Here is a 72,089-nt window from a genome sequence, read left to right as displayed (position 1 = left end):
CCCTCTAAGCTGGTTCATACAGAAATGTAGAGATCCAGGCTCAGAACACACAGCTTCATTAGCGAATACATATCCAGGACAACTAGAGAAGACGTTTTACAGAGGATGGATTTTTAGAAACATCGCATCAGTGACATCACTGAAGTCAACTCCTAGGTACTGTAACTGTCGTGTGGATAGTTTCACAAGAATCAGACAAAGGTTTAAGCATCGCTTGTTCTAGATAAAACTGCAAAAAAAAACAACGACCCATAATGTACTTCTTTGCGGCTCTGTTTGCCCAAATCATATATTCACAACGTGAAATTAGAAAATAATATTACGTAACCAAAACGCGCAATATGGAAACAGAACCTGTGTAATTGTTGACAGATGATGTACTCGTAACATTTTTACAAGACGAACTACAACATTTAAAAAATGACTTGTATGTACTTGATATCTCTAATCAATCCACGGCGATATAGTTAAAGCAGAGTCCCCGCACTGCATTAAAACAAAACGAAAACTAAAACGCCCTGGGCATACCGATTCGTGCTTCTTATCAGTTGCTCAAAAGTAATTTGACCGTATGAAATGCATAATATAAACCTAGAAACATATACGTGAGCAGTATTTAAGTAGTATCGGTGTCAAGACATACCTCTCAAATACTGTAAATCAAGTTAAAAATATCTCAAGACCGATTCTGGTCATAATGAAACCATGTTCCGTGTATGTTTTCTTTAAAGTACCGAGACCAGCCATATACTGTATGTTTATGTTCCAAAATTAATATCGTTTATGGCCTTCACACGCGTTATAGTATGCTCCTATTCTTTTTATGCTCAGCTACTAAGATTTCCCTTCAGTGGTAAAATTCCATATGAATATTCCATACTACAACGGGCAAAGTAAAGACGTTTACTGTAAATCTTTCTACGACAGACCTACAGACCACGAGTGCCCCTGTCGGTCAACCAATCACGTACCGTGGTGCCGTGCGTCATCTTGCGTCAAAATGCGTGACGCCGTAGCCAATTACCTCCGGTACGTGTCTGTACCGCGCACTTTGAATGGCTGCATCTGTATGTACATTGGTAATTACAACACTTCACTGTTGCATTTCTGAGTTGTGACATTGTGAACATGGCATGTTAAAGTATATAGAAAATCTAGATCAGAACAGGCTAAATGCAATTCATAGTGATTTATCATTTTCTTACTTTCTAAATGAAAAAAAATATTTTTTCAGTGATTATGACACTTCGGTATGACATAAAATATGCTTCAATGACAGAATAAATAATCATGGAAAAAATACCCACAGTGGACATTCATATTTGTGATTATAGGAATGTTAAATATCAGGTGAGTAGCTGCGTCAGCATGCGTAGGCTGCAAAGGAACAAGTAAAGGACTATTCCATGCTGAAAAGAGAAGAAAGGAAACACAACGTGTTGGCCGTGGAGCCTTCTTCAGGTGTTAGAAAGACAGGGCAGTAAGCAAAGATAATTCTCTTTTTATCTTTGCTTACTGCAGTTTATCTTTGATGACAACATCAAAGACATTAAGGAATTCTTACGGCTAACAGCTCCACATCAACTTCCTTTTATAACTAACCTCATCAGATCTCTCAACTCCCAACTCTTCCAGTTTCTCACTTCAGAGAAGGATAAAAAACTCAATCATCCTCTACAGAGAAAAACCATCAACACCCCTACCACCTCCACCAATCCTAACCTTGTTGTTACTGTACCCTCTGACCTTTCCCTTTCACCCCTTTGCATCCTCAGCTAACATATTTTAATATTACAACACAATTACAATAGATTGTACAGTATTTACAGTTTAAAATTAAGGTAAATATGTCAAAATATCAAAATCCAACTGCACAGTGGTAACAAAACAATGCTTGTCAAGTTCTCAAACAAATCTGCATTGTATTTTTAAAATATTTCAGCAGAGGATGTGACGGGAGTATAAATGACGATTCGACGATCATTTTTCTTGGGTGAACATGGTTTTCTGGGGAGTTGCGATGTTGGGCATTATTGGACATTTTTGACACGTGTTCTTCTTCTTATTCTTCTTTTTCACAGCCTTAGTCCCAGACTGTCCTGGGGTCAGCTGCTTTGGTTGCTCTTCTCCATTTGTCTCTGTCGAGCACATCTTCCTCACTCACTTCACATACCTCCATATCTTTTCTCACACAATCTATCCATCTCTTTCTAGGCCTGCCTCTTCCTCTGTTACCTTCCACCTCAAATTCCATTACCCTCTTTGTTACTTCCTCAACGTCCCTCCTCATGATATGTCCATACCACCGTAACCTCGCCTCTCGCATCTTCTCAACCACATCCACCACCCTACATCGTCTACGGATTTCTTCATTTCTGATCTTATCCGTCATTGAAATCAACAGAATCCATCTCAACATCCTCATTTCAGTTCTTCTCATCAAGTTCTCTTCCCTCTTTCCAACTGCCAAGCATTCAGCTCCATATAGTAGTACAGGTCTAATCACAGTCTTGTACATTTTGCACTTTAATTTTCTGGGAATTTTCCTGTCACAGATTATTCCAGTTATTTCTCTCCACTTGTTCCATCCAGCTTTCACTCTTTGTTTTACTGCCTCCAGTGTTTCTCCTCCCTTTACCAGTTTTAATCCAAGGTATTTAAAGTCATCAACTTGTTTCAGTTTTCCTCCATGTGTCTCCTCAACATTGGTCATAGTATCTCCTCTTCTCTCCATTACCATTATTTCAGATTTTTCTGCATTCATTTTCAGTCCACCCTTTTCCAGACTCCTCTGCCATTTGAACACTTTCTCCTGTAGTTCTACTTCTGAGTCTGCCATCAGTGCCACATCATCAGCAAAGATGAGTTCCCAAGGCACTTCTGTTCTTACCTCCTCTGTCAGTGTGTCAATAATGTTTATGAAAAAGAAAGGACTTAGTGCTGATCCTTGGTGTACTCCAACTGTGATTTCAAACTCTTTTGTCTCTCCCTGTTGTGTTATCATCTTCGTAGTTGCATCTCTATAGGTTGCTTGAACTAACTTCACCATGCTTTCTGGTGCTCCTTTCTTCCTCAAGCACCAATACACCACCTCTCTGGGCACACGGTCATATGCCTTCTCCAAGTCCAGAAAGGCCACATACAGCTTTTTCCCTTTCTCTAGTGTCTTCTCCTGTAACTGTCTCATCACAAAAATGGCATCTGTTGTGCTTTTCCCCGCTGAGAATCCAAATTGTGAGTTGTGGATCCTGATTATCTTCCTGAGTCTCTTGTCCAGAAATTTTTCCAGGATTTTCAATCCATGTTCCAGAAGTTTTATTCCTCTATAGTTTTTACACTCCACTGGGTCTCCTTTCTCCTTGTAGATGGTAACCATACTGCTTTTTGTCCATTCTTCTGGAATTCTCTCTTCCTTTGCTTAGTATTGTTTAGCAATCTCGTCAGCCACTGAATCCCCTCTTCATCGAGGTTCTTAAAGTGTTCTGCTGCTATTCCTGATGGTCCAGTTGCTTTGCCCACTTTCATCTCTTTGATAGCTTCTGTCACTTCCTTTACTGAAATTTCTTGGATTGGTCCACACACTACGTCTGCCTCCACTAGGTTCTCCCTCTCATTTTCTACATTTAACAGATTTTTGAAGTACTCCAGCCATCTTTGCTTGATCTGTTCTTCTTTAATCAAGACTCTGCCTTCTCCATCCTTGAGTACCGACACCCGGATAATATATTTTTTCTGTCTCGCTCTATGTTTAGCAATCTTGTAGATTTGGTCCTCTCCTTCCTTTGTTTCAAGTTTCTCATACCATTCTTTCCAGGCTCTTTCCTTTGCTCTTGCTACACTTCTTTTTGCTACCTTCATTAGTCTTTTATATTCTTGTAATTCTCCAGTGCCATCTTTCAGTGCCTTGTATGCTTTTTTCTTTTCCTTCAGTGTTTCCTGAACTTCCATATCCCACCACCACTCTTCATTTTCCCTCGGTCTGCCTCCTCTTGTCTTTCCACAAACCCTGGTAGCAGCCTCTTCTAGGATGTGGCTCATCTCAGTCCACTCTTCTTCAACTGAAGGCTCCTCTGTTTCCTCTGTGTTGTTTTTCATTTCTTTCACCAGTCTGTTGAAATCTACTTTGTTTTCTCTCAGTTTCCACACTTTTGTTCGTGCTGGGTGTTTCCTCTGCCTTATTCTTCGCTCCTTCAATATTGTGATGTCCATCACCAGTAGCCTGTGTTGTCTGGTAACAGCCTCATAGGGCAGGACTTTAGCATCTTGGACTTTCGCTCTATCAATTCTTCTCACTAATATGTAATCTATTTGGGTATCATGGCCTCCACTCCTGTATGTCACCTTTTGCTCATAATTCTTCGTGAACCCTGTGTTCACTGCAAACAATTCAAGAGCTTGGAGTGTTTCTAGTAGCCTTCCTCCTTCTTCATTTCTCTCTCCTAGCCCTCTCTGACCATGTTCATCTGGATAATCTGGGCATTTCTCTCCTAAATGTGCATTGAAGTCTCCTCCAATTACCACCATTTCATTTCCTGGGATTCTGCTAACCACTTCTTTGAGATCTTCCAAAAAGCTATCCTTTTCCTCCTGTGGTCTTCCTACCTGTGGTGCATATACAGAGATGATATTCCATAACCCACTCTCAAAAGCCACCTGTACATTGATAATCCTGTCTGAGTGTCTAACCACCCTCACTATCTTGTCTGCTAGGTCTTTGCACACTATCACACCCACTCCATTCATTTTGGTACTCTTTCCAGCATATAGAATCTTGTATCCCTCTCCTAGGTGTCTTGAGCTGTTTCCTTTCCACTTGGTTTCTTGCACACACAAGATCTCCACTTTTCTCCTTGCCATGGTTTCAACCAATTCTCTCCCTCTCCCTGTCATGGTGCCAACATTCCAACTCCCCACTCTCATTGACTTAACATTCCTTCCAGGCCCCTTCACCTTGTTTCTTTTCTGTAGCCCCCACTCTACAGTTTTCTCCACAGTAGCATAATTTCCATTAGTACCCTGTTGGGACACAGCACTAATGGCGGACGTTGTTAACCCGGGCCCCGGCCGATCCGGTATGTGGTTTGTGTTCTTTGCAACCATGGTTTTGGCAAGATGGTTTTACGTCGGATGCCCTTCCTGACACAACCCTTTTAGTCGCCTCTTACGACAGGCAGGGATACCCAGGAGGTATTCTGATCCCCCTCCCCAGGGATAATTTTTGACACGTGTTGAACAGTTGCATTTCCTACAAATATTAAAATAGCTATGGTTTAGCTGAGAAATCCAATCGACCTATGCGAAAACAATGTTTACATCGCAGAAGAAACCCTTCCCTGGGTGGACTTGAACCACCAACCTTTCAGTTAACAGCCGAACGCGCTGTTGCAGGCTCTCTCTGGCTGCTCTCGGACGGTGCTGGTTGTGGCTCAGTGTCAGTGCAGTGATACTGTGTGTGTGTGTGTGTGTGTGTGTGTGTGTGTGTGTGTGTGTGTGTGTGTGTGTGTGTGTGTGTGTGTGTGTGTGTGTGTGTGTGTGTGTGTGTGTGTGTGTGTGTGTGTGTGTGTGTAGTAATATTTCTGCACCACAGAAACTTGCGGGTGGAGTCTTTCCTCGAATAAAAAAAAATATATATCTTACCGTTTATTTTGCCAGCTGGTAATATTTCTTTTGCACTGATAAACAAGAACTGAATTTCATGTTTCGCAAGCTGTGTGAATTTCATCAAAAACAAGTTTTCCAAAAAGGAAATGAACACATGCATTTAACGAAATCAAGCCCTTTGTGAGTGCCCAAAATGGTACGTTCTGTACTACAAGAGAGGAAGAAAGACACGGCTGGGATTTGAACCACAGTTCTTTTGTTTAATGAAGAGGCACTTTAACCAACTAAGCTACGGTGACAGGGTTTCCACCACCTTTTACAGCCACTTGGACACACCACTCTAAGACATCTGCGTTCAGAAAGCGCTGAACCTGCTCTCAGAGCAATTTGCCTCTTTTACATACAGTAGCAGCCCCGACACTAAGAAACGAAGAGAACTGGCTTTTATCTGGCATTTTTCATGTCCAATGCGTTTGACATCTCCCAAGGGCGACAGAGTTCTTTTGCAACACTATTTCTTTTTCTTTTTTATTTCTGTATAAAAAAACGAGAAATCGTGCAAGGGAAAAATGTCTTTTTTTCATAAAGAAAACGTGCACCAGGAAATGTTGTGTTGAGAAGAGGTGATTTAACATGATACGTGACCTAATTTATCAGAGTAAATGCTCAGCCAGCAAGGTCTGGAGAAGTTGGAGAGTCTGGTGGATGTGATAATTATACGGTGTTGTGGAAAAAAACAGTCTTTCTTTGAATTCTCAATCAATCGGAATTTTAGTGCGAAACATAAACCTTTGTCAACTCATAAAAAATCAGAAGACATGTTTCTCAGTTTTAAATTTTAGACGGGGCGGTATATTACTAGTAGCGACGCTGAGCACACTATGGGGGATTTCCGGTTATGTGAAATAACAGCAGTTTAATAAATAACGCATCTGATTTTGGATCATAAGATTGTAGGTTCGACTTCTACCTGGCTCGTGTAAATTTTATTCAAGCTCCTCAGTAATAGATGTCTATTATGTAATGAACCGCACCTGAAAGCAAACATTGGGTCTGTTTCCTTTGTTTTTCAGCATGAAATAGCAAATCGTTACAAAAAGTACCTGCTAATGTCCAATAGCGTTTTTTTTTTTCAAATTACATTTTCAGGCTTCAGACACTTTTTAATAAAACAAAAGTGTCCGGAAACTCCTAACTTTCAGGTTTGCTTGAACCTGTATTAAAATAAGTTATTTGAAACTTCCGGGATTCCATTCTCTGATGTAGCTGTCTCTAAAGACGGATGTGATGTTTCGCAGATGTGAACTGTGCCTTCTCTCTTGTGTTTAAGGGTATTCGCTGTGTGAGATCCTAACTGTATGTCCAGTAGGGCTCTATTTTGTTTAGATTATCTATGTGGTGTACAGATAGAACTCAACTACATGGTGTGAATTCCGTGTTTAGAACGAGCAGAACCTGAAAAATGAAAAGCAGACCTCAATGTAATTTGAACATGCAGCCTTCTGATCTGGAGTCAGATATGCTACCTTTGCGCCACGGCTATCAGCACCTTTGAATTTCCCAAAGGAGACAAATCAACTTCACAAAAAAAAATCTCCTGTGAAGAGCGCCGCTCTTCCGAAGAGAGTCTCTTCATCCCAGACCACATTTTATTCTTCCTGCACAGTTCTTGTGCAGGTGTTGTTCTCAATTACAGATCCAGGAACACTGATTTTTTTTCCCTATTTTTTTAACTTAAGTACCCCATGGTGCAACGGTAGCACGTCTGACTCTAAATCCCCAAGTTCATTTTCAAAGTATATCGGAGTCAACTGATACTGATCAGGTTCTGCTGCTACTGAACCCACAGTCTTCACCTTAAAGTTCAATTCCCCAAGCCTTTTGACCTTATATGTCCATCCCTTCTCGTCAAAACTCGTATTTTCACAGAGTACCCTTCAGAAATCGCAGTATAGAATGAAAAAACTCCAGTAGATCTCGGCCGCTGTTGGTGATTTTCCTTTAAAAATAAATGAATCTCTGGAAATTTTACGGAGTATCACTTTCACTGAGACCGAGAAGTGTTAAGCTGTACATGAGTCTTTATGGTTCGGTTGTTAACCAAAAGGAAGGTGGTTTGAGCCCTCCCAGGGACACTATGAGCCTTTTAATGTACACACCTGTCTCACTTTATCTCCACGGCCGGTCTTGTACCGCAATCAAATACAGAGCCCGCAGGGGGCAGTAAGCTCGCATATATAGCTCACTGTGTATATAATGAAGAAGTAGAGGTTAGTTTCTCATCTGCGCATTACAGAGCCTTACGGAACTCGTACTGTACCAACAGCTAGGGTTTGATCCCTGCACGGGCTATTAGTTGAAAAGCCATTGTAAATGACGTGTAAGAGATTTATAGATACTGTAGATCAGTGGTTCTCAAACTGTGGTACGCGTACCGGCAGTGGTACGTGGAGTGCCACCAGGTGGTACGCCAAATGACCCTGGAACTGTGTAGTGTGCACTGAAAAATCGGGACGGGTTTTCATATTTTGTATTTTAATACGTGTCAAATACGCAGCCTACGTACTACGATACAGTACGCGCTAATACTTCAGTGGACACAAGAGATACTCTGTAATTCTATACCACTCTATAGGAATGCGTGCTATGGATGCAAGTGACCAATTGTATTTAAAAAAAGCTACTGCATCTCCAGCAAATAGGGAGAACGAAGAATGTGCGTGATTTTGGAACTATGCCAACGTTCTAAACACAGCAATGCATAGAAATACGTGCTACGAACACCGGTAATCTTGTGAGCACACGAAAGCGTGATAACAGAAAAATAGAACTGTTCGAATTTGAGAAAAATACACCGAGCGTCTCTGTGTTTCGCTCCCATGCGCATGAAATAAAAACTTTAAATAAATACAGAAATAAAAACAGAAACGCGGAAAAATGCAAGCTTGCGGATTGCTAAAGCAGGTAAGCTACACTATTTTTGAAGAACCTTATTTACTGTTGGCAAAAGAGCTGACACGTATTATGTGTGGAGAAAAAGCTGCTAAACAGCTCGACCTGCTGCCCCCCTCCCCCTGAAAGACACAGTCATTCATAGAATTATTGAAATGAAGGATTATATCAAAAGTACACTGATAGAGCGCGTTAAGATGAGCAGATGTTTTTCACTGCAATTAGATGAGTCTGTAGTCGATTTGGCCAATTTGCTCGTTTACGTTAGATACGAGTTTGAGGGTATGTCCCATGAAGACTTTCTGTTCTGTAAACCGCTACCAACAGGAACTAAAGGAGAGCACATATTTCACCTTCTGAATGAATTTATCGAAGAGAATGGCCTCGACTTGATAAAATGCGTCTGAGTTTGTACAGACAGTGCTAGAGCAATGACAAGCCGACATAACGGTGCAGTTGCACGAATTAGAGAGGTTGCTCCAGAAATGTACGCATTACAACATCCACCGCGAGACCTTTGCCGTCAAGAAAATGCCTGACGATTTAATATCTGTTAGACTCTGTTGTGAATTGTATCAAGGCTCGAAAAATTAATTCACATCTCCTTTGCTCAACTAAATAGGCTCACCCCTCTCACTGAAATGGTGCTTTTTTATTAGTTGTTGTTAATGTTTTTTTTCTGTAAAATACTTTGAGAAGCCACCTTTAAAGGCGCTATATCAAATAAAGTTCATTATTATAATATTTATTATATGTATGTGTGAGTATGTGCACGTACACTCATGTTGGTCATTGAGAATTTCTGGGGTTCCTATGAGATGATGACTTGTAGGTGGTACTTGGATGCTTTGGTTGGATTAGGGGTGGTACTTGGTCCAAAAAGTTTGAGAACCACTGCTGTAGATACTTTATTGATCCCATGAGGGAAATTAATAAAGCTTATCCAGCTGGCTTTTATGTTTCACACTAAATTGCGATCTTGAAACCAAAATAATTAGAAATATGGAACACAACCGTTGTTCTCCAAGAAGGAAAGCTGTTTAACGCTGACGTCACTCCTTTTTATTTAACCCAGATTGTGAAGACAACTCCACCCTATCAAAGGTAAATGTTGCACAAAAGTTGGAAAGCACACTCTGAATCCATCTGTACTGTATATTTGATTTCCGCGATCCGTTCAAGGCTGCTTGGTGCTTTCGCAAGCAAGTCATTTCAGGAAAGAAACTCAGTTTAGAGAACTACTGGTGCATTTTCACTCATTGAATTTGATCTTTGTACTCTCTTTTCATTCTCAGCTATAATATTTCAAAATTACAGTTCGGATTTGTTGGAAAACTTAACAGGCATTATTAAGTTAGGACTGTACAATTGTATTTTAATATCTTGGTATATTAACCTTCATTTTAATATGGATTTAACCATAAATGTTGTACTTTTGTTGTACATTTTAACTGAGGACGCACAACGACTATTATATCTTGTGATACAGATGCAGCCATTCAAAATGAGCGGTAAAAACTCGCGGTACAGTAACCAACCCGCAGGGCACCGTAGGGCACCGCAGGGCAAGTGATTGGCTGGCAAAAATGACCGACAGGGGCACTCGTGGTGCATTGGTTGGTAGTGAAAAGATTTAATCATTTAATGTCTTTACTGTGCACATTTCAATCTGCTTAGTTTTGAATATTTATATGGAATTTAACCACTAAAGGGAAATTTTAGTAGCTGAGCATAAAAAGAAGAGGAGCATAACGCATCTGAAGGTCATAAACAATATTAATTTAGGAACATAAACATTACTGTATGTACATAAACTGTACTGTGTATGGCTGCTCTTGATAGTTTAAAGAAAAAATACACACCAGTCTTCCATTTCTCCCTAAACATCTTAAGCATGAAAGTTTTATGAAACGGTACCCAAATATGTGATTGCTATATAGAATGAATTTTAATTTTTAAAAATTATTTAACACGAAAATTAAGCTGTTTACATCTTCCGCCTGAGAACAGTCACCCGTTGCTACCCAACGCAGAAACACAGCCACTAACTAGCAAAGAGAGGACATTAGCTAGCCAATATGACAAAGAAATAAATGATTATTTTGTTTATTTCTTTTGCACATTTATTTGAACATTTCCATCGATTGTACAAGCACTTGGAAACTGTCCAATCCCTAGTTCATCAAGCATTTACCGGTCTGGCGCCGGTCTGTGTCTTCTAGGATATAATGCCAGCGAACTCTTGTTTTTATGTCCACTATAACTACGCTGGGCAAATGTTCTGAGGTCAAATTCTTCCAGCACGGGGGTACCTTTAAAGCGGAGACGACGGCACGGACATTTTTTGGCGCGCCTTCTCTTTAAAGCCCTGGCCAAATATGAAGACAGTACGTACAGTTATAATTCAAATGGAATTAAAAACTACACATCCCAGTTACCATGGTGGTGCTTGTGATCATTGCGTTTAACCAACGAAACAGGGCGAAAAATCAGTCACATGACTTTGGGCCAGAGTTTCGAAAGCTTAACCTATCAGCAACAAAGCGAAATTTACATGATAGGCTACCTCAAACTGTCAGTTACATGACTGTGTATGTCGCTTAAGCCACTCCTATTTGGCATTTTAGTTATGGAGGCGAGAAGACGCCCCCCTCTGGGTGTCTGATTTGCCGCCATCTTTAACTGTTCGGTGTCCAAATCGGAGTAGCTACGCGTACGAAATAAAGTTAATCCCAACTACAAAACATATATTTTTGTGGTAAGAGGGTGCAAAACATCAGTATTTACTGCTATTTATTACTGTACGATTTATAGTTGAAATCTGAGCCTAGATATAAAGTTAGATATAAAGTTAAAATCTCGACAAAGCAATGTAGGAAATACAGAGAAAATAAATCCTTTCTGACATCTAAAATCAGTTTGAATCAAGTTCTCTAAAACGAACAAGAAAAAGAGGATTTTCGGAGGACAATTACACTGTGTTTATATAGAATAAGTGATTTATGAGCAATCTAATTTCTTGTTCGTTTAAAACAGTGAAATGTCAGCTGCAAAAGATCGCACCAGAAACAGCACTCTCTCTGCCTGTCATAGACGTTCAGGAAAGGCTGAATGAAGTCATGTAAAGTACAATAATTCGGTGATCAATAATAACAGTTGTAGAACAGTATATAAGGAGGATAAGGATTTTGAAGTTGACTCGAAATCTGATAGGTAACCAGTGCAAGGACTTGAAAACAGGTGTAATGCATCCCTGATAGGATTCTTGCTGTCATATTCTGAACATATTGAAGATTGCTCAGTGTGGATTTAATTTCCCCAGTGAACAGGATGTGCATTTATTAATTCTAGAAAAAAAGCCTTTCTTGATTTCTCTAGTTCCCTTTAAAATAAACTATTATTCCACAATGCAGAGTATTACATGGCCAGTATTTACACATGATATTTGTGATTTAAAGAAATTAACACAAGCAGCTTTTGGAGATTTAAGTGTTGGCTGAGTTATTGCAGGATAAAAGACTAGAGATGTTGGTAAGAAGAAGATAATTTGGGGAAAGCTGAGGAATACACTTATAACAAGAACACTTCCTAATGGGGTTAGGCATACTTTTAATGAAGATGATGAAGTTAACAGACTATATGTTTACATAGATACTGAAATAAGGATTGTATTTTAGATAATGTGTAGTTGCTGGCATTGAACTGTGTGTTGGATGTACATGAATTGAAGGAATGGGCAAACATAGCTGATGCGGATCCACAGAGCCAGCATTTTAAGATGTTTATAATTAGAGGCAATTTGTTTAAATAACTAGGTATGGATACTGATGTGCAAGAGAGGTGGAAAGGCTGTTTCCTTAAACCAGCACTATAAAATATTTTATTCTCAGTGAGATGCTGCCATTTCATAGTGGGTTTCTAACACTGTGTATAGTTCCATCCACACAGTGCCTTTACTTCCATTTCTAATCTCTTTATCCAGTACAGAGGATTTGGAGCCTATCCCAGTAAGCAACGGACACAAGGCAGAATACACCCTGGACATAGCGCCAGTCCATCACAGGACAGACAGACACAAACACACACACTCCAGGGCCAGTTTTCCCATAAACCAATTAACTTACCAGTATTTTTTGGAGTGCGAGAGGGAGTCATATCACACATATGGAGAAAAACCATGTAACCCAGAGAGAACATGTAAACCCCACACACACAGGATGGCAGGAATTGAACCTAGGACCCCAGTGCTGCATGAAAGCAATGCTAACCACTTCGCCACCATTATAAATGGATGGATATCTTAGTTATCTTTCTAGTTCACAGGTTTGCATGCATAATTTAATTTTGAAAGCCACTGAGACATCAGGTACTACTGTTGTATTTATGAAAAAGAAACAAAACAAAAAACATACTAACAACTGTGCCATCCTACTCCTTAGTTAATACATTTTATTATTCATAAACAGTTAACATTGTTAGCAAAATATTTTGAATTATATTTAACCCTATTTTTTCTTTAGTTTTGTATTTAACTTATTATATGATAGTCAGACTTAATGTATATTTGAACAATGAAAATATATTTTTACAAGATTTTACATTAAGCACTTAAAATTAATATGGTTAACAATAGTAAACTGTAACATGCTGTAACAAGATCGGTTAAACTGTGAAGAAAGTGTTTTCAGAGAAAATGTTTCAGGTGTGAAGAACATAGATCTCCAATGCAATTTCAACCAAACCTGTTCCCACACACCCTGCCCCCACTAACTTGAACTTGAACTTGAACTTTATTGCCATATGTAACCGGTACTGGTACAATGGAATTCTTACTTACAGAAAGTCTCTCGATTATAAAACAAGTGTAAAAACAAAACAAAGTGCAAACAGTGCATCAAGACAATGTACAAACAAACAATAGACAATGTGCAAGTAAACATGCAGACAGTTTGAATGTAAACAATACAGACGTGTAAACAATGACTGGAGACGTACAATTAATAAATTACAATGAGGTAGATGGTGATGGTGTAGGTGTGGTCCGAGGGGGATGGCTAAATGTGTTCGCCAGTCTCACTGCTTGTGGATAGAAGCTATTGAAGAATCTAGTGGTAAGTGTCCGTATGCTCTTATATCTCTTGCCTGAGGGCAGTGGGGTGAAGAGCTCATGCCCTGGGTGGTGACTGTCCTCTGTGATGGCCAGAATTCTACCACGGCAGCGGTCCTCATAGAGCTGTTTAATCTCGGTGAGACCGCAGCCGATGATCTTCTGGGCCATATTGACCATTCTCTACAGTGCCTTTCTTTCTCGCGAAGAGGTGTTGCCATACCACACGGTGATCCCGTTGGTGAGGACGCTCTCGATAGTGCAGCGGTAGAAGTTCACCAACACATGTGTTGGCATCCCCCATCGCTTGAGGCACCTCAAGAAATAAAGGCGCTGCTGAGCCTTCTTCATGATAGAGTCAGTGTTCACAGTCCAGGTTAGATCTTTAGAGATGTGAATTCCCAAAAACCTAAAGCTGGTGACTGTTTCCACTTCCGTTCCATCAATACTGAGTGGGCTGTTTGTGTGTGGCCTGTGTCTCCGAAAGTCCACTATTAGCTCTTTTGTTTTCTTTATGTTCAAGTCCAGGTTATTGCTATGACACCACCTAAGCAGCTGTACAACTTCATCCCTGTAAGTGGACTCGTCATCATCACTGATCAGTCCTATTATAGTGGTGTCATCGGCAAACTTGATGATGCGGTTATTGCTGTGTCTTGCTGTGCAGTCGAGAGTAAATAGGGAGTACAACCTTGGACTCAGACAGCAGCCTTGTGCGTAATATTATTTTCTAGATTTCACATTGTGAATATATGATTTGGGCAAACAGACCCGCAAGAAGTACATTATGGGTTGTTGTTTTTTTTTTTGCAGTTTTCTCTAGAACAAGCGATGCTTAAACCTTTGTCTGATTCTTGTGAAACTATCCACACGACAGTTACAGAACCTAGGAGTTGACCAGTGCTCAGGGTGAGTGGTGTTGATGTTTTATTGCCTATCCGCACCACCTGTGGTCTCTCGATAAGAAAGTCCAGCAGCCAGTTGCAGACACTACCATTAGAATATACACAAGGCACTGAAATCTTTCGAGCTAATGATCAGGTGACCCAAGAGAGAGCGAGAGAAACACCAAGGGGTGCGGAACCAGGGAACTATTTACATGGAAAACGGGCGATCTCCCCAGACTGTCCGCCCGTTTCACTGTTACCTGGATACCTCTTTATTTAGAACTCACTAACACTGATTTTTAGTTTAGAAGGATTCAAGTAGGGTTTTAGATGAAAGGCAGCGACCTTAATCAAGCCCAAATCATAATTGAACCCATTCAGAGCCTACATTACATTTTAGCGTTTCATTCTGAGCAGAAGACCCTCACACCTGAAGAAGGGGGAGGTGTCTTTCGCTGGAAATCTCGCCTGCTTCTACTTTACGAGTACAACTCCCTCTCTGCCGGAGTGCTGGCTGTGACGAATTAAACCGGTTTCACAGGTTTCAATCACAGACCATGTGACATGGGAGTCAGGAAACTAACACACAGCGCCACCGGATTTGATAATGCTATAAAAACGCTATAAAATAATGCGACTAGGCACAGAACAAGTTTACAGCACAGTACAATAATAAATGCTGACCATTACTTTAGAAGCATAAATTGCCTTACACTCAATTTAAACACAAGCTGTCTTTAGCCCTCTAAGCTGGTTCATACAGAAATGTAGAGATCCAGGCTCAGAACACACAGCTTCATTAGCGAATACATATGCAGGACAACTAGAGAAGACGTTTTACAGAGGATGGATTTGTAGAAACATCCCATCAGTGGCATCACTGAAGTCAACTCCTAGGTTCTGTAACTGTCGTGTGGATAGTTTCACAAGAATCAGACAAAGGTTTAAGCATCGCTTGTTCTAGAGAAAACTGCAAAAAAAAAAACAACAACCCATAATGTACTTCTTTGCGGGTCTGTTTGCCCAAATCATATATTCACAATGTGAAATCTAGAAAATAATATTACGTAACCAAAATCCGCAATATGGAAACAGAACCTGTGTAATTGTTGATAGATGATGTACTCGTAACATTTTTTCAAGACGAACTACAACATTTAAAAAATGACTTGTATGTACTTGATATCTCTAATCAATCCACGGGTCCCAGCACAAAACGAAACTAAAACGCATACCGTTTCGCGCTTCTTATTAGTTGCTCAAAAGTAATTTGACCGTATGAAATACATAATATAAACCTAGAAACATATACGTGAGCAGTACTTAAGCACTGTAGTATCGGTGTTAAGACATACCTCTCAAATACTGTAAATCAAGTTAAAAATATCTCAAGACCGATTCTGGTCATAATGAAACCATGTTTCGTGTATGTTTTCTTTAAAGTACTGAGACCAACCATATACTGTATGTTTATGTTCCAAAATTAATATCGTTTATGGCCTTCACACGCGTTGCAGTATGCTCCTATTCTTTTTATGCTCAGCTACTAAGATTTCCCTTCAGTGGTAAAATTAGATATGAATATTCAATACTTAAACGGGCACAGTTAAGACATTAAATATACATATACATACTGTATACAGTACAGTTTGCATACGGTAATATGTTTATGTTCCTAAATCAATCTCTTTTATGAGCATGTGAAAGGCATGGTGAATCACTGTACTTTGCATGATTGGAAACAAATGCGTGATTGCGAAATGCTGTGGTGTTACTTTTACAAAGACGGTCAATGAAAAAAAGAATGTTGACCAGGGCAATACTTTGAGTTTACACTTACAGCTTGTCCAAGGTCATTCATTATTAGTACTATTAGTAATATCTTCGTTAAAGACTTTGATGGCCACAGCTCAAACATGAGAGGTTGAGCTTTATTAGCTCCACCTTGCGGAAATTCCGGATACTATTATTTTGCTTGTCGTATTATAGGAGAATTTACGGTAACTCGCGGTATTTACCAGTAGCTTGTGGTAGACTGCGTACAGCGTACCGCAAAATAATGCGGTATCGCCCACGCATTTTGAATGGCTGCATCTGTACATGCAAGACATCTGTAAACGAAGATGTAATTACAGTCAAATTGGCAATTAACAGAAAACCACAATTGTATAATATTATTTCTCTATGTAGATGACCAGTTGAAGGATTTGAAGAAACAGCAGCGATAGCAGGTGATTTTGGTTTTGAACCCATCTTTACACCTCAATAATCCATTTGTCCTCGAAAAAAGAAAAGACAGGCATGTTTTGAGTCTCATAATGATCATCTTCTCGATCCAAAGAAACGTATAAATTTGATTCCTTCCGTAGTATTTTGGATTTTCTTACGAAGAGCTCACGAAGTATTGCCAGGATCTATATTTAGCGTTCGGTAGCGATAACACAGCTGATATTGATTGAGTAGAAATCTATGATGTATTGACAACTTTATCTGAAGCGAGAAGTCCTAGAACGCTGCCTATGAAGTGTTAGGATTCATACCAAGATATACTTTTTGTTTTCAACCCAAAATGCTGCTATTGCATTACACATTATATGAACATTACCAGTTTTGGTAGCTTCTCTGCATGATTTTTCAAAACTGAAACTAATTACAAAATTATTTAAGATCAACCATGACAAAAAATTATAAATCAGGACTAATATTAATATCAACTGATGTTACTACAGAAAAAAAGATTTAACTGAAATATTAATAAGACTATGCAAGCCTAAAAAGTAGAACAATTCAATTTATATAACTTTTTTTTTTTTGAGAAATGGGCTCACACACCAGAAGACACTAACGTTTCTCTTCGTTAGAGTATGTGAATAACAGTTTAACCCAAAATGTTTGGAGTCCAGAGGGAGGACTTGCTCGCTGAATGATCTCTCAAGAAATCCCTGGTGAGATTCAACAGGTGTTTTCTTCAACAGCCACTAAAAGTCTGATGACCTTCTCTGGATTTCCTGAATATGACGTTCAATTAGTTCAAATCATTTGGTAGTTAACAGAACGAAATGCTTTGGAGGTACATTTAAAACACCAGAGCAAGACTGTAGCACTTCGTGTGTGGCTGAATTTAATTGTGTAAACCTGGCTCTCTATGAACAGGAGCAAAGAGTTTTCACTCAACAGAAGATTGCGATGAGAGCACAATAACACAAGACATCTGGAGATGCCAGGGAGTGAACTCAGGACTTCATACATGAAACGCATGCACTTTACCACTAAGCTACATCCCCTACGGCACAGATGTGTGATCAGGTAACACATCTCCTGAAACTTTCATTCGAGGTAGGAAGCGTGCTCTTAAACACCAAAACACTCAAAAAGGAAGAACCAGATCTCTGTACACAAGACGGTAGTGCGATATTAGAATTTCTGAGTTCTTGACGGATTCAAGCTCCTTCTCAGAGGTCTTTGCTCCCCAAATAACTTTGCATCTGAGGAAGAGCACCACGGAAAAAACCCAACTCAACAAGAGAGCGCGTTGGTTGCTCTTGCTCTTAATGCAAGGAGCTGTTTTTTTTTTCCTCGCAATAAGCATTATTAACCAGAAACAGCAGCACAGGTAGGTCGCATTTGTGATTATGTCACTTCTCTGCTTCAGCAAGGTCAATAAAAGACTCTGAAAGTAGTAAAGCAAAACTGAACTCAAAATCATATTAGGAATTCTGAGTGATATCTCCATACAGGTAATCCAATAAGAACGTTGAAATATTTGAATATGATCTCTCTGTCTATTGCGCTGCTTTTTACCCAGAGTAAAACTATTGGATTGAAAGAATGCTAACCGCTGGGTTAAAATGTATAGTTGTTATTTGGAGAAATCTGTAAACTCGTGATCTTATATGTTTTAAAAGACAGCACAGGAAAAAACACACACACACAGGTACTAATACACGAGGATACATTTATTAATACATAGAATATGCATATAAACCTAACAGATCTTATCGAGAGGGTTATCAGAATACAAAAGGTATATATTCAGTCAGTTACAAAGAGTTACATATATCAAGAGGACATACGTTCAGTATATCATTAATTTAGACTGTTTCGTAAATGCACTTGGTTATAACTTCTACATTGGATACTCAAAACAAGTACATAACTCTTAGGAATTAAATTGATATTAACTGGTTGGAATAACAATTGAATTCTCAAGTTGTAATGCATTGAAGTTGAATACTCATCCAATCTCTGGGGATTCAGATCTCCTGCGGGCACAAAGAAAATGTTGCAGGCTGTTGCTGTCCAATCCGCGCTCTCTGGCTAGGTGCCAGACTGTGCTGTGCAGCTTGCGACGGTGCACTGCTGATGCTCACTGACCGGCTAGTTAGTGTTGGCTTTAACTAGCAAAGTTTGTGCACAGGAGAAAAGATGACTGTGGATCCCAGCAAGTCAGGAAAAGGACCGGTTTGTTCCTGATGAAGAGCTAGTTCTGAATAGTGATTCAGCTGTCCACAGTTCTGACCTGTTCACGAGGCCTGCTGCTGGTGCTAACCTCGGGTGGATCCTCTGGTTACTCTCTGCCAACCTCCGCTCTAGACTCTTAGAACAAAGGAAAGTTCTGGCACTCGGACACACTAGCCGTTCGGTTGGTGTCCAGGCTAAGTCTCAGGATGGTCAGGAGGCGCGCTGCGAGAATGTCCTGCCCTTGGGAGCCTTCTGCTCCTGGGCCGTCCTGCCCTGGAATTCTCCTTTGAATTCCCTTTAGAAAAGTCCACAGAACCCTCTCCAGAATCTTCCTGAATCTCTCAGGCTCTCTGTGTTGCCTGTTTTTACCTGGAGGAACTTCAGCTCATTGATTGGCTGAAAGTTCCATGGGCATCAGAGTCCCACGTGGGTTACTCGGCCCTACCAGTCCCTGATTGGTTGATCAAGGTGAGATATGAGTCACATACTCCTGACACTTAGGAATGCAGTCCAGATGTCCATCTGGCACTCCCTAGACAGATAGGCGCCAATGGATGACCATTGATCATGATAGCCAGGCTTAGCTAAGTGTATCCCCATTTGGGAGCTGTCCTAGGAAACCTTATCAAAGGAAACCTTAAATCAGCCTGCATGAATAGTTTCTCTGTGGCTGCACCACAGAGATGAACAGAGCGATGAGGCCTAATTTGGGAAAGCTCAGAAACACTTAATTCTGCCTTATTAATAAGCCTCGCCGCTACACCGAGCTGATTGATAAAGCCCACCCAGTGGATACTCTAGCAGAGCGTCAAAGAACATTCACCTCTGTATCCAAAGAAACCACAGGAACAACATCAGGAAGCACAATCAATTCCCCTTTTAAATCTTTCCTGTAAGGTATGCTATGTGAATTCATGAAGTTAATCCTCTGATCTCTTTTGAGCACAAAGTATTTCTGAAGGAGCGCTATGTTCAAAGATTTAATAAGCTTTACCCCTGTCAACGATTCGGCGTGAAGAATTAAAAGTTTCACAGACAAAAGCAGCTCAACACCACAGCCAATATTACAGTAAATGTACTTGCCGGTATACTATCATGTGCACTGCCGGAAAAGTGATCTCGGCGTTGTTCCCTACATAAAGCTGAACGTGCCAAAGAGAATTTCTGTAGAGAAAACAAAATATTTTTTCTGCCTTGATGTTAAGCTGACAGCCTGTCTTTTAGAAAGTCTATCTCTAAACACCTACGCAGCCTAACAAAAAGCACTTTTACTGATCGTATTGCAGGTCTTAAAACACTAACATTTGGCAGCGGTGGGATTCAAACCCACACCCCCAGAGAGACTGGAGCCTAAATCCAGCGCCTTAGACCGCTCGGCCACGCTACCTTCCCATGCTTAGCTTCCTCACATTGCTGGCTTGGGAAATGCCGGGGGCTTCAGCTCTTGTCGTCGGATCTAATGATATCATGTGGAAGTGACTGCACCTTTATCTTCCGAGATGCTTTCAATAGCACAAACGCTACTTTCACCTGCACAACCAGCAATAACGAAGGAGGTGGGTTTCAGCCTTTGTGCTGTTTATAGGGGTGCAACTCTACAGTGATCTACTGACTTGAAGAGCAAAAATCAAAATCCTCTGCTACTACAGTTGCTTTTTTCATAGTTTCTTCAAATCCTTCATTTGAACGTAGATTTTGAAGGATATTGATGATAATACCACATAAATTGTGGTTTTCTTATGATCGCCAATTTTTTTTCAAATACCAGCCTTTTTTACAGTTCCTTGCGTGTTTCACAAGGTATAATAGCCCTCCTCGCATCCTCAGCTAACATATTTTAAAATTACAATAGATTATACAGCATGCATGTTTACATTTATATTAAAATTAAAGTAAATATACAAGAATACATACAGTGCTAACCCAATAATTCTTGTCAGGTTCTCCAACAAATCTGCGTTGTTATTTTAACATGTTTCAGCTGAGGGTGCAACAGGAGTATAAATTAATTTTCCCGCCAGCCATTCAAAGACCAAATTCCATGAGTGAACATTATTTTCTCAGAAGTTGCCGGCATTGGACTTTGCCGGTGGTGTTGAATTATGTCCACAACTGTTGTAGTAGTTCCTTCTTGAAGTTCGACACGTGCAAAGCACTCGTAATATCATAGGTGTTAAAGTTCGCTGAGTCTATTCGAGTCATGGTGTGTATCCCTGCCTATCACTGGGAGACGGGTAGCTTTTTTACACTCAGATTCCAATCTTCAATGCTTTGTGTGAGAGCTTACATAACTTTCAGTTTCTCACATTTTCTGACGACTGTTCCAAAGGGGCACCCTGTCAATTCCGAATACTTTTCAAAAATCTGCCTACATGTTTGATTATTGTCATTTCATTTCGAAAAAGTTCAATATTGATCATAATTAAAGAAAATAATTATCACGAACAAAAAAGGGATAAAGATGCGAGTCAATCTTGAATCACAGCTGGGTGACAAGGGCTTCTGTTCTGATATGGTTGTACGAGAAACAGGAGGAATCGCTAATCTCCTATAGAACATGAGTTGAATCAGGAGTGAGACATTTCGTATACTCGTGCATATGTCAACGCCTGACCTACATCGTAAAACTAACATTAAGTTGTCAGAGATGTTCATTTATATACAAACAAGAGACCAAGTAATAATTCTACATTAGTTCAGGTGGGTAAACCTGAACTAACTAATAAACCTATTAATAATTCTACATTAACGTGTCCTACACTGATCAGACTAATTGACATGGTCTAATTCTGAGCCTGTGCAGTTCATGCTAATTACAACAACGACAGTTCTGAACCCTCATCACCGAACTGAGCACAAGTTCAGCTGTTCTCCAGTTTTGTTACGCATGGTTTTTCATTGCAATTGAGTTCAGAGCTGGAGCTGATCTCCAGACAGTACAGTGTTTTGGGTAAGTTGTCGAAATTCGCATGCAGACAACTTACCCAAAGTGTTTTCTATAGCTTTCAGGTGGAGTTCATTTATATAAAAGAATGTAAGTGGTATAAACGCAACAAGCCAGACGGCAGGCCAACCTATAATCTTCTGACGCGAGGCCCGACGCGTTATTCATTACGCCACTGACCCTGCTATTGAAGTGCTAAAAAAAACACGTTTTCTAAATTTTTGTCTGTTTAAAAATCACTCTCTAAAAAAGACAAAGGGTTTGTGTGTCGTGCTAAAATTCCGCTTCATTTCGAATGCAAATAAAAACCGTTTTGTTCCAAGAAATCACAAATTTGTCACATCCTTCATACTTTACTTCTCTCTTGTATTAGTAAAGCATTTTGATTAAAACTGAATAATATATGAAAGGTTTCATCTATACACTTACACATAATAAGTATACGAATAAATTCTCAGAAGAAGCCGCATCTCAGGTATTAGATTTAAAATCGGATCGGAGGATTTAGAGCCCAGACTGCAAACCAACAGCTGACACAGGTCTTTTATAGAACCGTTTTGATTTCCTCTACTTTGTCCCCGTGACGTCTTTGTCCTGATGCAGCCGAGCCCGACACACGTCTAGTTTCTGTCGCTGGGCGCACACCCTGCGGTCCATGCAGATTCTGATACCGCAGTACAATGACGGGGACACTACACTGTAAATAGGTGCCGTCCTTCGGCTGAGACGTAAAACCGAGGTCCTGACTCTCTGTGATCATTCAGGAGAATGGTGGTGGTGGAGGGGAGTCCCCGTTACCTGTGAAGCGCATTGAGTGGAGTATCCAGAACAGTGCTATATAAGTGTATGCAATAATCATGATGATGATGATGATTATTATTATAATGTAAAATGCAATAAAAAAATCAAACTTTGATTCAAAATAGATTAATGTAAAAACTGATAAAGCTAATGCTTTTTTCAGGGCTATATCTACTTTTTTTAAAAAAAGCGAAGTCTGTCACGATTGTGAGAGTTAGAGAAGGTGTACCACCGGGTGCCTTCATATCGTGAGCGTCAGTCTCGCCCGTAGCTGCGAGAAGGTTAAAAGCGCCCAAGTGATCTGTAGACGATGTTCGGGGAAGAAATAATTCTGTTTTCAGCACAGGGAGTGAGAATGAGCTCAGCCCGGCTCCCAGCAGAATCCATTCTGGTTTGGTTACTGTTAGACTGTGCGTCTGAGCCTCTTTGGATCGCAACGTAAAAAAAAACAATTGCTCACATCGTGTGACTTCCACGACAGGAAGGAAAGATATCACTTTAAAAAATCAGAACTGAAGATTTGGATCCTTGGCCTCAATTTGATCAAATTATTAAAATAATAATTATCAAAATATCAGATTGTGTTTCTGCAACATTTCGTGCATAGTACGCCATTTTAATCTAAAACAGTCACAACGAGGGCTTTACATGCAGTCTGGGGTATTTTCCCCTTTTAGATTTTTGCCACTTTATATCAAACCTGTTATACTCCCAGAAGTGCACAGTAGCTTGTACTTAATAAAAATGTACAATTCACCGCTGGTATGAACAGATGTGTGCCGTTTTTGCCTTTGTAAGCATTTGTTTAAAAAATAAGTTCACAATACAATAAAAACACAGAAAGCACAAACTTTATAATACAACGATACCAAATCAATACCAAATCATTATACCAATTAAGTAACTATCCTTTGAAAACAGAGAACACCTTTATATCTACAAAAAACTTGACATTTGTATGTATTTTTGAATTACAAAGCAGACAGTGTAGTCCCTTAATTCAAAGATCAGATCTTGGCCAAAACAAGACAATCAGACGTGGGCTGCATTCGGAACAGGAACCTTTGCTTCGTCGTTTATTGAGCTTTTGATCAATGTCTGAATAAAACAGATTAGCTTTTTTTAACTCTTTGATTAAAGTACACAAAAAGCACCTTCCTTCGAGCCAGAATCGAACCAGCGACCTAAGGATTCACTGCTGATTCCACTACAGTCCTCCACTCTACCAACTGAGCTATCGAAGAGATGCTGCAGTATTGCTCTCTGGCACATACTGCCCAATGAAGTAAAATGTGAAATGGGTGATTTAAATCCCACTTCGACATCAAGTTTCCAACTCGTTTCCTTAGTCTTGTTAACCTTGAATTTAAGCCACGAACCAGGATTCTACTGTATAAACTTCCATGGATATTACAAAATGTTTGATGGGGCATCAATCATTCCAGGCAGAAATTGACTCCTTTTATTTCTCGAGGGATCATAAACATTTCATTAGTATCGAGAGGAGGATCACCATGAGACACAAAACAAACAGTTTCTTTCGGTCTTTATTAGAAAGTAGCGTTTGTGCTACATTAATAATATTTTCGTGGAAATAAAGAAGTTGTAAATTTTAAAAATTTATATTTGAATCGAAATGTGGTTTTGAGTTAAATATTAGTGTGTTCATGTAATTAGTTTGTGTTTGTCATTACTATATATATTGCCATGTTACTAGAATTTGTAACTGGAGTTTACTAGTTGTGTTTTTTATGATGATTAGATATTTGAATACAATATTGTATATAATGTATAATTTGAACTACATATTGTTCAGGTGTGAATAATTGTATATTTTAAGAATACATTTCTAAAACAAATCATTGGCTTTATTTACTAGTTTCTACACCTATAAAAATCTTTCTTTGATGTATAATAGACATCAAAGAAAGATGTCTATCATACATCAAAGATGAGCAGTGTGTGTCGTGTTCACAGCTGATAACTAGAAGATGTCTGGAAGAGGCAAAGGCAGAAAGGGACTCGGGAAAGGAGGCGCTAAGCGTCACCTAAAGGTTCTCCGTGACAACATCCAGGGAATCACCAAGCCCGCCATCCGCCACCTGGCTCGCCGTGGGGGAGTGAAGCGTATCTCTGGGCTGATCTACGAGGAGACCCGCGGGGTGCTGAAGGTGTTCCTGGAGAACGTCATCACCTACACCGAGCATGCCAAGAGGAAGACCGTCACCGCCATGGACGTGGTGTACGCGCTGAAGCGCCAGGGCCGCACCCTGTACGGCTTCGGAGGCTAAACAGGAGCGGAGCTTCACTACCGGACCCCGACGTATAAACCCAAGTGACCCAGTGACATTTGTCACTGCTGAGGTTGCTTTATGGGTCTATTTTCTATACTGTGCTGATCAATTGGAAATCAAATTGCAAAAAAGACCCGTTCCCACACCTAAGGTCAAATATTAGGAATCAAAACTGCTCGAGTGTATGGAAGCACACAGCTTTATCAAGATTCCCAAGTGCAAGATCTTTTTATTCATAAAAGACCCTATTTATGTTGTATGAGCAATATTAATATTAATACAGAATCTTTTTTCACCAAATAAATGGGCTTCCTGACTTCAGAAAGCCTTCTAGACAAATACTAAAAGAGCAAAAATTCAATTTGGTAAATGAAATGAAAACACATTCCCTACCAAACCTTGAGTACATGTAATTCAGGATGATAATACAAAACCATTTATAATTCAACAAATAAAACCTGTCAACTGGTAATCACCACTTATCATAAAAAAATAAGTAGCAATACACAGTAGGGGACTCTTGGGTGCAAGTTAAATCCATGCAAGAAGGGGTTTAGTGTTATATTTCCAAATCAGATATGCAAATGAGAGATCTGGCCAGCCAATCTCAAAGCTCCCTTGGTCTGGAATGGAGCTGCTCCCCTCTTCTAGTTATTCACACTGGAGTTAGGTTACATATTAGCACATTTCATCTAACAGTTGCTCCAGAAACAAAAAACGTAAACAAATGACCTGGAATGTGACCACACCTATGAGAATGTAGTTCAACAGATAACTTGTAAACCTTGTCATAAGATTTTTTTTGTTCTACAAAATATACTTTATTCTGCAAAAAAAACATCTCAAAAGGAACATCTCACACATATTAACACTCCATGTAATAAAAAACAACGGCGGAACGGAGATTGATTGTCCGTTATCAATCTTTGCAAGTGGGGGTGGATTTGTGTAATTAAGAGAGTCCCTCCAAACCTACCACTCGCTATTGTCCTTTAATCCCTGTATAGGGCCCAAAGTCCTTTCCAGTGCTCCCTCGCCGTGGGGAAACCCCATTTGGCGACGTGGCGCTTCATCCTCCTCCTGAGGTCCACCAGGATCCTCTCCTGCATCTCCTTCGCCCCCCACTTTATGTTGTGCCGGATGAGAGTGTTCCTCGCCTTCCACAGTCCTTGTTTTGTGAGGGACAACAGAAGCCCCCGCAGGTCCTGTGTCCCCTTGTCCAGTCCAGTGGGTGCCAGCCCCCAGCAGAATGTACTGGTAACTGAGCACCGCACCCGTTCCCAGGAGTTGCATAATGTTGTCCATTCTGCCCCACACCGCCTTGGCGAAGGGGCAGCTCCAGAACACGTGTTCCTGAGTCTCCTCGACAAAACACGTGTACCGGGGGCAATGCGGATTCCTGGAGATCGAGTGTCTGTAGAGGACCTTTCTGGTAGCCAGTCTCTTGTGTACAGCCATCCAGTTGAGGTCCTTCAGTTGGTTGTCAAGTTCTTTGGGCTGTGTCCTTTCCCAGACTTGTCTGGGAACCTGCAGCCTTTCGTCAGCGACCAAATGCCCCCTCACCTCTTTGTACAGGGCTCTGTGGTTGGTGCAGAGCTCTGGCTGTCTCGTGGCCTCGTACCTCCTGCTCCACTTGACAGCGTGGGTGTAGAACTCCGGTCGCATCTCTGCCTTGGGCCCAGTGTTTGACCACTGGACCAAGTGCCTCATTGGGACGGAGAGCCACAGCCTGACAAAGTACTGGTACTTGTGGCCGATGGGCTCCCGCAGCGCCCGACAGAGCTTGCAGTAGACGATGCAGTTGAGTTTCAGGGGGAAATGTGGGACATCTCGACCCCCTTCCTCGACCGGCTGACACATCCGGTTTCTCGTGATGTACTCGTACTTGCCGCCCCAGACGAAGCCAAAGATCATCCCTTGCAGTGCTCGTCTGAGTCTGGCTGGCAGCGTGTACACCACCGCCAGGTAAACCAAAGCCGGCAGGATGTCTGCTTTCAACACCATCACTTTCCCTGTGTAGGACAGCGACCGCGTTTTCCACAGACCCAGCTTCGCATTCACCTTGGCGATCCTCTTGGTCCAGTTGTTGGTCACGTTGTCCTGGCTCTGGAAGGAAACCCCCAGTATTTTGAGGGGCTCCGTGCAGAGCTCGAGACCCTCCGGCGCCGTCGTCCTGTGCTTCCAGGGCCCGAATAACTTCAGTTTGCTCTTTCAGCGGTTGAGTTTCGACCCCGAGGCTCTGGAGTATTGCTCCATGACCTGCAGGGCCCTCCTCAACCCCCTGTCCGACCTCAGGAACAGCGTCGTGTCATCGGCGTACTGGGAGATCTTCAGGGTTTCCCCCGCGCCTCCTGGTATCTCCAAGGTCCCGTCTCACCGTCTCTGCTAAGGGCTCTTGAAGAGCAGGGAGATGATGCCCTCCCTCATGGTGTCTCCGTTTCCCCCGGCGGAAGATCTCCTGCGCCACTTCCACCAGATCTGCCGCCAGGGTGTCCCAGAAGCAGGTGTAGAATTCCTTGGGGAGTCCGTCCGGCCCTGGCACCTTGCCATTCTCCATGGACAAGAGCACCGCCTTCAGCTCCTCGGCCGCGATCAGACCCTCCAAGTCCTCCCTCACCTCCTCCGGTACTCGTGCCTTCAGCTCCTCCAGAAATCATCGCCTGCCTCCACCTCCGTCTGCTTTTCTGAAAAGAGCTCCGTGTAGAAAGCGGTGACCGCTTCTACCTTGTCGCTCTCGTCCAGCACTTCCTCTCCATCTCCCCTCTTTTTCTGGGCTCCTCGGACCTGATTGAGTTTGCGGAGCCTCTCCTTCAGGTCCCGTGCCCGGGCTGAATTGAAGGCTCCTCCCCCGTTAGCCGAGCTGTACTCCTCCTCTAGTTGTCTCTGGAGTCGTGCAGCTTCCTTCCTCTCCCTGGCCGCCTTCCGTCTGCAGTACGTCTGCGCCAGGGTTCGGGTTCTGTCTTTCACCGACTCCCACCATTCCACCATGGAGCTGTAGCCGTCTCTCAGATCGACCCAGCTCGCGTAGTCTTTACGGAACAGTGTCTTGAAGTCGTCTTCCTCCAGTATCTCCCGGTTCAGCTTCCAGTACCCACGACCGAATGCCGGCAGGCTGGTGTTAGCCACCACCGTCAAGCGCTCGTGGTTGGAATACCACTACGGGGACACCGTCGCCGACTCCAGGGAGGAGGTTGTGTGCAGAAAGATGTAGTCCAGGTGGCTGCACACTCCCCGGGAGTTTTTCCATGTCGTTCCGGCGTCGTTAGGGCGGCACCGTCTGAAACCGTCTACCAGGGAGAACTGCTTGAGTAGCGACTCCAGCTCTGCTGAGCTAGCGTCGCTCCCCTTCTCCCGGTTCGACATTGAAGTCCCCGCCAAGCACCACCTGTCTGTTGGTGGTGCAGCAGCAGACCAGGTCAGCAAACACTTCCTTCAGGATAGAGGGTTCTGTTGGAGGATAGACGTTAATTGCTCTCAACTTCTGCCCCCTCCAGTCGATGTGTGCGACCAGGATCCGGCCCCTCACCACCGAGAAGGAGGAAACCAGCGTCATCTCTGGGTTTCCGAGGAGGATTCCCACTCCGGAAGAGTGGACCCCTCCTACGCTCCAGCATGATTCTCCCTTCGTCCATTCCCTGGTGAATGTCAGCTTGTCGCTTTCATCCTTCAGGTGGACCTCCTGTAAGAAACAAACTGAGAAAGACTTTGAGGCCAGATCATGAAAGTCTTTTCAACGGGTCTATTAGCCCTCTCACGTTAGTTGTTAGAAAGGTAAGTTTCACAATCATGATTAAACAAGTGAAAGTTGAACCTCCTCTCTTTGTGCTTACAGTAGAAAACTTGGGAGTCTACATCTGGGCACTGTTTAGCCTAGATGTAACTCCTCTCGTTCGGGTCCTGGGGGGAATATGCTGGGCTCCCTCCAGGTCTCGCTGGGGACTGAAAGGTAAACATGCTGGACAGGTCCAGCCCTACCATCAGTCCCGGCTCCAGGGCGGCTTCAAAGTAATCCTCGTCTTCCTTGAGGATACTCTCCACCACCGCTTCGGGAAGGCTTTTTTCTTCCCTTTCTCCAGGAGTTTCGGGGACCTCCAGTTGCTCCTGGGCCTTGGGGGAGAGGGGGCTCCACTTCCTGGGCTGCCTCTTTGTGTTGTTCATGGGCCTCGGGGGAGGGGGTTCTGACTTCCTGGGCTGCCTCTTCCTGTTGTCCCTGGGCCTCGGGGGAGGGGGTTACCTCTTCCTTGGCTGCCTCCTCCTGTTGTCCGTGGGACTCGGGGGAGGGGGGTTCTGTTTCCTGGGCTGTCACTTCCTGTCGTCTTTGGGCCTCGGGGGGGGAGGGTTTCCATTTCCTGGGCTGCCTCCTCCGGTTGTTCCTGGGCCTCGGGGGAAGAAAGTTCCGTTTCCTCTAGGACGAGGAAACGGTTCTCCCTTACCACTCTTTTCTTTTGTCCTTCCGAAGGTGGATCTGCCCTGCATCTCTTCTCCCGCTTTCTCTTTCCCTTCTTGCTGGGAGTTATTAGGGCCCTTTCTCCGGTCGGCCATTTTGTCCGTCGTCTTGGCAGCCATCTTGTGGCACTGGTGCGGTTGGGGGTGTGGCCTCGGCAGTTACGGTTCACTGCGGGGGAGGCGCAGGTTCTTTGTTCTCACCTCTCTCCCTTTGTCTTGAGACCGGTTTCTGCCGGCCGGCTTTCACCACCTGCGCAAACGAAGGTTTGCTTACCTTGCATTGGTGAAGGAGGTGTCCCTCGGCGCCGCATCCATTGCACTTTTTGGCTGCCCGGCAGGTTTTTGCCAGGTACCCCTCTTTGTTACAGTTGTGACATGTGACGATGTCACACGTGTTCTCCTTGTGGCATCCTGGGGTAGTAAAGGTACCCCCTGTCGGCTCCGATGTTGAAGCCGGCCGGGGGGTGCTGGAAACCGTCGACGCCCTCTGGGTCCTCTTTCAGGAGGACTCGGTACTGGCGTTTGCTGTACCAGACGCCGCAACTGTCCCTGATCTCCGTCAGTTTGCCCACCACAGTTACATACCTCCCTAGGTACGCTGTTACCAGTTCCATTGGTTCGTAGGGGTTGTATGTGAGGACTGTGATGGTCCCCTGGTTTGTCTTCCTCATAGGCTCCGGCCTGAAATCAGAGAAACCGGGGTGCTTACCTTTTTCTCTGATCATTTTCGTTGCCTTTTCATATGAGGCGTCCGTGGCCATGTAGGCCTCCATGTATCTCTCTGCCTTGTTGTCTTGCAGGCAGTAGAGATCTCCGGCCACCAACTGCTGGATCCCTCTTAGGAAGGTAATGAAAAAGGATTTCGCAGTTGGCATCATCTCTGTTTTCTTGGTCCAGTGGAACCGGATCAGTGTCTTCTTGTCTGCCATCTGCAAAGGAGAAAAAAGAAAAAAGGAGAGAAAGAGAGAGAGCAAGGTCCTGTGGAGAGGAGGGTTTCGCTGCTAAAGGAGCAGCGAGGGAGCTCTGGCCTTTGTCCTTGTGGGCAAAGCCCAGCTAGATGCAGGCGCAGGAGGAGAGAGAGAGAGGGAGCGGATAGTGCTTCCGAGTCTCGAGGAAGAAAGTAAGAACTGCAGGCAGGCCACGAGTACCTACTCCCCGCCAAGAGGCCAAGGAGGCAGAGAGAGAGAGAGGGAGCGGATAGCGCTTCCGAGTCTCGAGGAAGAAAGCAAGCACTGCGGGCAGGCCACGAGTACCTACTCCCAGCCAAGAGGCCAAGGAGGCGGAGAAAGGGGGAGGGGAGAGAAGAGAGCAGAGAGAGAGAACGTTACTGCCGGATCCCACCCAGCTCAGCTGCTGCTTGGCCTTAACCCCCTAGGCTCAACCTAGGGCGATACCAGCTCAAGCACTCTTCAGGATCTTCGATCGCCTTCTAGAACTTTGGAAAGACAGGAACTGCGGGCATGCCACTTGAACTTGATCTTAGCCAAAAGGCGGATAAAATTGGATTCCAGCTCACTGGCCCTGCAAAACTTAGTTCAAGACTTTAAACTCTCAGACACATATAGATGTATATATCCCACAACAGCAGGATATACATGGTCAGGGAGGAATAGCAGCTCCAGAATTGACTATTGCTTTGTCTCAGAGAGAGTGAAAGTTGTTGGGGTCACTCTTCAGCCTGACTTCTTCTCAGATCACCAAGCTTTAGGGTGTAGAGTGGAACTCCAGGGCGGGACTGTCTTTGGCCCAGGCCTCTGGAAACTCAACACAAAGCTGCTTGAGAACGAGGGGGTAGTATCCCGCTACAAGGAGAAACTATCACAGTGGCTGTCCTTGCAGTGTCTGTACGGGTCAGTAGGAGAGTGGTGGGAGGAGGTGAAGGTGAGGACAAAGGCCTTTTTCATGGCTGAGGGAAGGAAGGCTGCTGCCAGACGGAGAGGAGTGCTAGCCAGGAAACAGAGGCAGCTGCAGCGTCTGTACACGATGCTGCACAGTGGCTTCGATGTGCTCGAGGATATCACCCTTTTAAAAAAGGACATCCGGAGCATAGCGGAAGAAAGTAGTTGAGGAGTGCTGTTAAGAGTGCAGTTCTTGGAAGAAAATGAGAAGTGTACTCGCTTCTTTTTCAGGAAAGTGGTAGGCTCCAAGTCTGTCATGGAAATTGTAGTTGATGAGGAGGGAAGAGAGAGAACAGAGCCGAGTGCTATCCTCTCCTGCATCGAGGCCTTCTACTCAAGACTGTACAGAGGTAAAGGATGAAGAAATTCATTTTTTTACCTCAAAGCTAGAAAACGTTTTGAGTGAAGAAGATAGGGAAGTACTTGAGAGGGATTTGACAGTAGAAGAGCTGAGACAGGCTATGGAGAGCTTACAGAAGGGGAAAATTCCGGGTGCTGACGGGCTCCCTAAGGAATTTTATTGCACCTTTTGGGATCTGCTTCAGGATCCACTAATGCTCCTTTTCGAGGAAAGCTATAAGACAGAATTGCTGCCTGACTCCTTAAGAGAAGGCACTATCTCTCTCTTGTTTAAGAAAGGAGCAAAGAATGACAAAAAGAACTGGAGACCCCTCAGCCTGTCAGGCGTGGACACTAAGATCCTGTCCAAAGCCCTTTTCCTGTGCCTACAAAATGTAGTGACCTCACTGGTAGGGAAAGAACAGACTTGTGGGATAGCAGGACGCCTGATGAGCGACAACCTGGCCTTGTTGAGGGATGTCTGTCTGTACTCAGAGGACCGCTCCCTCCCTCTGTGCATTTTAGGTGTAGACCTAGAAAAGGCCTTTGACCGCCTAAACCGGCAGTACTTAACATCGGTACTTGAGCACATGAAGTTTGGCCCCATCATGAGAAAGTGGATTAACCTGCTGTACACAGGTAGCAACAGCAGAGTAATGGTTAATGGCAATAGATCACGCCCCTTTGAAGTCTGTTCAGGGGTGAGGCAGGGCTGCCCATTATCCCCCTTTTTATTTGTTTTGGCTATGGAGCCCTTAGCCTGTGCCTTGCGCCAGGATCAGGCCATTAATGGGATACCAGTGCCTGGAAGTGGGGGGGGAGAGGTAAAGACATCTCTATAAATGGATGACGTCACCCTGCTCCTCTCTGACAATGTCTCAATTAGCAGAGCTCTGCAGTGCTGTGATCGTTTCTCTTTGGCTTCCTCTGCAAAAATTGTAGATTTTTTATCAGAACTGGAGGGAGCCAAAAGAAGGGCATGATCTCAGGCTGCAAGAGAAGAGAATTAAGGTCCTGGGGGTGTATTTTGGAGAAGAGATGGCAACAGTTAATTGGCAGAACAAATTGCCAATCTTAAACAAAAAACTGATGCAATGGAAGGACCGAGACCTCACCATGACAGGGAAGGTGCTGGTCATCAAAGCCCAGCTCTTGCCTATCTTGAATTTTCTGGCTTCTACAGTACCTTCCCAATCCCACACCGTGTTGCGGCGGTGCTGAGGAGATGGATGTTTCATTTTCAATGGGGTGGGAAGCAGGAAAGACTCAGAAGGGAAATAATGTACAGGCCACTACTCTCAGGGGGGAAGTCTGTCCCAGATATTGCTACGAAGCTGCTGTGCATTTTCCTGGCCTTTGTGCTGAGAGGCTTTGCAACAGCACCTGAAGCGCGTACCTGGACTTATTTTTCCAGGCTCTGGGTAGGTAGGGAGGTGTTCAGAGTGTGGGGTGTCAGACCCAAGCTGGATGTCCCACTCTCTGACACATGCCCTGCAATTTATGGGACAGTTAAAAGTTTTCTAAGATCTCACCCAATTGGCCATATTCCCCTCTGAGATGTCAGCGTCCAAAAACTGGAAGATTTCGTTGCACCGCAGAAGAATAGGCAGACCCCTCTGGGCATTTTAACATCAGCCCAAAACTTTCTTGTACCGTAGGGGCCTCACCCCCAGCCCTCGCTGCGTTAGGGTGGGCTGCGGCGAGGAGGAGACTGTGACCCATCTCCTGTGGTCCTGCTTTTTTGCTAAGTCCTTCTGGGCACAGTTTGAAGATTGGTTGCAAGCTCTCTCGCTACAATTTACCCTGACCGCTGCTTTCGTCATATACGGCATCTCTCCTGTCAAACTTCCTCCTGACGTGTTTGACAGGATCTGGGCCGTGGTGAACAGTGGGAAAGACGCCCTGTGGAGAGTGAGGAACATGGGGCTGTTCAAAGGCATCGAGGTCCCAGTCAAGGCAGCAGGTAGCCTGGCCCTGTTCATCACCCGAGAGAACTATTACCTTCCCTGCGGTGGAGCGTGGAAACTTTCTCCCCACGCTGCAGGAGTTGTGTGCTCTGCAGCGGTGCCGAGAGAACAGCACAGAAGGCAGCAGGCTCTGGAGAGCGGGTAAGAGACGGAGCCTTGTGGGCAGGTGAGCAGGCCCGTTTTTTGGAAATTGCTGAAAAGGCTCCTGTGTTTGTTCGGTGTGTGGCAGGCGCACGACGCGAGCTTGCGTGGCAATCTGCCGGTCTGGTGTTATGCAAATGAGGCCGAATTGCGTCCCGGGACATGCTGCGAATGCACATTGGCGACTGCAGATGTGTAGGAAACGGCGCGCTCGTTTTCTCGTTGTGCCCACCCTTTTGAGTGTTAGTGTGGCGTGTGAGTGTGCGAAAGAGTGGGCCCAGCAGGAGGCGGTGGTGTGCGGGGCGAGGAGCTGGCCTAGGCTGCGCGCTTTGTGCTGTGGGTGCTGGCCGCTTGTAGGGGCTTGTACAGCTCATACTTACCTGGCAGGGGAGATACCTTGATCAAGAAGGAGGTTCACCGAGGCTCGGCCATTGGACTCCAGCTGTGCTGACCCCTGCGAATTCCCCAAATGTGGGAATCTCGACAATAATTTCTGGTAGTGGGGGACTGCGTTCGCGCTCTCCCCTGATGTGCTTGGTCCAATATCAGATACGGAAGAGTTACGACACCACGAGCTGTGATAGGATCCCAGTTCGAAAGGAGGCGATGCCACTGCTGGTTCCCGGTTTCTTTTAGTTAGAGGTCCGGAGAAGCATTTCAAGCTGGTTACACTACTCCTTCCGGACATTCATTCCCTTTTCAAAGTCAGTCGTTTTGCTGTAGTCTGCATTATTTAGGCTGATTATTGAGGTTAGCCTTTATTTGGTCATGGGGGCCTCGGTACTGTATGCTAATTCTCAAGACAGTATCACCCGTTTTCTGATTGCTAGGTTCTGTACCAGTGCAGACATGTCAAACAGTGAATGGCTGTACCTCTATTGTATCCGTGCTCAATGAATGAAATCAGTAATAAATGAATATATGTATAGTTATACGAAAAACAAGTGGTTTATCGACTCATCTTCATTTGCAGATTTAGAGGCAGCTTCGATATTCGTTTTACAAACTGTTTTTCTTTTTATATGGGTCACACACATGCCATAGCAACAAAACATCTCTAGAGATGAGGCTATAGCTCACCTTTCCATCCTCCAGGTTTTCCTCCCAAAGCCTACGGTACCAACGGCGACCCCTGCTGGCCGAGAGAGCAAAAGCTTGCAGCACCTGGTATTCCCAGGCGGTCTCCCATCCAAGTACTAACCAGGCCCAACCCTGCTTAGCTTTCGAGATCAGACGAGATCGTGCACATTCAGGGTGGTGTGGCCACAAGCAAAAGCCATGGCGCCTGACTCGTTACTTGAAGCTGTGTGTGGCTGGGGCTCCGTGCCCCCCGAGCGGGACTGAAGGATCCTTCGTGTGCAACTCTTTGGAAAGGAGCCTCTTTCCAAATCGCATTGCGTACCTGGATGTTGGCGAATGTGCTCCCTTGTGTTGGCTTGTCCCGCACTGGAGGAGAACAAACAAACTGCTCGGAGGAGCGCAAGGCAAGTCTTCACAAGACAAAAACCTCCAGTGCACCGCACTCAAAACATTTCTGGGCTGTCGCGTGTTTATTTCAGCACATAAAGTGCACCAGTCCAACACGTCGGCCGGGTGCGCGGCGTCAGAGCAAGAGGCTTCTTCTCCCTGCCTTTCCGCTGTCTTGCAGAAACCTGAGAGGGAACCTGGAGCGCACACTTTGTGGGGGGCGGGGGACCGCGCGAGTACTAAATCTCACGGCGCCAGCCAGCTGCCAGGAGACAAGTACAATATCGCGGGACAGGGGGACCTCGTCATTGATTGTTACATATGAGACGGGTATTAGGAGGCGACCCCGACTGATTGGTAAAGGGGAACACTAACACCAGAGTGACACCCCCGGCGTCTCTTTTTGAGAGATGCCCTGGGATTTCTTAATGACCAAGGAGGGTCGGGACCTCGGTTTTATGCCTCCCCCGAAGGACGGCGCCTGTTTGTGCAGCAGAGTGTCGCCATCAGGATGCTGGGGCATAAGAAAGCCACACAGACTGCAGGGTGAGCGCTCCCTACTGGTCCCAGTCACACCTCTTGCAGGAGCAGCAGCAACAGACTGAGGTTGGGAAGGAGGCGTGGCCCTTCAACGCTTGACAACTGAAGGACATTTTCTCCGCATAGGAAGAGCACCTGTCAGAAGTCACAGACGCTGAAGGAGAACACCTGGCTTTCAGAGCTCCAATCTCAGACCTGGAGGATGCGGGCATCGATCCCACTACCTTTCGCATGCTAAGCGAGCACTCTACCCCTCGCTTCATGCTTCTCTGCTTCATGTCTTACCACCTTTGCCCCTCTTACAGGGCACCGCCCACTGCCCTTGGTCTGCAAGGCAGTCCTTTCAAGTGCGATGACGACACTGGGACCTTCGTTGCCTATTGTATGAGCTGAACTTTTGTGCTCATCAATTCAACGCTCTTTCCATCAACTCATCTTGTCTTTTGACGCTTCGTGTTTTACACTCCTTTGACTATCAGCATATCGGGTGACTGCAAACACTGAAGTTCTTGCTTACGGAGTGTGGAACAGTGTTTTCAAGTGATCGCTGTTCTGTCATGTTGACGCCGAGTAAATCTTTATTTGGCAACATGGGCAGGTTGACAGCAGCGCGAGCGAAAGTAATGGCAAATTTCTTGACTTATTTCTGAGTGTGAATGTTCTTTAGGAAAGGGATGCGGCTTTGCCTCTCCCCTGTGTAAAGGTCACGCATTCCAGACGTGGTCATGAACGAACAGTTGCCGCAAGTGTCTGAAAAGAGCAGGAGAGGAAGTGGCCCTGCCCCGAAACTCGCGACTTTCTGATGATGAGGATGTGAGAGGTCCCTCATTTGTAACAGCTGCCACCCTGTAGTCGTTGGTGCAGTAGTTGACTAAGCAGAACACCAGATGATATTAGAACGTTCCTGAATATAGTGGAAATAATATCCTCAGTCAGAAATGAACTTGCATCAGTCGCTTGAATTTTATTGTAATATTTCCCTAAAATTGCTTTAAAGACACACCAGAAATATACACAATGAAGTTTAATTAATTCATGTTTATTAATCAGTGCAATTTAACAGTGTATTTTAATGTCTATAAGATTCGATCTTTAAGCTAACAGATGTAGAGCCTTACTATGCAATAGTGAGTTTTCAGAATTCCTGGGGAGCAACGAGAACAAAAATTAAATACATATTTAAATTCAGTGTATGTCTTAAATGTGATCTGGCCCCTCTGACTGTTAATTTAATAGATTTGTTGAAATTTTAATTGGGATGGTACACTTTTGAGAGTGAAAAGGGATAGGATTTGGGGATTCCGAGCATAACGTTTGTAGGCCAGTGTAAGGACATGTCCTCTTTTTAAAAGTCATTATTTAAGACAGTTCTGAACAGTCTCACTTCCCTCACTCACTCACAAAGTCAGAGGAGCAGACTGTTTCAGGTCATTTTAGTTCACTGTAGTTACAGAGGTCTCTCCTGTGTAGCATTTTTGACTTATAAGTAAAACAGAAATTATATTTGCAAATTAATTGTATTTGCAGCTCTAAAAAGATAAACTTCAGAGACTTCTGTAACAGATCTTTTCAGGTAATTTCAGCTCAGTGCTACTCCTCTGACCTTGGGAATGAGTCATAGGAAATTCAAAACAGCGTGTTGCTCGCCTCTCACTTGCTCTGCGGACCAGTCCAGTTGGAGCTGCACAGTCACTATGACTTGTGCAGTCCTACACCGCCTTGATATCAACAGGATGAGCCTCCTCTTCCGCCTGCAAGACTATCAGCACTCTGGCTGTATATTACTGGACCACAGCCACAGGACAGAGAAGGGGCAGTGTTCCTAAGAACTATCATGAATAATCACTTTTAAAAAGACGTAGAAGATTATTTTCTTGAACGTACCCTTACATTTCCCACCACAACTTAATTCTCTGTACCCCCAAATCCCCAATCTCCCTGCTTTCCCCAGAGAAACACAAGTGTAGAGTCCTGGCACCCTTTCAAACTGCTAGGCGGTGCAATCGGTTACAAAATAAAAGACATTCCTTTATTTAGGCATCGTCATTCCCTGACATTTCCATGGCCCAGTGTAAAACATTGGACACACACCTTTGGAAATGTCTGAGAGGACACATTTTGTGGATATCAGAGATGAGCGGCTGTTAATAAAGACCCCACCCTTCACAAGCACTTAAATATTCATTCAACCGCTGGATGAAGCCATTTCCAATTGGGGCTCCTTCTGGCCAGTACCTATTCCCACAAGTAACTCCAGTCATTGGGATGCTGGAATGACAGGTGACCCAACTGGTGATGTGCTTGCGTGAGCCTCAGTTAACTGGTGTCATGGGATACCAGATTATAGCGAACAACAGTCTGCAGCTTTATTTCTTCTGCCACCTGGAGATAATCAGGGACTTTACCAAGCTCCCTCGGTAACAACAGCATAGTGAGAGATATTACAGCAATCTACAGCTAGTCCATATTAGGAGAGCAGGACGGATGACCGGAGACAGTTCATCACATCCTTTTACAGAATACATTTGGTTACAAAACAGATCATGACCCTTCTGGCCTTTCTATTTCTACATAGGATCCAAGAACAGTGTAAGATTGCAAGGCTTAAGGGGTTGTTTCAGACCTTGCACAGGGAAATGTAAATATAATTGATATTAATATATTTAGAGGTCTCAGGTTTTGCAGTCTTCTTTTCCAATAATAGAAAAACACAGAGACAGCAGTTAATTAGTACAAGTACACATCTCATTTCATTTCAAGTACACCTGTACTTCACCGGGTGCCAACAGCGTCTGAAAGCAATGGTCGAACGGGGATTGATTTCTGTTGTTTAAGTTGTGGTATGTGTTGCCAACTAAAGTTCAAACGCTTTCTACAATCTTTCGCTGAACGTGGATCTTGTAGGTCAAACTAATGTGTCGTGACTGAGGATGCCTCTTCTTCATGTCTTCGAACAGCTTCCAGTCCATTTCGTCCAGCAGCCAGCCCTGCAGAAGAACATGCTGGATTCTAGGGAGCCACGCGATGGCCCTTACACAGGTGACGACCAGGCGGGAAGAAGGTTTCAGCAGATGAGACACGGGTCTGGAGATGTCCGCCTTCACCAGGTTACTCAGGCACCCCAGACAGTGGAACAATTCCTGCCAACCTCTTTCTGTGGTGTTGATGCTGTGATCTATAATGAGTTTATGAAGTCCAAGGAAATGGCCATTTTAGGTTGCCTTTGCTAAAAAAATATTTATATTTATTTATTACATGGAATAAGATAAGATAAGATCACTTTATTAGCCATATACAATTTCTTGCATGAGGAATGTGTCTTTTCACATACCACAGCTTGCTCTGGACAGCTAATCAAGCATTTTAATTCATTTTAATGTCATTTCCAGGAACATTTCAAAACAGTAGTATCAACCAAGATAATGTTTTCCTGATAGATAGGTTTAAACAATATTATTTTTGAGAATACTAATACTACTAACTTTTTAGATATTTCTAATAGAAAAAACATAAATTGGATTGAAAAATAAAATGCACTATTGTTAGAAATAGAACTACTGTTTTATTACAACACAGTCCTAAATTAATAGGATAACAATTCTGTCATGCAGCTTATCAAAAATTAGAAAAAGCTCTATTTTATGATTTCCTATGCCTGATTAAAATACTTAAAAGCACTCACTTTATTTAGATCTTTTGAATGTTTTATAAACAGACATAGAATGTATCCTAAGCAATGTATTTGAAAAATTACATAGAAAACAAAAAATATGATAAAGTAGAGAGTACTGTTTCACATGGGGTCGCAGGCGAGCTGGAGCCTATCCCAGCAAGTAACAGGCGTAGGGCAGGATACACCCTGGATGGCACACCAGTCCATTACAGGGCAGATGGACACACACTCACAAACAGCAGGGCTAATTAACCTACCAGCATGTGGGTGGAAGCCCACATCAACAGAGAGAGAACATACAAACGCCACACAGATAGCATCTTAGGAACTGAACCGAGGGCCCCAGCACTGACAGGTTTGATTTAGTTCTTATTTTTACACCATTTGAAAATCATACAGTAGACTTGTCACAACAAGCACTTATTCTGTTGTAGATCTTTTCTAAACATAAAGGATCTCTGTACAACTTACCAAATGTGACAAGACTGTCATCATTCAAACAGGAGTACATTAGAATGGACCTCAAGCATGGCAGAGTTTGACAAGCTTTAATAATCATCTCAGCTGCCTTTTCCAAATGGCAGATGCAAGACTCCAAGGTTTTTAAGTTTCTGCAGTGCACAAGCTGAGAACACAAATAATTAGCAGCACTTATTTACTCAGCTCTTTTCAGGACGGCCTATCCCTTCAGGACATTCAGTCTCTTTACTATACATACTGTACAAATATGTGCAAGAGCGGTGCGAGCGCAAACAGAAACGCGGTAAGAGAGCCGGGCTGCAAATAAGACTAAAAGAACAGCGGAACAGACCACCTATACCCAGCCTGTTCCTCGCTAACGTACGGTCCCTAGACAACAAACTGGACGAAATAAAACTCAGGCTCACTACTTGCCAGGAAATAAAAAACTGCTGCACTCTTGTGTTTACGGAAACGTGGCTTCACAACAACATACCGGACTCCGCCATTTAGCTGGATGATTTTTTAACTCTCCGATCGGACAGAACAGCCGCCTCTGGTAAAAATAAAGGAGGAGGTCTGTGTATTTATGTCAACCAAGCATGGTGCAGAGATACTACAGAAATCGCTATCCACTGCTCACTCGACTTAAAATATTTAATGGTAAAATGCCGACCCTTCTACCTACCTAGGGAATTCACGTCGGTCATTATTACTGCTGTATACATACCTCCTAACGCCAATGCTAAGGAATCAGTCAAAACGCTGTCCAAAGCTATTAGTAAACAAGAATCAACACACCCTGGCGGTGTTTTTATTATTGCAGGTGATTTTAATTAGGGAAATCTGAAATCAGTCCTGCCTAGCTATAACCAACACGTTGACTGCCCCACCAGGGGAAACAACACACTTGACCTTGTTTATACTAATGTACCCGGTGCTTACAAAGTAGTACCTCACCCCCTCTTGGACAATCTGACCACATCTGCCTGTTCCTACTCCCAGCCTACAGACGACTTCTCAAACGCACCAACGCTCCAGTTATAACTGTAAAAACATGGACTAAAGAGGCAGAATCAATGCTTCAGGACTGTTTTGAGTGCACAGACTGGAGTGTGTTCAAAGATGCAGCCTCCCATGGATCCCACACTGATATTGATATGTATGCATCAGCAGTCACTAGCTACATCAGCAAATGTGCTGATGATGTGGTGAGCGTTAAAAAGATATGCAAACTCCCGAATCAAAAACCTTGGATGAACACTGAGATCAGCTCCCTGCTCAAAGCCCGTGATGCAGCCTTCAAATCTGGTAATGAGGAAGAACTGAGAGGGGCTAGGAAAGAATTAAGAGCTGGCATAAAATCTGCCAAGAAACAGTACAAATCCCAGATAGAACACCACTACAACACCAACACTAACCCACGACACATGTGGCAAGACATAAATACAATCACAAGCTACAAGAGCAAAACAAGCCCTGTAAGCGCTACTGACCCCTCTCTTCCAAACAAGCTTAACACCTTCTACGCATGCTTCGAAGCTCAAAACCCTGACCAACCACCTGGACCACTGACTCCCCTACCACCCCACCCCCCAAACTATCGAACCTAGATGTGTGGAAATCACTAAGTAGAGTGAACACACATAAAGCTGCTGGACCTGATGGTATCCCTGGCCTGGTACTCAGAACATGTGCCTGGAAGATAGCTGATGTCTGTACTGACATCTTCAACATGTCCTTGGCCCAGGCCACTGTACCTAGCTGCTTCAAGGCGACCACCATCGTGCCAGTACCGAAAAAAGCAGCCCCCACATGCCTATCATAATGATAATCATAATGAAGTGCTTTGAAAAACTACTTATTCCGCACATTAAAGCCAGCATTCCAAAAACACTGGATCCTCTCCAGTTTGCCTATCACACAAACCGCTCCACAGAGGATGCAATCTCTATAGCTTTACACACCACACTAACCCACCTGGATAAAAGGAACACCTATACAAGAATGCTGTTCATTGACTTTAGCTCAGCATTTAACACCATCGTACCCATAAAACTTTCTACCAAACTCAGGGCTCTTGGTTTAGATACAACCCTCTGCAGCTGGATCCTAGACTTCCTCACCAGCAGACCTCAGACTGTCAGGATTGGCAACCTCACCTCCAACATACTCACCCTTAACACCGGTGCCCCTCAAGGCTGTGTGCTCAGCCCACTGCTTTACTCCCTGTTCACCCACGACTGTACTGCTAAGTTCAGCACAAACACCATCATCAAGTATGCTGACGATACCACAGTCGTGGGCCTGATCACTGACAATGATGAGACTGCCTACAGGGAGGAGATAAAACAACTCACAGACTGGTGCCGAACCAACAACCTATGTCTCAACATCAGCAAAACCAAAGAGGTGATTGTTGACTTCAGAAGACAAGGAAAAGTTCACTCCCCCATCTACATAGATGGGTCTGCGGTGGAGATGGTGAATAACTTCAAATTCCTAGGCGTTCACATCTCTAAGGACCTTACATGGACACTGAACACCTCCAGTCTCATCAAGAAGGCACAACAGCGGCTGTACTTCCTGAGAAGGCTGAAGAAAATACACCTACATCCAGTGATCCTCACCAACTTCTACAGATGTACGGTGGAGAGCATACTGACCACCTGCATCACAGACTGGCACGGCAACTGCACCGCATCCGACCGTAAGGCACTACAGCGGGTGGTCAAAAATGCCCAACACATCATCGGCAGTGCCTTACCATCCATCCAGGAAATATACAACACCAGGAGTCTGAAAAAAGCCACCAAAATTATGTCTGACCCCACTCACCCCAGTCATAACTTGTTTATTCCATCTGGCAGAAGGTTCCGGTCACTCCAGTCGCACACAACTAGACTCCAAAATAGCTTCTTCCCCAGAGCTGTCAAGTTGGTGACACCCCCACTCCCTTCCACCTTATTATGATCTCTCCTAACGTCCTCTTGTACCCACAACGACTGTACTCCTACACCACCACACACACAAGTAAGTCGAAATTGTACTGTTCCCTCGATACCCCAGTAAAACTGTAACAGGCATAATAATATTTAATATTTATTAATTAACCATACTACTTTTAACCATAATATTTTTTGCACTGTTCCAAGAATTACCTTGCACTGTTTTTGTCCTGTTATATTTTCTCTGTTTGCGGAATTGTGCACAGTTTTGATTACTTGATTACATGTTATTTATGTTATGTTATTACATGTTACTGTTATTGCTATTGTGTAACTGTCTATTGTCTTATCTTCTGTCCTATTTATATACTGCACCTGAATGACTAATGAGAAACACTTTTCATTATACTATGCACCTGTGTAAGTTTAATGACAATAAAGTTGAATTGAATTGAAGAGGGAAGTGAGTCAAGACAAGCTTGAGGTTCTTGTCTGGAGCACATTTCCCAGAATGCTGTGGGGTGTGAGCTGCTGCCCGCTGTCACTTGACCTGCTGGTGGAAGATTATTGGTCAGGTGTCAGATCACAAAGAAGAAAGCTCAAGCTTCCAAAAGTCAGTTGCTTTGCTTTCTGCCATTTGAAGACAGACGGCAGATCCTCCGTTAGGCTTTGTGCAACTGAGGGACCAAGAGAAAGACACAGAGGACAGAGCTGCAAGGTTCTGGAAGTGTTTAGTATGAAGAGACTCAGGGAAACACATGTTTTATTTGTGAACAGTCACAGAGAGAGAGAGAGAGAGAGAGAGAGAGAGAGAGAGAGAGAGAGAGAGAGAGAGAGAGAGAGACTGGAGTTAAGAGTTGTTCAGTTCTTTGAGGATGGCAATTAGCTTAGCTGCCCACTCCTGATAGTGAGGGACTGAAAAAGAGCTAGGCTTTTACTTTGGAGTTTGTTTTTTATTTCCCTGCACTAACAGTGCTGTTTCTGAGCCTTATGCCTGTATTTGTGCATGTCTGTTTCTCTGCATTAGCCTGTGTTCAAAGACTGTTACAGCAAGTCAAATGGACAGTCAAATGTTTCATCATTTGGTTTTCCATCACGGGGCACATATAGATGCCAGCTGTAGATACTTAAATGTTTTATAGACACACATACAATACAATATCTATGCGATGTATTTAAAAAAACTGATAATTCTGTCAACTAAATTCATCCATCCATTTTCTATCCATGTTATCCAGTACATAGCTGCATGGCAGCTGGAATCTATCCCAGCAAGAAACACGTGCCTGGCAGATACACCCTGGGTGTATCTAGATGTGCACATACCTATATAACCTACCACTGTGGGAGGACTGTGGGAGGAGACCAGAGCATCTGAAAGAAACCCACACTAAACCGGAGAGAACATGCAAACTCCCCACAGACAGAACCCAGGTCCAGAATTAAACCCAGGGCTCCAGAACTGCTAATGCAATGACAGGCAATGCCAATGTCCCAGCAATACACCCCAGGGAGCCACCGTCCCACCCATGGACAGAGCAAGCTAATTGGTTTTTGGTTAACACAATCAAACCCAACATCCCAAAGAAATTGGAGCTGAATTGCAGAGCAAACAATCCTTTCGCCTATATTAAAAAAGTCAAAGAACTTAAGATCAAATCATAAATATGTTACAGTCTCAACGTCAATAAGACGAGTTGTTCACATGAAAGCTTCAATAACTCAGTGAGAAGTGCCTGGCTTTTTAGAAGTTACTTTCCACCTACCGAAAGCTGGCATTACTGTCAAACACTTCATCACACAGCTTCAGCACTTTCAGATTTGTGAATCTTCCAAGCTGTGCAACTGAGAAAAAAAACAAAACATTACAATTAGCAGAGATCACAACAACAACTGTTAGACTGATTGTTTACTTGATAAAAGACCTCTTACCTTTTCTCTTCTATTATGTCAAGAAATAGAATACCTTCTGTACAGTTTGATCTGTGAAAAGGTTGTGCAAGGGAAATAAACCTAAAATCACAATTTATTTTACCTTTATTCACACACTGTAAAATCCGTCCTCCAAGTGAAAAACAAGTGGTGAGACACTCTGAACAGTAATTGCAAATGAAAATGAAATAATAGAAACACTGGCTGGACATTGTCAGAATGAACAGTGAAATGTGAACCAAAGAGCACAGAAGGAGACTATGAGAGAGCAGAACAAGATACCCAGGCATGTTGTTGAGGATAATGCCCTGGGTTCAAGTGTTTCATAGCAAAAGCAGTTAACTACTCATGCAAGTAACAGTCTTATATTTCTAATTGATTTCGGATGAGTTGTAGACTTGTTTTTTTGACATGATTTTGTCAGTAATATGTGAAAAAGTCTAGGCCAGGGTGACTAGTTTTGATAACCTCTATAAAACCCACTGGTGTGGATCAGAACTGCTAGAACAACAATCTGGAATATGCAGGACAGGAGTCAGTTTCCAATACAAAGCTGGACAAGAGTGGGAAATGCGCGAAAAGCTGAAACAGAAACAAAAAAACAAAAACCACCCATTAGCAGCTTCACACTGTTACTGGTGCAGACGATGACTGGCCACTCCTCCTGAAAACCACAGCCTATGGTTCTTTCACCAAGAAGGGCAGTGCAATCACGTTGCAATAATACAGCAGGATTTTTCCCAATGATAATTACTGTATATTGATTTGACCTCAGCATTGGCCTTACCTTGATTCGTTTTGGTCTTTGTATTCTTAATTTATCTGCTTGTGCCTTTTCAAACAATGCTGTGACAACTCCCAAAGTGCACTCTATTCCTTCGTCCTTTCACTTTCCATCAGCACTTTTGTAAGACTTACATTTTGTTTATTTGTAAGCATTAATGTAGCTTCTACTTGTCACACACTATCGCATTTATAAAGGGAAGTTTGTAGTTGATTACATAAATGAGTTTAGAAATTTAAGATGGAATGCAGTTAAGGCAGATATTTAGATTCATGCAGCAATATTTTTTGCATTCGTATTGCTCCAAGGTACACATCTGTTTGGTCATGTTAAGTTTTTAAAGACAAAATGGCTTGATGTTTTAGAAGAAAATGCAGTCCAAACACCCATATTTGTTTGCTCTGGCACAATATTTTTGGAATCATGTTTTGATCACCTAAAAACTGGTTCCCAGTCTTGGTCAGGAGTAGCCATTCATTCCAACAGATCTTTGTTAGTCTGACTCATCCATCCACCCTTTTTCTAACCACTTATTCCAGTTCAGGGTTAGGGTTAGCCTTGTAGCGCAGTGGCCCTGGGTTCAATTTCAGTGCTGTCTGCATGGAGTTTGCATGTTTTCCTTGTGCTCATGTGGGTTTCCTCCAGGTGATGCAGTTTCCTCCCACAGTCCACTGGCAGTGCTGGTAGGTGAACAGACCTCGATCTGAGTGTGCATGTATGTTTGTATCTGTCTGCTCTGCAGTGGGCTGGCATCCCATCCAGGGTGTATCCTGACTTACCCCTGTTACTTCCTAGATAGGCTTTGGCTTCCTCACGACCCTGTACTGTATAAAGCACTTTAGAAAATGGATGGATGGATCAACCTGATATTAACTTATATAGTGTCTTCCTCTTGTATGGTAATATTCAAGTACAGTTTCCTTAGAGTAACCACCTTACTGAATCCAACTGGTAGGGCACACAATATTCCTGGAGATGGACCCAGTACTAATTTCAGTTCCTCCAGTTTTGAAAATGTGTCCATTTGACGGAGTAGTAATTCTGGAAAATTAGAAAAGGCGGTTTATTCATTAAACTCTAAACTACTAACAGCCAACTTTCTTTAGTAAAACCGTGTTCAATATTCGTGATTTCGCTTCTTTGCACAAAAGTGTTATAAGGTTATACAATGTTATAAGACACAAGTGCGTTAACATGACTTAACATGATTCTGGAGCCGTGCATCCTGGGTAATGCTTCAGTTGTTCAGTTTCCTTCAGGAAAGCGTTAGAAGTGGCTTGTGTGTGGACCTGTTACCAGAGCAGTGCCTGTGCGTGACTCAGTGTTGTGTTGCCAGATAAAAGAAATGTTATTAAAGCAAATATCTTCAATGAATCCCTTAACTATCAGTTTCAATTTACTTTCCTGTCAGTTATTCCTGTGAGGTAATAAACGTCATTACAAGACGATAGTGCTGCATTTTTTAACAATAATAAAAATAAGATCTAAAAGAAAAGAAAATGCACACAACAATGAAAAGGAAAACTTAGTCCAGTACATGGTAATCTGTTATATAGCAGTGATCTTATTAGCTTACACATACAATAATTAGAATTATAGGGAGGACGGAATGCTTTTCTGAAGTTTTCAGTACTCATTTTCTTTAAAAATACAAATAACTAATATCACTTATTTCTGATATAGTTATAACAAAAAATAATTATGGTTTTGTGAACTGTGGAACCACACATTATTTTCCCGCAAGGCATTAAGTTCCATGTTTGAAAATTCACCATCTGAGGAGACCTCAAGGCACCTAACCCTCATAAATACCAAAGTGTTACTGTACACTGTACAGGGCACAAGTGAATTTCAAATTGGCTTCTTTACGAAAGCAGCTGTAGGTGTGTGGAACATGCTGCCCAGTGATAGTGTTGAAGCTGATACCCTGACTTCATTCAAGACAGCTGGATGAGGTCCTCCAGTCAGGAAGGGAGGCACTCCTTAACACAAAGGGATGTGGGAGCATGGAACAAGCTAAATATCCAAGTTGTTTCAACAATGGAAACCACAGGGAAGTACATTTAAAAATGAGCATGGGAGACAATAGCTCACACAAAGGGTGGTGGGATAGTTTTCTTTCAGGAAACAAATGGATGACATCCTGGGATCAATTCAGTACTAGCTACCAAATAAAAAAAGGTCAGAAAGCTGTTGTAGTGTGGTCTCATGAGGCACCAGTTCTGTAAGGGTTTTGGCATTTACTGGGACAATTATTAATTGTGGCAGTAAATCACAAAATGATTCTTTTAATGGCCTTAGAATCCAACCATGCGGTATAACTCAAACAACGCACACACACAGGTGCTAATACACTAAAATACATGGATTAATACATAGAAGGTGCATGTAAATCTAACAGATCTTATTGTGAGGGTTAGCAGAATACAAAAGGTATATATTCATTCGGTTACAAAGAGTTACACATATCAAGAGGACATGCGTTCAGTATATCATTCATTCATTCATGGTTACAACTTCTACATTAGATACTCAAAACAGGTACATAACTCTTAGGAATTAAATTGTTATCAACTGGTTGGGATAACAATTGAATTCTAGAGCAGTAATGCAGTGAAGTTGAATACTCATCCAATCTCTGGGGATTCAGATCTCCCCCGGACAAAGAAACAGTTGCAGGCTTGTTGCTGTTCAATCCGCGCTCTGGCTAGGTGCCAAGCGGTGCTCGGTGAGGCTACAGAGATTCCTGCTGCGCTACTCTCTGAAGACCGGCTAGTTAGTGTTGGCTTTAACTAGCAAAGTTTGTGCATAGGAGAAAACTGACTGCGGGTTCTGAATACTGATTCAGCTGTCCACAGTTCCGACCTGTTCACGAGGCCTGCTGCTGGTGCTAACCTCAGGTGGCAACCTCTGGTTACGCGCTGGCAACCTCCACTCTCGACTCTTAGAACAAGGAAAGTTCTGGCACACGGACACACTGGCCGTTACATGGTGGTCTGGGCTGAGTCTCAGGATAGTCAGGAAGCGCGCTGCGAGAATGTCCTGCGCTTCCCAACTGTTCTGGCCTGCGGGCCGTCCTGCCCTGGAATCATTCGCACCCCTGGAATTGTTCTTTTTGGAATTCTTCTTCAGGCCCTCTGTGTTGCCTGTTTTTACTTGGAGGAACTTCAGGTCGTTCATTGGCTGAAAGTTTCATGGGCATCAGAGACCCACATGGTTACTCGGCCCTACCAGTTCCTGATTGGTTGATCAAGATGAGATATGAGTAACCCATCCCTGACACTAAGAATGCAGTCCAGATGTCCATCTGGCACTCCCTAGACAGATAGGCACCAATGGATGACCATTGATCATGATAGCCAGGCATGTGCATCCCCATTTGGAAGCTGTCCCTTACCAAAGAAACCTTAAATCAGCCTGCATGAATAGCTTCTCTGTGGCTGCACCACAGAGATGAAGAGAGAGATGGGGCCTCACTGCCAAGGGATCGCAAAACTTAATTCCTATATTTTAATAAGACTTGCCGCTACAGGTGTAACAGTAATAGTATCAGGGAATCTTTATTCCTCCCTGCAGTCTCACTCTCTAACAATGTAAAATAAATGCATTATGATATTATCCATAAACAAATATTTCTGGTAGTAGCTGATACATTGAGGCTGCAAACTGGTGCATCATGTGATACTTGTCAGTTACACCTTCAACAGGCTGACAGGGTTAGCTTGAGAATACCAGCAGAGTTAGAAGATGAGTGTTAGTTGTTGTGAAGCAGGGTTATGAAGTGGTGTAGCTTGTTTTACACTCTGTTGTGTTAAATCCTGCTGGACCTTAAAATGGCTTTTGTCTTGTGTTTTTGTGTGTGTGAATTCCCTGAGTCAGGGTAGTCTCAGCAGGGTCTTGTCACAGCAGGTGAGTGTATATACAGTGCCTTCAGAAAGTATTCACCCACTGGAATGTTGTCGCATTTTGTTCCCATTACACCTCCACATTTTAACACATTGAAATATTTTTTCCTCGTTTTAAGAACACTAAATTCAACACATTTATGAATCAAAAATATTTTTTATTCAAGAAAATTTGTTTTTCAAAATGAAAGATTTACATTTCTCATTTACAAAAGTATTGTATTACAAGAGATTGTTTGTGTCTGCAGTTTCTCCCATTTCCGCCAAAGAGCTCTGTCAGTGTTGGAGCTGGCCACTTTTGGTCACTTTTCTGACAATCACCATTCTTGTCTGGTTGCTCAATTTGGTAGGAGGGCCTGATCTTAGTAGTGTCTGGGTTGTGCCATGTTTTTTCTATTTAGTTACAATGGGATTTAACGGTGCTCCTAGGAAGGTTCAAAACTTTGCCAATCTTTTTATAACCTTCTCCATTTTTTTTCCTCCTAACAACTTCATCTCAAAGTTCCAAAGGTAGCTCCTTGGTCTTAATGACAGCAGGACTGATCTGATCTGCTGTTTCAGTTGTGAGACCTCACAGTCAGTGATATCTATTGTGCAATCAAGCAATTGAACACCGGTGAATTTGAAATGAACACAGGTGTACCTTGTTAATGTATTTAGTGTGATCTCTCAAGATAATTGACCCAAATTATGTTGTTAAAACAAAGGGAGTGAATACTTATCAATTAAGTAATTTTCCATTTTTATTTTTAATAGATGTCTTCAGAATTATAAATACTTAATTTAATTTTAACATTATAGAGAATTGCTTCTACAGGAGTGGAAAAAAACATTTAAATATGATTTAATTTGACTTTGCAACACAGCAGAATGAGAAATAAACAATGGGGTGTGAGTACTTTCTGCAGGCACTGTATATATAGCTTGTCCTGTCTTGTTCCAAAAAATAGTTGCATTAAAAAAAATATAAGTATAAATAACGGTGCCAAAATAGATTTTTTTTTATTAAAAGAGATTCATACAGTATCTTAATCTTTATTATTTACCCTTTATTGCATAAATATTTATTGTATTTGATATATATGCTCTCTTATCCACATAAATTAAACTCCGTGACAAGAACTATTTCTGTTTTAGTCAAATGTAAATAAGAGTATAGTCAAAATTTAACTGACCAGTTGAACTCAAAATTGGGTGACTACAAAGTGACTATGACTAATAGACATCTTGGGAACAAGTAAAGGTTTGTTCCATGCTGAAAAGAGAAGAAAATAAATGTTTAGGCTGTGGATGTCACATGCTGACACATCTACCCACTTGAACTAAAAAACATTTTAGTTGACTTGACTTAGACTATGATTAAATAAAAAACCTGGTGACTAAATTAGTGTTTTTAAGTCACCTGACTGGAACTCTTCCCTTACTGACTGTAGCTGAATGGTCTGTCTCCTGTGTGAATGCGCTGGTGCTTTTTTAAGTCATGCGATTGAATAAAACTCTTCCCACACTGACTGCAGATGAACGGTCTCTCTCCTGTGTGAATGCGCTGGTGGGCTTTTAAGCTACGTGACTGACTAAAACTCTTCCCACACTGACTGCATCTGAATGGTCTCTCTCCTGTGTGAATGCGCTGGTGGGTTATTAAGCTACTTGACCGACTAAAACTCTTCCCACACTGACTGCAGCTGAACGGTCTCTCTCCTGTGTGAATGCGCTGGTGCTTTTTTAAGTCATGTGATTGAATAAAACTCTTCCCACACTGACTGCAGCTGAATGGTCTCTCTCCTGTGTGAATGCGCTGGTGCTTTTTTAAGTCATGCGATTGAATAAAACTCTTCCCACACTGACTGCAGATGAACGGTCTCTCTCCTGTGTGAATGCGCTGGTGGGCTATTAAGCTACTTGACTGACTAAAACTCTTCCCACACTGACTGCAGCTGAATGGTCTCTCTCCTGTGTGAATGCGCTGGTGGGTTATTAAGCTACTTGACCGACTAAAACTCTTCCCACACTGACTGCAGCTGAACGGTCTCTCTCCTGTGTGAATGTGCTGGTGTGATTGTAAGTGGCTTTTCAGACTAAAACTCTTTCCACACTGACTGCAATTGAATGCTCTCTCTCCTGTGTGAATGCGCCGGTGGGCTATTAAGCTACTTGACTGACTAAAACGCTTCCCACACTGACTGCAGCTGAACGGTCTCTCTCCTGTGTGAATGCGCTGGTGGGTTATTAAGTTACTTGACTGACTAAAAGTCTTCCCACACTGACTGCAGCTGAACGGTCTCTCTCCTATGTGAATGTGCTGATGTTGTTTTAATAGGTGCAAGTGACTAAAATTCTTCCCACAATGACTACATCTGAAAGGTCTCTCTCTTGTGTGAAGGTGCTGGTAGGGCTTTGAAATGCTAGACTGACAGAAACGCTGCTTCTCCCTGTGCCGTAATGGCAGTTTGTCCACTCCATCTGAGCAAGGCCTTGAGTGATTCTTCCTCATCCTCTGATTGTGCTGGGGTCTCTTATTCTGCCAATGCTCCATGGAATGGTCTTGCTCTGGGTGCTGAGGTTTGTTTCCTCCACCATGTCCTTCAGTGTGCTGCTCAGCAGAGTGAATCATCCGGGGCTCGTTCTCCAGCTCTCTGAGACTAAAACTGTCTAATTCATTCCGTTGTTCCCCTCTTTGCCCAAGAACAGACATACTCTCCAGTTCATTAAAACTTTTAACAATTTTCTCAGTAACCAGATTATTAAACCTGTGTGTAAAGCCATCAGATACTAAGGTATCATATGATTGTTTGAGACTCTGCAATGACAGTCTCTCCAGTTGAACAGAACAAGGCCTAATTATCAAGCCCTGTAGGAGCTGCTGTTGCTCCTCCCTGTACTGACTCCTCTCTGTGTGCTGTGACTCAGTACTGTTCTCTTCACCAGGTACATCAGTTTGCTGCTCTGCAGCGTCAATCAACTTGGACTCCATGCCCTGCTCTGTAAGATTTAAAACATCCAGTTCTTCACTGTGCTCTCGTACAGAGACACAGCCCAGCTCATTACAACCTTGTGTAATATTGTTTGAGTCCAGATTATTAATCTTCTCTATAAAATCATCATATACTAAGAGCCCAGGCGTCTCACGCTCGGGCTCTGTCTTCATCATGGGCACAGAATCCTCGACACTCTGCCTGCTCTCTGTGTGCTGCTCACTGAGTGTCTCTTTCCCTTCTGCAACAGTGAGCTCTCTCTCCTGCATCAAACTGGAGCCCCACTCCTCCTCACTGTGCTGCTGTTCAAGAGGAGCCATTTCCCCAGCGTCCGAGAGAGCACTGGTCTCTGTGCCTGTAAATACAGGACAAGAAAACAAGACCTTTATAATAATAATAAACTTTATTTTATATAGCACCTTTAAAGGTGGCTTCTCAAAGCACTTTACAGAAGGCCAACAACATAAAATACACAATATAAGCACGATGAGAATACACAGTTAGACGAGTCAGTAGATGGTGGTACTAAGTCCAGTAGGAGCAGAGGGGTAAAGAACAGATAAATAAAGGCTCTTCTGAAGAAGAAGGTTTTGAGTCTGGATTTGAAGAAGCTTAGAGAAAGTGACTCTGATATCCTTGGGGAGAAAGTTCCAGAGCTTGGGGCAAAACAGAAGGCCATGTCACCCATAGAGTGTAGAAGGACTGGGGGACAAATAGTTGAACACAATTAGAAGAGCGAAAGTTGTGAGGTGGGGAGTAGGGCGATAACTCAGACAGGTACTGAGGTGCCAAGCCACAGAGAGCCTTATAGGTAAGCAGGAGGATTGTTAAGTCGACACGAAACTTGACAGGAAAGCAGTGCAAGGATAGGAGTAATATGAATACTTGCACTAGACAAACTGGAAATTACAGCATATTAACACTGCACTTACAGAGATGGGTAAATAAAAACACACTGACTGGGCATAACAGTACATTAACACTGCACTGAGAGGGGTAAATAGATACATACTGACTGGACACTGCAGCATATTAGCACTGCACTGAAAGGGGTTAATACAGACATGCTGACTGGACACTATAGTACATTAACACTGCACTGAGAGAGAGAGGGGTTGATTCACACACACTGACTTCACACTACAATATATTAACACTGCACTGAGAGAGAGGGGTGAATACAGACAGACTGACTGGACACTACAGTACATTAACACTACATTGAGAGAGAAAGGGGTTCATACAGACACACTGACTGGACACTACAGTACTTTAACACAGCACTGAGACAGAGGCATTTTTACAGCCACGGACAAACACTGCTCAGAGAAGGGGGGTAAATACAGACAGACTGACAGACAGGACACTACAGTACATTAGCACTGCACTGAGAGAGAGGGGTTAATACAGACACACCGACGACACTATAGAACATTAACACTGCACTGAGTGACAGGTTAATACAGACATGCTGACTGGACACTACAGTATATTAACACTGCATTGAGAAAGAGAGGATTAATACAGACACACTGCCTGCATATTATAGTACTTTAAAACTGCACAAAAAGAGGCGGGTTAATACATACACACTGACTGGCCACTACAGTACATTAACACTACACTGAGACAAAGAGGGGTTCATACAAACTCACTGACTGGACACTCCAGTATATTAACACTGCACTGAGAGAGAGAGGGGTTGATTCACACACACTGACTGCACACTACAATATATTAACACTGCACTGACAGAGAGGGGTTAATACAGACACACTGACTGGACAATACAGTACATTAACACAGCACTGAGAGAGAGAGGGGTTAATACAGGCACACTGACTGGACAAGACAGTACTTTGTAACACTGCACTGAGAGAGAGGGGGGGTTAATACATACACACTGACTGGACACTACAGCACATTAACACTACACTGAGCGAGAGAGATCATTCAATCTTTATTGACAGAAAAAATAAACAAAGTATGAATCTTGATTCTTAGAACCCCACCTTAAGAATTATTAAAATAAAATCATAATTGGAATATTAATTTTTTATTCACAATCCTGCACGTTTCCAAAACACCAACGCTTTTCAGATGTTCCACGGTCATTATGAGATAATATAAAACATATATTCTAACAACATCCTGCTCTTCACCAACCCTTCAAACATCCTCACCAAGTCTACAGACCCAGAAGCAGAGATCTTATTTTTCAGAGTCTTATAGATGGTGAGTTTGGCCTGGCCCAGTAGAAAGTTGGCGAGGAGGGTCTGAGTTTTCCCTTTTCTCGTATGACCCACCCCGAACATGAAAATAATGTCACTGAAGGCCAGGTCAAGGTTGATGAAGAGCCAGATCAACACGGCAAACATGGGCGACAGGTGGGGGCAGGCACTGTAGTAGTGGAACACCGTCTCCCTCTGAGCGCAGAAGGGACAGGCCCCTCTTATAATAATAATAATAATAATAAACTTTATTTTATATAGCGCCTTTAAAGGTGGCTTCTCAAAGCGCTTTACAGGATGACAATAACAATAAATAAGAAGACTACAACAATAAATAAGAAAATTTCACAAGACAGGACACAATTATAATTACAACAATACAACAATAACAATAGAGGAGACTGTGGAAGATGGTATTAAGAAGAGCAGAGGGGTGAAGAATGGAACCAGTTAAGTAAAGGCTTTTCTGAAAAGGAGGGTTTTGAGTCTGGATTTGAAGGAGTTTAGAGAAGGTGACTCTCTAATATCGTTGGGCAAGGAGTTCCAGAGCTTGGGGGCATAGCAGGAGAAGGCCCTGTCGCCCATACAATGTAGACGGGCTTGGGGGACAGTAAGGAGGGCAGAATTTGAAGAGCGGAGGTTGCGAGGTGGGGAGTAGGGCGATAAAAGTTCAGACAGGTATTGAGGTGCCAAGCCATGTAAAGCCTTGTAGGTGAGCATGAGGATTTTAAAGTCTACGCGGAATTTGACCGGAAGCCAGTGCAAGGACTCCAGGATAGGAGTAATGTGAACACTTGCACTAGATCTGGTCAGGATTCTGGCTGCTGAATTTTGGACATACTGCAGCTTGTTCAGAGTAGATTTAGATACCCCAGGGAGCAGAGCATTGCAGTAGTCAATTCGAGAGAATACAAATATGTTGATCAGCTTTTCAGCCACAGTTAATGATAGCATAGGGCGTAGTCTTGCGATATTTCTAAGGTGAAAAAAAGATGTTTTGACAGTATGCTGTACATGTGGGTCGAATGTTAAGCCAGAATCGAATATAACCCCAAGGTTTTTCAATTTTGATTGGAGCTCAAGTACAGAGCCATCTACAGACAGGGTTACAGGACTGGCTTTACGAAGTTGATGGGGGGTACCAATAAGCATGACTTCAGTCTTGTCACAGTTAAGATGAAGGAAGTTTTGAGTCATCCAAATTTTTATGTCAGAGATGCAATTAGATAGAATAGAGACAGCCACATCAGTGTCGGGTTTGGTATGGATGTATATTTGAGTATCGTCAGTGTAAAAATGAAAGCTGAGGCCATGTGATCTTAAAAGCTGACCAAGTGGGAACATGTAAATGCTGAAGAGCAAGGGGCCCAGTATTGAGCCCTGAGGGACACCAGACTTGACAAGACCAATTTCAGACCTGTACCCATTGAGAGAGACAAAGTGACAGCGATCAGTGAGGTAAGACTTAAACCATTTGAGGGCAGTGTCAGAGACTCCAAACACAGTCTCGAGACGAGAAAGCAAGATGTTATGGTCAACAGTGTCAAAGGCAGCACTGAGATCAAGAAGGATGAGTATGGAAAGAGAACCAGAATCAGAAGCTATTAGGAGATCGTTGGTGACTTTGACTAGGGCGGTTTCTGTGCTGTGAAGTTGACGGAAGCCAGATTGGAGGGGTTCGAAAAGGTTGTTTGTCATGAGGTGGTTATGTAACTGAAGTGTGACAGCACGTTCTAGAATTTTAGAGAGAAAGGGTAAGTTGGAGATGGGGCGAAAGTTGTTAAGATTGTCGAGAGCCATGTTAGGCTTCTTTGGCACTGGGGTAATAGCAGCAGTTTTGAGGACCGTTGGTACAATGCCGGTGCTCAAGGATTCATGTATTATATTGAGGACAATGGGACAGAGAGAAGAGAAACAGGACTGGAATAAAGTGGTGGGAATGGGATCTAAAATAGATGTGGTGGGTTTCATGCGCGTAACTAGTTTGTTTAGGGATGCTGAGTCAAGAAGAGAGAAGCCAACGTCACACAACTCCACCACCTGATGGTGTCCAGCTCTTGTTGAGGGGAAATCTGTAGAGGTTACCCCAGGCAGGCTGGACACCATCTGGCACCCCCAGACGAGCCCTCCAGGGAGTGTCAGGGAGTGCAGACAGCTGGGCCTGATGTCTAGATGTTACAACTAGTCTATACAGACACTTCCCCTCAACACCAGCTAGAGACCTCTCCTCTGAAGCAAGGGACTCAAGGAGAGATCCTGTCGGCCAGGGACTGAGTGCAGGAGACACTAGCAGACCACGGAAAGGAGGCTGTGTGGTTGGAAGGTGGCGTTCCTCAAACAGACCCTGGACTAGCAGCATCTCCTCAAGAGGCAGAGCAGAGCAGAGCGAAGCTGACTAAGAAACCTGTCCACACACCGCCCCGAGTGTAGTCCCAGAGCATCGCATGCCCACTCCATGCTGCGCCAGCAGTCCTGATCCACGTCAAGCAGGTGGTGGAGTTGTGTGACGTTGGCGCGGACCAGTCTGCCAGTAAAGTCCAAGGAGCGGCCCAGTTCTGTGTCCATTCACGGATTGTGTACTAGCGGCTCTCAGAGTGTCCAGTATAGACTGGGCTGCTCCTCTTCTCTCCACACGTGCAGATGCCGCCAGGCTTTCAGGAGACTACGCTGGAAAGGCTGCAGTGGAGACAGGTCAACCCTGCTGGTGTCCATCAGGAAGAGAACAGAGTCGATCCCGAGGTGTCCTGCTAGATGCAACAGGGTGAAGGTCAGCTCCCTCCAGGACAGCGAGGCCGGGCCGAACAGCAGCTTCTGTACTGCCTGCAAACGAAAGGCGTCCACCCGGCTCCGGATGTCAACGAGTCCTTGTCCTCCGTCCTCTCTGGGCAAATAGAGGACACCCCTCCACTGCCAGTGCAGTCCATCCCAGAAGAAGTCGAGAAGCGTGGCCTGCAGCTCCTCAATCAGTCCAGCTCGTGGCTCCAGGCACAGCAGGCAATGCCACAACATTGAAGCCACCAGGGTGTTGACAATCAGAACCCGGCCTCTGTAGGAGATCTGGGGGAGCAGCCAGCGCCAGCGGTCCAGGCGACCTTTCACTTTTTCGAGGAGCCCCTCCCAGTTCTTCCTCACACTGGCCTTGTCCCCCAGGTACACCCCCAGGTAGTTGAATCCCCCTCTGGTCCTGCTGAACCTCTCTGGCAAGACTGGGGGACCCGTCTCACTCCACTCTCCCAGGAGTAGGGCGCTACTCTTGGCCCAGTTTACTTTGGCTGATGATAGCCACTGAAAATCATTCAAAGTTGTCTGTAGCGCCCTGACATCCTGTTCTCCTCCGACCACGACCATGATGTCATCAGCGTATGCCAAGATCTTGACAGTAGAATCGGAGCAGCCCGGGATGGACAGCCTCTTGATGACCCGGCGCAGCTGATGTAGCAGAGGTTCAATAGCAAGGGAGTATAGCATTCCTGAGAGTGCACAGCCCTGCCTGACTCCCCTCTGCACTGGAAACTTAATGTCACACAGGTCCCCATTCTTAGGCAGCAGGGTGACAACAGCTCTCCTGCAGCTCAGTGGCAGGTCCCCCTGCTCCAGACTTTCCGAGAACACATCCAGCAGGTCAGGTCCCAGCACGGCCCAGAAGGCACAGTAGAATTCGGCCGGCAAGCCATCAAGGCCAGGGGTCATACCATTACTCAAGACACTGAGTGCAGTGGAGAACTCCTCCAGGGATAGAGGCCTCTCCAGCCATGCACTCTCCTCTTCGGGGACCTGTGAAAGGTCTTCAAAGAACCTGCATGTGCAGACCGAGTCCTCACTTGCCTCGCTGGAGAAGAGCGTCTTGTAGAACTACATGGTCCTCTCCTGGATCTGCCCGGCCTCGTGCAGCTCCTGCCCTGTCTCCGAGCGCAGGCAGAGGCTCTGCCTGCTCTGGCCCGGTTTCTTCTCTAGGCCAAAGAAGTAGCGAGTTGGGGCGTCTACCTGTGATGCACTCTGAACCCTAGATTTTATTAGAGCTCCCTGCACTTTTGTGTCCAGATGGCCAATGAGTAATCCTTTTGGATGTGGAGGTCATCAATTAGTCTCCTGTCTGCACGACACTCCAGAGCCTGGTGGAGCTCCAGAATGTCTCTCTCCAGAGCCTTCATGGACTCACGGATACCTCTCGTGACAATTCCAGTGTACTGCTGGCAGAACTGGCGAATCTGCACCTTCCCAATATCCTACCACTGCCGCAGGGAGACAAAGTGGGCTTTCTGACTCCTCCACTGCTACCAGAAGAACAGGAGGCAGTCACAGAAGTGAGCATCGTCAAGCAGTTGGGTATTAAAGTGCCAGTAGGCACTGCGGGACCTCACTGATGGGACGACGACTGTGCAGATGGTGAGACAGTGGTCCGACAGGCCCACTGGACAGATGGGAGTACTGCTTGACGATCCTGTAATGATGTTTACGGCAGTAGATGCGGTCCAGCCTGGCCAGAGAGAGGGTATTCCCCTTGACCTGGGCCCAGGTGTACTGCCTCGTGTCCCCATGACATCTCCTCCAGATGTCAGTGAGGTCAGATTTAAAGATTTAACAAGGATCCTGCGCAGCTTCCTGGCCGACAGGCCATGTGGCTCTCCATGATTCCTGTGTAATTCCTGTCCAGTGTGCTGCTCTCTGTGCAGTTAAAATCACCCCCCAGGAAGACCAGCTCTTCAGGCTGGCAGGTCACCAGCGCATTTTCAAGCTCCCTGAAGAAGGTGACCCTCTCCCCACCATCTGTGAATGCATAAATGTTAATAAAAACAAAGGTTTTCTTCCTGTAAACTACTCGCATGAGTAACAGGCGACCTTTCACAACCTCATGGACAGCGATAGAGAGGGGCTTGAACCCCACAGAGAACAGCATCGTGACCCCCGTGCTCACAGGGGACCCATGATTGTACACAATGTCCCCCTGCCACTCCCGCTGCCAGGCAATGATGTTGGTGTCGGTGCGGGTCTCCTGCAGGAACGTCACATGCAGGCTGTTTTCTTTGATGACCTCCAACACCTCAGCTCGCTTCAAAGCCCTCCAGCACCCATTGGTGTTCAAACTCCCTATTCTAATGCCGCCCATGCTTGCGGAAAAGAAAAAAAGAAACAACATAAAACACGAACAGACACATAGCACGCAGAAGGATAGTGATGTGATGTAAGAGACGGGACTCATTCGTGCTGAGGTGCATTCCGCGGTCCTGCCCTGATCTTACCCAATAAGCTCTTCAGGCGCCATCTCTCTTGATCGCTGAAGTCATTCGCACCTGTGCCTTTTCAGATGGTGCGTCGCGGAGAGGACAAAGAGCTCAGTATTGGGGAAAAAAGTCCTCGACCACAGTTCCCCTCTTACCTTTAGTCTTCTCTAAGAACTCCCTAATGCTCTGGAAACTGTAGCCTACTCTGCAGCTCTGCCGGGCCGAGGAGCCCGAGGCAAGAGAGGAGGTGTCTGTGAAGCCACCCTCGTCATCGTCGCTCACGGACTCCGAGAAGCTCCAGGCGGCGATGGCGAGGACACTCCAGCGCGTCCTCACTCTCGCAGTGTCGGAGACACTCGCGGCCCCCGGGCTGGCGACAGAGCCGCCCTCCACCGAGCTCTCTGTGCTGTGCTTTTTCTGCACCACACTCTGCACAGATTTTTTCGTGCGCTTTCTCCACGGCGTCTTAAAACCATCGTCTATTTTTCCGGATGTTACTTCATTTCCTCCCCACACCGTGTCTACAGTTTTTGCTGGCACTTGTGACGAGTTTTCCTCCATCGGTGTCACTGCCTGCTTTCTCTCTCCCTGACTCTCCTGAGCAGCGGGGCTCTGCAGCTCCCCTGCTCCGCCAGTGCTCGTATCTTGCTCCCCGGTGTGGGGAGCTCCCATCTGAGGGCTGAGGTGGTCCACTCTTTGCTATCTGTTCTCCTGCATGGGACACCACCAGCTCGGCTCACCTGCCCCCTCCAGCAACCTCCTCTCCTGCACCCCGGCTGTGGGCTCTGCCTCCCTGCTGCCTCCCTGCACTGCTCCACTCCCCGCTGCCTGACGCTGTCTCCTGGCCTCCTGTGCACCCTGGGGCTGAGGCTCCCTGCCCATCTCGTCCTCCACCTCCAGGCAATTCTTCACCACATGCCCCTCGCTCCCGCACCTAAAGCACTTCGTCAATTCCGAAGTCACGAATACAACATAATCACAGGTGTCAATCCGAAATTTAAGATCCACATTGATCTCTTCCATGGGTTTTTTTTAAGATCACGTAGACTTGTCTTCGGAAAGAGATGACATGCTTCAGCTGAAGTGCCCTGCAGCCCAGAGGGACCTTCCTGATCGGAGAGACCACCAGTCCGTAACGGGACAGCTCCCTCTACAGCAGCTCGTTCCTCATGAACGGAGGCACATTGGAGAGGGTGATCTTCCGAGCTGGGGCCACGAGAGGCAGCACCGGGGTGAAGGTGCCGTCCAGGATGGCCCCCTTTACCACTAGGGCATTTGCCAGATCAATAGATTGCAGGAAAATAACTATCCCTCCACTCATGCGGGAAGCGGACTTGATGTTCCTACAGCTCACAACCTCCCCGACCGCAAGAACACACCTCTCCAGAGGACAGAACTCCACAGGGGAAATTTTCACTCCATGGCGCTGTGTTAACTTCTAAAATGAGAAGTCTGGAGGATCAGAGCCTCCAGAACTGGCCATGGTATGAAAATAAACCCAGTTTTCCCCAAAAAAAAGACAGAAAAAAACACAAAACCAATGAAGAAACACGGCCACATGATTCAAACACAGAGAGAGAGAGGGGTGAATACAGACACACTGACTGGACACTACAGTACATTAACACTGCACTGAGAAAGAGAGAGGTTAATACAGACACACTGACTGACTGGACACTACAGTGCATTAACACTGTACTGAGACAGAGGGCTTTATACAGACACGGACAAACTGGAAATTACAGCATATTAACACTGCACTGAGAGAGGAGTTAACAGACATGCTGACTGACTGGACACTACAGTACATCAACACTGCACTTAGAGGGGTGAATACAGACACACTGACTGGACACTACAGTACATGAACACTGCACTGAGAGAGAGAGGGCTTAATACAGGCACACTGACTAGACACTACAGTACATTAACACTTTATACAGACAAGGACAAACTGGAAATAACAGCATATTAACACTGCACTGACAGAGAGGGGTAAATACAGCAATACTGACTGGACACTCCAGTACATTAACAATGCACAGAGAGAGGGGTTAATACAGGCACACTTACTTCACAGTACAGTACATAAACAATGCACTAAGAGAGAGAGGGATTAATACAGACACAGTGGATTAATATTCCAGAGGAGTTAATACAGACACAGACCTCACCAGTGAGGAAGTTATAGACACTGGTTTTAAACACACACACATACTCCGACTTCATACACGTCACCACACTGACCTGACAACAGTTTCATGTCCATTTCTTCTTTTATTTCTGCAGTGACTTCACAGGGAAGCGTCTGGGTACCCTGATCTCCTCTTACTCCCAAATCCTTCTCCAACAGCTGCAATCTCCACTTCAAGCTCTCGTTTTCCTTCTTCAGCTGCGCCATTTCACTCCCGACACTGTCCTCCACACACTGTGTGATTTTAAACACGGCCCGTCCCACCAGGACCTGGGAGATATTGCGGAGTTTGTCTTCAAACTCGTTCTCAGAGTCAGACATCCTGTTTCCAAAAACTTCTGACACTTCATACACGATCGATTTGAGCAAAACGTGCATGAACGAGTCAAGCTGGATTTGCAGATTTAACAAGCACTCCGCCATTCTTCTTCAGAGTCGATCAGAAACAAAGGCTGACTTGCGATGTTTAAACAGAACAGCTTCTTTATTTTTATTCTTCACAGATTCTGTTGTCAGGGCTGTGCTCTGTTCAAGCATAAACACAGTTGACAAGATGCTACGTTTTCAGTAACTGAAGTTATAAAAAAAAACTTTCTTCTTTATAGAAAGAAAATCATTCAAGCACCCACGGGTATGCTGGGTAGCGCCGTGTGATGACGTCATTCGTTAGCGCGGCCGCGGCTTCAAAACAATCGAGAAGTGGAGCTGAGAAAGAGGAGTTTCTGCAGCCGGATATAAACTTAACTGCACCTCCTAGCGCCACCTAGTCAAGAGGAGTGAATCACCTGCGACTTGCACCGTTCGTAAGTGTGAATTTTGTGAAACGGAACAGATTTATTGTTTTGCCCTTCCACAACGAAAACGTCTCCCTTTGCAGGTTTTAGGTTAAAGAAAAAAAAATGCTGACATATTCTTCCTAGCTGGCAGTATTAATCCTGCACCATAAGCAAGTATTTCATATTTCGCAAATTGTATGAATTTCTCGAAAAATACGTTGTTCCAAGAAAGGAAATAAATACTTCCATTAACAAAATCAAGCCATATGTGATTGTCCTTAATTATACATTCTGTATGACAAGACAGGAAGAAAGGCACCTCAGGATTTCGGACACAGGATCTCCTGTATATTGAAAGAAGTTTTAACCATCTAGCAGTTTACATGTCCAAGGAGCTCAATGTGCTTGAAGCATTTGTTACGTTGGAGTATTCTGGACACAAATCAGTGCCTGCTTGTATTTCTGTGTTTTTTTAATTTTACAGAAAGTTTAAATGTGACTTTGAAGGCATTATAATTCACAACCTTGTGAAAATGGTTGTCCATAATTGTTGATTATGTTTGATTAACAGACAAAATATGACAATCCCTCTGCTGAGCATATACTTTATTTTCCTGATGTAACAGATCTTAACAAGAGGGCAAAGTAAATACAATAATTAGCATCTAATTAAATGCAATACCAAATGCAATCTCTTTCCATCTTAAGAGCAAGCGTTCACATGATACATCAATTCAATTTTTTTCCCCAAAAAGTGTCTATTGTGGGACAAATACTCAGGAACTCGCTATAAATTATCATCTTGTACCAATTTATTTATGTATATCAGAATCGATGGTGCTCCAGATGATGCTGGAACTCACAATCTCAACATGACTCTGCTGTATAAGTACGCTGACCTATTGTGCCGCAGTGGAGAGCAGTGTGAGTTGCTCTCCTCACACAGAATGACGCTGCACAATCAGGGTGAAACAAGCAGGGTCTCGGCTGTGGATCCATCTTCACATGAGGGAAAGGGACAGTAATACAGCAAGGAAAAGACAGGAGAAGACACTAAAAGAAATGTGCTCACTGCAAAGGATTCCTGTGGAGGACATGACGGGAAAGGGAGAGGGCATGAGGCTCATGTACAGGGGGATCATGAGGTGTGTCAGGGTGAATGGTTCCCTCACGATCTTCTTTCCCGTGACCAGGTAAATGTGCCAGGGTTGCCCTCTGTCTGCCCTGCTCTACTCCTCAGTGGCTGAGCCCTTGGGCCTGGCAATTCTCAGGAAGGAGGGGGTGCACAGGGTTGCCTTGCCTGGGGGCGCTGCCACCTCACTGATCTATTAATATGCCAACGACACCATAGGTGGTGCAGGCCTACTGCACTGCCTCGGGCACCAGGGTAAACCTGGAGAAGTCTGAGATCATGCCGGTGGGAAGGGCAGACACTGCCCCGCTCCTTGGATACCCCTTCAAGGTGTTGACGGGTCACCTTAAGGTCCTCGCACGCATATATTGGTATTGAAGAGTAGGCCACTGGGCTCCTGCTGTGGAAGGAGAAGCTTGTTAAGATGAGGGTCAGACTTTGCAGGTGGAGATGCAAGTCCCTGACCTCGAAGGGAAGGGTCTTATTGGTCAAAATACTGTGCCTGTCCCTCTTGTGGTACCTTCTATCTGTGATGCCTCTTCCCTAGAGGATTGAGAGAGAGATTCAACAGCTGGTGGTGGGCTTTGTTTGGAGGGGGGACCCTCCACGGGTTGCCTACGACACCCTTATTGGAGAAGTCTCCATGGGTGGGCTGGGGCTGTCTGATATCGACCTGAAGATGAAGAGCGTCCTTAACACGGATAATCATAGCATCTCTATGGGACGTCACCTCAAGACCTGCAGGGGTGTGGGGTGGGAGGCTCTCCTGATGAGGCTGACTCTGGGGCTGGTGGAACATCTGCCCCACTTTTACAGGGAAGTCTTGCTGGCATGGGGGGAGTTCATGTCTCCTACATGCCGAAGATGAGAGCCCCGCTGCTTGAGCAGCCTCTGTTCCTCAACCACCCGGCTCAGGTCTCGATGGCGTAGATGTTTCTATGAGGCTGAATTGTCTAAGTTCAGGGATCTTCTTTACGAAATAAAGGATGGCTTTCTACCTGCTCAAGCTATTGTCGACACTGTGCAGGAGGTTGACGATGAGCTGTCTGGCAGTTAGATGCGCCAGGACTTTGAGCAGCTCAAGCTCAGCCTCCTGGACAGCTGGCTGGAGAAGCTGTGACCGGTGCATGGCTCAGGGAGATGACAGTGAAGTGGGGGGACCATGGGGTGAGCCTCCTGGGGTGCACCACCAGCGTGTTCCACAGGCTGATTGTGGCAAAGCAGTTCAGGGCACCGGTCTTGGAGGTGGTTTGGGGAAAAATCTTTCCCCACTTTGATCCGGCGTGGCTGTGGGCATGTCTGAAGCTGCCTTTCCTGCCCCAGAGGTTAAAGCAGCTCGACAATCTCATCCAACATAATTGCATTTTATGAAAATGGTGCTGCAGCACCTTCTGTATGTCTGTTGTGTCCCATGGCTTGTGAGAAGAAGAGAAAGACCCATATCTCTTTTGCCTTCCGTTACTCCCACTCGGGGGTCTTCCCACTGACTCTGTGAGGGGCAGGTGTGTCCAGTAGATTATCGAGTGGAAGTTAGGGATGTTGGAGATGCAGCTCCTTGCATTCACAACAAGAGTCACCAGCAGCAGCAGTAGTGCCTGCAGCTTTCCATACTGTAGTGGTTATCATGTTTGCCTAACGAAAGGTTTCCCAAGCGGAAACAAGCCACCTTTTTTCGCATGCTTCTCAACTGCATAAAGGTCCCTAGCGACAGGCCATCTTTTCTCAATGTATTTCTGGTGTTTCATGGCATTTCGGACCAAATGCACTTTCCTTCTGTACACGGAGCTGATTACTTGAAATTTGGCTGTGCAGAGAGACCAAGATGAGCTTTGTCGACTCCAAAGCAGCTCCTTTGTAAAACGCTGTTTGTTCACATAACTTATGTGGGGCTTATACACAGCGGTCTCTAAAGGTCTTTACTACCTGATAGTGGGGCATTGCAGTAGTCTAACCTGCTGTATGCAAGAGCATGCATTAATTTCTCTGTGTCTTGAGTGGAAACTGCCTTAGTTTTACAATTTTTCTTAACAGTAGGAAGCATGTTTTGATACTCTTTTAACATGAGAGTTAAACGAGAGCCTTGTGTCTAATATGGTTACGTGCTGAGTCTTTGAGGCAAATTTTTGAATCCACTGAGTTAAGTGCTGAAGTTATAGTAGTCCTATCAGTATTGTAGCCACCAAACAACAGAACCTGTTTTATCAGAGTTGAGTAACAAAATGTTTTCACACATCCAAGTCTTTACTTCATTAATGCAATTAAATAAAGTGATAGTGTCGTTAGGTGTAAACAAAATGTTTATTTGAGTGTCATCAGCATATGAATAAAAGTTAATATTATGTTTTTGTACTATCCTACCTAGCAGCAGCATGTACAGAGAGAACAATATTGGCCCCAGCACTGATCCCTGTGGTACCCTAAATTGACATTGAGGAACCAGTTCAATTATTAGATATTGGAACATTTAAAAAGCATCAGATATTTTTTTCTTGATATTGTATTTATACTTTATGTTACTCTTTTCTATATATTAACTGTAGAAGTCCTTCCCAATTTTTTTCAAATATCACAATTTGTAGGCATGTTATATCAGAATTTATTTTACCTTCATTTACACATTGTAACACTCAACCTCTAAGTAAATAACAAATGCTCAAACAGTAATTATAAATCCTCTTAGTCAATAACTTTGGAAAATCAAGTTAGAAACACTTAATCTCTGTCTGTAATAGATTCTTGTAAGTCTTGGATTTTAAATAAGTCTACTGTAGCTGAATATATTTCATGTAAAAGCAGAAATATTACACATCCTTAATCTCTTTAATGACCTCTCTGCTACATAAGGCATCTCAGTGAAAAGTATTAAGGAGGTGGTATAAAGAATCTCCACTTAATCTCAATCTCATCTCTACTTAATTGGATTTCTTAGCAAAACCTTAACCCACTTGATATTTGCAGGAAATGTGATTGTTTTTGTTAAACAATTGAGTACGTACTGTACAGCCTTTAATATGCGATAGTGAATTTTCCCGTATTCTGGGGAGGGAAGAGAACTGAAATTAAGGAAATACATATTTAAAGGGGTGAAAGTCTTAAATGTGTTCTGTCATATCTGGGCGTTTGAATAGATTTGTTGTATAATTTATTGTGATTTCACTCTATACTTGTGTTTCTCAGGAGAAAGTAGTAGCATTGGGGATTTGAGGGTACAGAAAATACATTGTACTGTATGGGTAAATGTAAGGTTATGTTAAAAAAGAAACTTTTCGGCACCTTTTTGAACGTGATTATTAGACACCTGTTAAATCTCAACCGGGGTTTCTTGAGACATCATTCATCAAGCGAAGCCTCCCTCTGGACTCCGCACTGAGTTGAAAGCTATGTGAGCTGCTCACTGCTTGTTCTGTACTGTTACCAGAAATCAAGATAAATCATGTCAGACATTTTTCCATCTTTAATGTGACCTTGCACCCAACAAAATTCAAGAGAAAACAGATAATTATTAGGAAAAATACTTGAAATTAAAAAACCTACTGTCACGGACGTCCAAAGGGACTAACCGTGGAGAGCAGGAGAGCGGAAAAAGACCCATATGGATAGCAGCGGAACGGGGAGTTAGCCCGGGCTCATTCGTGCAAAGAGTTCAGGAGTGCCGTATAGAAACCAATGCCCTCAGGTAGCGGACGTGGGGCGACCTGGTGCTAGGCGGGTCTCAGGACATCTGAATGTCAATGTTGAGCCAGGGCAGAGTGCAAGACCCGGAAATATATAGCCCCAGAGATAGAGAAATACCGGAAGAAAAGCAAATAACCGGAAATGAGAGACAGGACAGAGAAGGAAAACCCTCTGGCTGCAGAGGGCATGACACCTACAACACTCTGGTTGCATAAGTGTGCACACCCTTTTATAATGGGGGCTGTAGCTGTGTTCAGAGTTAACCAATCACATTCAAAATCATGTCCAAAGTTAAGTAGCATACACCTGCCATTAATGAAAGTGATTATGATTAACCCCAAATAAAAATCAGCTGTTCTTGTAGGACTTCCTTGTAACTTTCGTGGTTGAAGTCTACTGGGATAGCCATGGTCCTCAAGGAGGTGATTAAAAATATAAAGTATCTTATTGTTGAAAGGTACTGAAGAAAGATGTGAAGACGGGGGTTTGAATTTAATCTTTTCTGTAGGGGGTTTAGACTTCCAAGTCACAAGCAGGGGTTTATGGCAGGAAAGGGGGTTAACTGATAAGGATTGCAGATGCCAGCTAGGAACCCCCCTGGGTGTAATGTTAAACTGACCATTTGCCCAGAACATCGTAAACTGGCCAAATACCATGAACCCCCCTCTTTACCATCATACCGAGTGACGTCAGAAACGGAGAAGAAAACACTATATAACCCAAAAGTTTGTAACAGTACGTTGAACAATACTTCGGTTTTGTTGTTTCTTGCGGGAAACAAGACTTCGGCTTTATTGTTCCTTGCATGCAATAAACTCATCTGTTTCACTTCATCTCGGGATCAAGAACCTTATTTCTTCTGTTACAACAGTACTGATCAGGAGAGGGGTATAAAAGAATATCAAAGGCATTGGATGTACCATGGAGCCCTGTGAAGATTATCATCAAATGTGGCACCACAGGGACATTGACAAGATCAGGACAACCCTCCAAAGTTAATGACGGGACAAGGAGAAAACATATTAGGGAAGCTACCAAGAGGCCTACAGAAAGCTACAGAGGCCTACAGAGCTGCAGGAATTTTTGGTGGGTATTGGTCACTCCTTGCATGTGACAACAATCCCCCGTATTCTGCACGTCTGGGCTATGGGGTAGGAGGCAAGACAGAAGCCATTTTTCACAAAAAAATAAATCTAAATTTTGCAATAAAATGCATTCAGTCACCCTAAAAAATGTCTTATGGTCTTATAAGACAAAGGGTGAGCCTTTTGGCCTTAAGTTTAAAAGATATGTTTGGTGCAACACAGCCCATCATCACACACCACTTGGTGGTGGAAGCATCATGCTTTGGGGATGCTTTTCTTCAGCTGGGACAGGGGCTCTAGTCAAAATACATAGGATAATGACTAGCTCCAAATATCAAGATATTTTGGCACAAAACCTGCTGGCCTCTGTCAGAAACCTGTCATCTAGACACTGTTCCCAGAGCTGGATAAGTGACTCCAGATTCTACAGCTCTCTAGCAATAGAGAAAGTCAGGGTACAGAAGTGGAGAAATGGCTACAATGTGGAAAAATATTACCTTGACGAGTACATTTCTTGAAGTTCAATACTTTATACAAGTTACCCCTTCCCACCTGGCAAAATTTAAGGGCTTCAGTACAAAATCTGGCTGAAACATGTGATCCCTATTATTACACGTTTTTGCAGACCTCACGGTGCTCTACACTGCTCTTTTCTAAACTGAGCTGCTCATTTGGAAACCAAAAGGCAACAGAGAGGCATTCTTATACTGGGAGCCGAACCCGGGCCACCTGGGTGAAAACCAGGAATCCTAACTGCTAGACCAACGTAGTCATTCTGTTCATAATGCAGGCAAATTGTAGTTCCTGTCTCTATGCCGTTCTTCCTAGAGAGCTAGCTGACAACCAGAGCGCTGCAGAGTCTAAACAGAAGGCCACACCTGCATTCAACATATTCACACCAGGACTTGAACACAGATACACCTGATGAAAATCTTCCCACATTATACACTTGCAGCCCTGGGTCTCAGTTCATTTTTGGTAGCCTTAGCCAATCAAAGCCTGTATGGCTCCCAATTATTTACAAAGAATTGTCCAATCACAGTCTCCGCTCTCATTCTTGGTAGTTTTCACCGAATCACAGCCTGCTGTCAATCAAGTGGGGAGTTTATCCATTTGTGTGCTGGTTAATCAATCCGGTTTTTCAAACTTGAAGTACCAGAAACTGTGGGCTCCTTGTGTTCCTTTGTCCTTTTTAAAATGTTTCTGGTTTGTAAAATAACTGTTTTTGACATCAGCTTCTCCGGTGCTGTTAGAAATAAATATAAATAGGTATGTGGAATTTTAACAAATCTGGTGTTTGAATCAATTAAGGGGTGGCTCCATCTGCTTTGTAGTTATAAAAAAATAATAAAAAATGTTAGTGAAGCTTGATATGAGGGTATTCTGTGTTTTTACGAGTTGGGTACTTAATAGACTTTTGGGTTTGGATTTTGAATCATTATTGTCATGCTCAGGGTGGGACCAGCTTCTTTCTTCATAGAAATGTTTACACACTATAAACAAGTAAACCATGTACACTCAGGAAAAAATCTCAATTTCAATTTCTCATCTAGTCTATTTTGATCTTACAGAAGATTGATATTATTGATATATTATCTTATCTGTATTATTGATAGAGCTCATGTATTTGTTGTAGAGTATTTATATTCTTGAGAGAACAACTGTACAACTGTAGTATTAACAGGGACTTAAATACTATCTCCATTTTTTTAACTGCTTCAATTCAGAGTAGCGGGGTAGGCAGAGCCTATCCCAGCATTAAATGGGCACAAGACAGGATACGCCCTGAATGGGACACTACAGACACACATTCACACCAGGGCTGGTTTTCCCAGAAGCTAATTAACTAAACTCAAGCGAACAATGGTACATGCACATACCCAGGGAGCAGATAGAACGCCAGGAACTGAACCAGCAATGCTAACCACTGCACTGCCTTGTCACCCTGACAGAGATTTAATATAGAATAATCCACAACACAAGTCATTGATCTCCCTTCTTCCTTTATTTCTTATCTACACTCTGGTTTATCGATTCTCTCTTCCTAGTGTAGTGACTCCCTTCCTCTTGATTCTCAACTTTATTTCAGTATTTTTTTCAGATCCCTTCTTCTCTTCATTCTAGTCTGGTGAGAAGTCAGGCTCCAAACAATACCTTGAGCAGTTTCTGCAATTTAAAATAATAATAATAATAATAATTAATTCTGCTTCTTCTACTAATGATATCACTCCTGCTGCTGCTTACAACAGTAAATTCCCCCCTTATGTTTATAGTACTGATGACACTACTAGTGCTCTGAATAATATCACAACTGTTTCTACTGCTGCTCCTGCTAAACCTACAGTCTGGACATACCTAGAGGCTGCTCTTCTCCTCCTTCACTCTCTTCTTCTGAGCTTTCATTTGTCTCTTCTTTTTCTCCACTTCCCATCTCCTCTTCTCCACCTCCTGCTTCATCTGTTCCATCTCCTTCTATACAGTGTGTCCAATAAGAGTCTGTCCAGATGAGACTATACAGTGTATCTAGTAAGAGTCTGTCCAGATGAGTTTATACAGTGTGTCCAATAAAAGCCTGTACAGGTGACGCCACACAAGGACAGAGGTTCTGTTCACTTCTCACCTGTCTCTGAGTCTCAGGAACTCTGAAGTTCCTCAAAGGAGGGGGCTCCTCCAGGGGTTGATGGGGGCGGCATGGCACAGTCACCAGGGGTTTCTCTGAGCTCAGATGATTGAGGAGGGAGGGCCCAGGGGCGCCGAGGTCCAGGAGAGGGAGGGATGAACATCTTGTTTTCTTTAACAGCCTCGCCCATCTGGATCGTGCGTCTCCTTGGCTGTGGAGACTGAAGACACACAGAAGACCTTTCTGTTCCTGCTGAGTCCCACAACAAGTCAGACTGTCCTAAGACTACTACAAAGAGAAAAAATTAACCTGCTATTCACAGACCTCAGCTACAGGGACTCCCAGGTTGTTCTGCAGGATGAGGTCGAGCTCTGCTGCAGACTGGCAGAAGCACTTGTCCACCTCAGAGAAGTGACACCTGACCTTCGTGTTTTCGAAGTAAGACTTCAGTGTCTCCTTCTCCTCCTCCTAGTCATCCTGCTTCATGATTCCTGTGCCCTGGAAGGGAAAATCCTAAGAAAATGGGGAGAGAGAATCAGGCAAGATGTCCTGACCATGTCTGCTGCCGTCAAACCAAACCTCCATTATCAGAGCTCTCGTTGTGTTGCCTGTTGTCTTCCCTGTTTTAATTTT

The 72,089-nt window shown here is 43.9% G+C and overlaps 1 protein-coding gene, 5 non-coding genes and 1 pseudogene across 6 annotated transcripts; 2 read left to right on the top strand and 5 right to left on the bottom strand.

Moving 5' to 3' along the window:
- Positions 1–20,313: 20,313 nt before the first annotated feature.
- On the bottom strand, positions 20,314–20,395 carry trnal-uag (transfer RNA leucine (anticodon UAG)). The gene has a single exon. It is a non-coding gene; the product is annotated as a tRNA-Leu (tRNA).
- A 3,513-nt stretch (positions 20,396–23,908) lies between these two features.
- trnay-gua (transfer RNA tyrosine (anticodon GUA)) lies at positions 23,909–23,997 on the bottom strand. The gene is given in 2 exon segments: positions 23,909–23,945; positions 23,961–23,997. It is a non-coding gene; the product is annotated as a tRNA-Tyr (tRNA).
- A 747-nt stretch (positions 23,998–24,744) lies between these two features.
- LOC138242850 (histone H4-like) lies at positions 24,745–25,044 on the top strand. Its single transcript, XM_069198429.1, has one exon. The coding sequence runs from the start codon at positions 24,745–24,747 to the stop codon at positions 25,042–25,044; it is 300 nt and encodes a 99-aa protein (XP_069054530.1).
- Positions 25,045–25,350: 306 nt separating this feature from the next.
- LOC138243770 (U7 small nuclear RNA) lies at positions 25,351–25,406 on the bottom strand. The gene has a single exon (XR_011192388.1). It is a non-coding gene; the product is annotated as a U7 small nuclear RNA (small nuclear RNA).
- Positions 25,407–34,210: 8,804 nt separating this feature from the next.
- LOC138243526 (U1 spliceosomal RNA) lies at positions 34,211–34,366 on the top strand. Its single transcript, XR_011192181.1, has one exon. It is a non-coding gene; the product is annotated as a U1 spliceosomal RNA (small nuclear RNA).
- Positions 34,367–34,990: 624 nt separating this feature from the next.
- On the bottom strand, positions 34,991–35,109 carry LOC138243492 (5S ribosomal RNA). The gene has a single exon (XR_011192149.1). It is a non-coding gene; the product is annotated as a 5S ribosomal RNA (ribosomal RNA).
- A 14,574-nt stretch (positions 35,110–49,683) lies between these two features.
- LOC138242775 (uncharacterized) lies at positions 49,684–62,774 on the bottom strand (annotated as a pseudogene).
- Between the last annotated feature and the right edge of the window lie 9,315 nt (positions 62,775–72,089).

The sequence above is a fragment of the Lepisosteus oculatus genome, chromosome 14 (genome assembly GCF_040954835.1).
Source record: "Lepisosteus oculatus isolate fLepOcu1 chromosome 14, fLepOcu1.hap2, whole genome shotgun sequence".
Lineage (NCBI taxonomy): Eukaryota > Metazoa > Chordata > Actinopteri > Semionotiformes > Lepisosteidae > Lepisosteus > Lepisosteus oculatus.
This window is presented reverse-complemented; position numbering and strand designations above follow the sequence as displayed.

Coding starts and splice junctions, on each gene's coding strand:
- LOC138242850 (XM_069198429.1), top strand. CDS start 24,745: ATGTCTGGAAGAGGCAAAGGCAGAAAGGGACTCGGGAAAGGAGGCGCT.